Source organism: Bactrocera tryoni, chromosome 2 (assembly GCF_016617805.1).
Source record: "Bactrocera tryoni isolate S06 chromosome 2, CSIRO_BtryS06_freeze2, whole genome shotgun sequence".
Classification (NCBI taxonomy): Eukaryota; Metazoa; Arthropoda; class Insecta; order Diptera; family Tephritidae; genus Bactrocera; species Bactrocera tryoni.
In genome coordinates this window covers 47,478,618-47,549,141 of record NC_052500.1, presented here as the reverse complement: position 1 = coordinate 47,549,141, position 70,524 = coordinate 47,478,618, and the positions used below count along the sequence as shown (strand labels likewise).

Genomic DNA, 70,524 nt, shown 5'->3' with positions numbered 1-70,524 from the left:
TAAGGAAGGGCTAAGTTTGGGTGTCACCGAACATTTTATACTCTCGCATGATAAAGTGATAATCGAGATTTCATTATACGTCATTTGCATATTTTTCAAATACCGTATTTGTGTAAAGTTTTATTCCTCTATCATCATTGGTTCCTAATGTACTATATATTATACAGAGAAGGCATCAGATGAAATTCAAAATAGGGTTATATTGGAAGAAGGCGTGGTTGTGAACCGATTTCACCTATATTTTTTACATGTCATCAGGGTGTTAAGAAAATATTATATACCGAATTTCATTGAAATCGGTCTAGTAGTTCCTGAGATATGGTTTTTGGTCCATAAGTGGGCGAGGCCACGCCCATTTTCAATTTTTGTAAGAAGCCTGGGTGCAGCTTCCTTCTGCAATTTCTTCCGTAAAATTTAGTGTTTCTGACGTTTTTTGTTAGCCCGTTAACGCACTTTTAGTGATTTTCAACATAACCTTTGTATGGGAGGTGGGCATGGTTATTATCCGATTTCTTCCATTTTTGAACTGTATATGGAAATACCTGAAGAAAACGACTCTGTAGAGTTTGGTTGACATAGCTATAGTAGTTTCCGAGATATGCACAAAAAACTTAGTAGGGGGCGGGGCCACGCCCACTTTTCCAAAAAAATTACGTCCAAATATGCCCCTCCTTAATGCGATCCTCTGTGCCAAATTTCACTTTAATATCTTTATTTATGGCTTAGTTATGACACTTTATAGGTTTTCGGTTTCCGCCATTTTGTGGGCGTGGCAGTTGGCCGACTTTGCCCATCTTCGAACTTAACCTTCTTATGGAGCCAAGAAATACGTGTACCAAGTTTCATCAAGATATCTCAATTTTTACTCAAGTTACAGCTTGCACGGACGGACGGACGGACAGACGGATGGACGGACAGACGGACGGACGGAAAGACAGACATCCGGATTTCAACTCTACTCGTCACCCTGATCACTTTGGTATATATAACCCTATATCTGACTATTTTAGTTTTAGGACTTACAAACAACCGTTATGCGAACAAAACTATAATACTCTCCTTAGCAACTTTGTTGCGAGAGTATAAAAATATGGATCACCGTGTTTTAATGTGTTACATACTTTAGTTCTTTACGATAAAACAAAAAATTGAGCTCCCTTTGCAAGGTGACATTAACGCTAATAAATAACAACATAGTTGATATATCACCAAACCGAAATACAAACCGAACATTGTAGAAAAAAATCAAATTGCAAAAACAAAAGTATTTTTATCTTGTGATTGTGACCATGTTTTCCTTTGTAACTGGGTTTCGCCGTTGTTGCCATATTACTTTTCAACATGTCATATTACTCGACCGTATCAAATGCAATGTGGACCCGAGAGAATCCCTATAAACCACTTCTGGAAATGTGCGTAAAAGTGAATATGGCAACCCATCAGCATACACAACCAAATGAATACAATACTCGTAAAATCGCGGATCTGTATTCATATCCTTCAAAGTATGTTACGTATACGCCAAGGTCGCAAGCAAAGTGCTAATAGCCATATTAGCTGATATTTAAATTGACCGATTGGTTGAATGTGACGCTTGTATATGTGCGTTTGTCGATGTTTTCATTATTCACATACACATAGGCACGCAAATTTATGTATAAGTGGAGCTGTTTTGCGTTTCTTTGCTCTTTCACTAATACTTTTTTATTGGGCCTCGAACCCTACCAAGGTGGTTAATGTCACCATTTCACACGGCCAATTGGTACAGAAAATGCCTGGTATTTTCAGGGCGCAGATCAACGCATTGATTTAATCCGCTGTGCTTTTGAATTAAACACACCGGACGTGGTCAAAAGTTACGTGGGTGATGACAGAAGATTTTTCGTCTTGCCCTCGTTCATTGCCAGACCCATTTGCTTCGCTTCCTTTTCCATTTGGAAAAAGCAGACATAACGGCGCGGGTGTTGAGGTCAATATCATACGTATACTCTTATAGATAGAAGATTGTACCTGCTCGATTAAGCTCTTTAGCTCGAATTATTTTCTCCATTAGGAGATTGAAGAAGTCACACGATAGGAAGTCGCCTTGTCTGAAGCCTCGATTGGTATCGAACGGCTTCTTTTCGTGCTGTCAAAAGCAGTTTCGAAATTGATGAAGCGGAGGTGTGTGTCGATTCTCTTCTCATGAGTCTTTTCCAAGATTTGGCGCATGGTATATTTATATTTTATATGGTCGTTTTTGCGATATTGAGGAGACTTTTCTCACGGAAAGTCGTTCGGGCAGAGCATACTTAAATTCTAATCGTCGAACATGCTTTCGTCCGACCATATGATGCATACTCCTTATCAGTTCTTTGCCGCCGTGTTTGAATAGCTTGACCGGCAATCCATCAGCCCCTGCCGCTTTGTTGTTCATCAGACGGGTAATTGCTATTCGAACTTCTTCATGGTCAGGCAATGGAAATTCTGCTCTATCGTCATCGATTGGGTAATCGGGTTCGCCTTCTCCTGGCGTGATGCTTTTACTTCCATTTAGCAGGCTGGAGAAGTGTTCCCCATAATTCCTTCATAATTTTAGTATACTCTGGGGATCAGTCACTAAATCAACTGTGGCGGTTCTACAATAGTATGCTCCAGTCTAGAAATTTTCTGTTAGTCGCTGTATATTTTCGTAGGAAATTCGAGCATTGCCCTTGTCGGGCTTGTCTTGTTCTTCATACTCACGCATTTCGAAATTTCTCTTTGCTTTGTCTGCAATTGCGTCTAGCTCTTGGTATCTATTCCATCCCGCACGTGTAGTGGTCGATCGTTACGTTGCGAGGTAGGCAGTCTGTTTTCTCTCTCCACTCCTCGTCGTACCAGCTGTTCTTTTGCACTTTCCGAAAACCAATGGTTTCGGTTGCAGCTGTACGTAAGGAGTTTGAAATGCCGTCCCACAGTTCCCTTATACCGAGTTGTTGACGAGTGCTCTCAGGGAGCAGGAGTGCAAGCCGAGCTGTTGTGATTGCAGCTTCTCGACGTCGAACCTTCCTTGTGTTTGTTGGCGTGCGTTTTTTGCTGCACAGAGGCGAGTGCGAATCTTAGCTGCAACAAGATAGTGGTCCGAGTCTATGTTAGGACCTCGGAGCGCACGCACATCTAAAACACTGGAGGCGTGTCTTCCATCTATCACAACATGATCGATCTGGTTGGTAGTTTTTCGATCCGGAGAGAGCCAGGTAGCTTGATGAATCTTCTTTTGCTGGAATCTAGTACTACAGATAACCATATTTCGGGCCCCGGCGAAGTCAATCAGCCTCAACCCATTTGGGGATGTTTCGTCGTGGAGGCTGAATTTACCGACCGTAGTGCCAAATATACCTTCTTTGCCCACCCTGGCGTTAAAGTCGCCAAGCACGATTTTGACATCGTGGCGGGGGCAGCTCTCATAAGCGCGCTCCAAGCGCTCATAGAAGGCATCTTTAGTCGCATCGTCCTTCTCTTCCGTCGGGGCGTGGGCGCAAATCAGCGATATGTTGAAGAACCTCGCTTTGATGCGGATTGTGGCTAGACATTCATTTACCGCAGTGAATGATAGTACTCGGCGACGGAGTCTCTCTCCCACCACGAATCCTACACCAAACTTGCGCTCCTTTATATGGCCACTGTAGTAAATGTCACAAGGACCTACTCGTCTCTGTCCTTGTCCCGTCCATCGCATTTCTTGGACGGCGGTGATGTCAGCCTTTATTTTCGCGAGGATATCAACCAGCTGGGCAGCGGCACCTTGCCAATTAGGGGTCTGTACATTCCAGGTGCATGCCCTAATGTCGTAGTCCTTATTTCGTTTGCCATGGTCGTCATCAAAGGGGGTCTCTCATCCGAGGCTTGTTGCTTCCTTTCATTGGGAGTGTTTTTTTTCACGTGGCGAGTCCCAAACCCAAAGCACAACCCTGCGGAGGGGATATTTCGCTTCTCATTTAGCTCGCCTTCAAACGGATGTTCTTAGGCTACCCAGAGGATACTTGGTTGAGTCATATGTAAAAGAATCGTTTCTGGCCACTCCCAAGTGAATGGCGATCAGAGAACTTTCCTCAGTTGCGTGAACTTCTACACATGGCTCCATCCTCCCAAAAACGTTATTCCTCTAGTCAAATTTGGGTCACCAAAAATTTTTGCAGAACGCTTTTTAAAAGTCAAATTCGGTGATATATCGACTAACCGACAACAAAATTTCCCGTTTGACTCAATCAAAACCTTCCTTTGCATTTCAAAAGTTGTTACTATAAATGAGAAGCTGAAACAGCACAGCTTTTTTTTCCTAAAAATGAACTCTGTGAATTAATAGTGTTCTTAAGAATAATAGAGCAGTTTCACGAAGCGTGCTTTGTGGAAAGATATTGTTTTAATAATCGCCCTCAAATATGGCAATTAATAGGAAATACAGATCTTTTTAAAGTTCTAATTATTCTGAAAAGTGAAGGTGAGACAAGTTTTCCATTTTCAAACTTTTTCTAGCTAGCCATAAAGCACCACATTATAAAAAATTTGTTAAGAGTGTGGGAAAGAAAAAAATTAAGACTTAGAAGTACGTAAATATGAGTATCGATCTAGGCAATCTCCTATTGTAGTAAGGAAAAGAGAGAGAGCGGTCCCACTAAGATCTAAAAGTGATAGTGGGAAGAAAGGTAACAAGGTGAATGGGCACCAGCATCAGATTAGTGCTGGTCTGTAAAAAAATATTTTCAAATATAAAAATACTAGAGACCCCTCCACGCTCACTGTGGCTGTTACATAGATAATACTACTACTATCATCTATATGATTTCTATTAGTTGGATTATAAATATTCGTTAATGAGATATAGCATTTTTGTGAAGCAACTTGTGTTATTTTGCAAAGAAGTGGATCATAAAGCATTTCGTGTATTAATAAATCATTGCTTTTTGAAGGATAATACTGTTGAATTTGGGTTCAGGGAAATACACCGTTGGAAAGATATTTTCTAAGATGGAAACAGGCGAAATGAGCACCGAGGACAATCATGCTCTAAAGTGACGAAAGCTCTGTGCAAAGTGGGTGCTTCGCAAATTCATGATCCAACAAAAACAACGAATAACTGATTTTGAGAAGTGTTTGAGTGCTCTTTAATAGTAATAAAACCGAAGTTTTGCGTCGGTGTGTGACGAAAGAAACATAGCTCCATCATTTCCTACTGGAGTCCAATCGACAGTCATTCTAGTGGACTGCACATGATGAACTGGTTCTCAGGCGTGGAAAGGCGAAAAAGTCGGCTATAAAGGTTATGACATCAGTCTTTTGGGATGCACGTGGTATAATTCATACTCAACAACTGATTACTGAGCCAGTTATAATCTATTTCACTGCGTATTTGGTTGCAGTTCTTTTCCACTATTCCAAATACTTAGCAAATGTATTATTTTTGAGGAAAAATCTGTTTAAAATTGTACGCATATATTCAAATGATTGCCACAAATATGAATTTTGAACAAATACTTATTATTTGAAATATAATTTTTGTATTTATGAGTTGTATTAAATTTTAACCTAAAAAGATAAAAAGTATACCTTCCCACCAATTTTCAGCCAAATCGGTTCAGCCTTTCTTGAGTTATAAATGGTGAAACTAACAGAACTTTCTTTTATATATGTACATGTACTAGAGGACCCGCCCACGTTTTACTGTGGCTGATACATACTTAGGTAGTACTACTAATACCATTTATATGATTTCTATTAGTTAGATTATAAGTATTAGTTAAGGAACAGTCGCTTTTGTGGTGAAGCAACTTGTGTTAGTTTACAAAAAAATGAATCAAAAAGCATTTCGTGCGTTAAGAAAGAATTGGTTTTTGGGGTAAAAATACTATTGAATTTGGGCTGTGCATCAGTGAAATCAATCGAGTCCAATCGATTGTCAGCCTAGTGGACTGCATATTAAGAAACGGTTCTCAAGCGTGGAAAGACAAAAAAATCGGCTGGCAAGGTTACGGTCTTTTGGGATGCCCGTGGTATATTATTCATCGAATGATGAATGAGCCTGTTTTAATTCATTGCACTATGTATTTGATTGAAGTTCTATTCCACCATTCCCAATATTTAGCAGTTTTATTATTTTTCAGGAAGGATCAGTTTGAAATTGTACGCATATATGTATGTACTTCATCGTTCCCGTTTAAATATTGCATTGCTCTGTGCAATGCTTTGAAAAGATTTCTGTATATCTCAAATTTCAAAAGACCGTTTTATCAACACTTCAGTTATGCCGCTATTTTTTTATGCCAGATCTTTTTCAATTTTAAATTGCCTGTCAAGGTACCCCCATGTATTGAATCACCCAATTTATTACTTAAAAACGAACAACTCTGTCCACATTATGAAAACTTGTCTACAGATAGCGCATTCTACTTTGGCATCGTTTTGTTTACTGCACGTTTACGCCAATTTAAGATTTGGATAATGGATACTGCGATGGTAGCGCAATCCATCGGATCCAATGTAAAACATTCCAAAATTAGCAAGTAATTACAAATGCAAAATTCATTTAAAAAAACATTTTTTAGTGGACCAAATTGTGAAACGAAACCATCCTCGAATCTCCTTGCACACACACAAAAGATTTCATCAAAATCGGTCCAGCCGTTTAGGAGCAGTTCAATTACAAACACACGTACAGAAGATTTATATATGTATATAACTAGCTGACCCCGCAGCCGTTGTCCTGCGTAAAATTATGTGTTTGAAATGGAAAGAAAGTTAAAATTATCATTTAATTTTTTTTTTCAATGTAACGCAGCTATATAAGCATCGTGTTTTCCGAGACATCTTTATATTGAAACCTATTCATGGTGCCTGAAATACGATGTATTGGTCCTTCACCATACCACGAAAAGCAGCCCCAGACCATTATGTTGCCACCACCATGTTTAACGGTCTTTTTTGTAGACTGTGAATGTAATTCTTTGCCTTTCGGACGACGAACATTACCTAAGGCATCATTTCCGAACAAATTAATTTCTTGTTTCGTCGTTCGACAAGATATTGCGCCCACTTTTTCTAACCACTAGGGCCGGACCAATTTGCATGATTTTTCGCGAATCGTAATCTTATCTGTAATTTTTTTTTTTGCAACAATGTTATTCTTCTGGCTATCCGGGTGTCCTATGTCTTTTTTGATCAACCGCGAGTTTCAACATTCTTTTTCATCTTTAAGGCATTCTGCACGAAACACATTGAACGACCTAATGTTTTAGCGGTATTCCTAAGACTTTGGCCGTCTTTTATAAGGATTAAGACGACGTCCTTTTCCTCCGCCCTGCAATGTTTTTTCTATCCATATATACATTTTTTTTAGTTTTTAATGAGTCTTAAACATGGAGCTTTACAACCTAAAGAGCAAACTATTAAAATAAATCACTCGATTTGATGAAAATCTGAAAATAATTAACAGTGTACTTATTATTTTGACCACTTAGAAAACGAACATCAACAATCAATTGCCACGCCCACTACAAAGAGTGGATTCAGCATTTTCGTTTCAATATAAAAAGTACTACCATATCGAATTTAATAAAATCAACCCATAGTAGTATTCGTGTACTTCACCAAACATTCAAAATTCAGTCATGACTGCAGCCTAAAGGAATGTACTTATTATTCTGCCCATATGTGTATATAACTAGCTGACCCCGCAGCCGTTGTCCTGCGTGAAATTATGTGTTTTGAAATGGAAAGAAAGTTAAAATTATCATTTAATTTTTTTTTTCAATGTAACGCAGCTATATAAATAACTTTTTCTGGTTTCTGTTCTAGTGTACAGAAAAGATGGTTTTCCAACTCGTGAGCAGGGCCGTGTTAAAACATTGCATTTCCAAATTTATGCTTCACACTATGCGACTATCCTTGTGTCCTGTTGATTGTCATCTCAAACGCAGTTTTCACTGGAAACGGAATACTTTTGAACTGAAACGACAAATCGTTAGAACTCAAAAAAATTCTTAGAATCAAGCATTCTGTCCCCTTGTATTCTATAGCGCAGATTGCGGAACTTAATAACGACAGATCCAACATTGAGATGTAAATGATACGGTGGCATACCTAGCCTGTCCAAAGAATTTAGAAATTCCACTGGATAATTCAAGACGTCGTCTTCATTGTCAAGACGATCAATCGATTTGTCTGAGCGCAAGTCTCTCGGAATTTGACTTTGAATTTTCCAGTTTAAGTCAACAACATTCGTATTTTTGGCAGCTAACAGCGCGTGCACTTAAGGAATCGTAGTTACGATAATTTGTGAAATGTCCGAACATTCGTGATGAGTTCATTTTTCGTGAATTGATAAAAGGCAGATGGAATTGATATCAAACCACTGGAAGTATCAACCGGAATTGTACCATTTCCAATTTTTAGCAAACACGATGTAAAATGTCTTCGGCAATGTCATTTTTGTTCGTATCCCATAATTGACGCAGATTTGAAGGCTGATATGTCGAAATGTTTATCGCGAAAAGTGTGCGAACTTCATTTTCATTCAATTGGTTAACATGTTCCAGCAATTTTAATTGCTGGCTTACTTTTCCAAAACCTGCACACACCATACCATTCACAGTACGCAGAGACTCAAATAAAGCCGCCTACATTAATCAATAGCAACCGAAATTGGAAACAATCGTCGTTTTTCGGGTGGATTGTGTAAATTCGTCCTAATGCATAAGTTGATGTCAATCTACTGGTTGGCCTTGCTATCTGCGTAACTATTTCCTCGATGATGCATTCCATGCACAATATCAAGATATTTCCGAATAGAGCAATGTTCTCGCAAATGGATCACAGACGCAAGTTGAGAAATAACTCGGCAATGTTAATTTTGTTGCTGGCGATATTTCCACAGGCTGTACTGTATTCTCTGGGTTGAAATACAAAACGTTCATGAATTGCAAAAGTAAATATCCCACAAAGCGCTTTATTGCAGTTCACGTATCGACCGTATCGTTCAAGACCAATAACCGCCAAGGAAGCAACCTTTGGTGACGTAATTACAAACGTATTTTATCGATTACACCAAACTGCAATACTAAACATTGATATGAGTTTTGAATGTTAATTAGACAATAATGGTGAATATAGTACGAACCGTGTTTTGTCAACTTCGATATTCACTCTTCTAAATTATTTATTGTCAGACATACAAGCCGAAGGGCCATGAACCATATTGGTTTTCATCACTTCGTATAATACAGGCCCTTTCTCTGCATCAGGAATTTCAGCAGAAATGATTTCATTAATTTGACCTGGTGTAACCACCATCCACCATTCAAAGAAGAATGTGTGCGTGCGGCAAACCTCTATTTTGCCACTAAACAGAGTACATCGAGCATCTAACAGCACCACATATATTTTGCTTCAAGATAAAGTCCATCAAATATCGCAGCTGTTGTTTGAAAAGTCTTGATGTGACATCGTCACGATCGCTTGCTATTTGACCGCGATCCATAATTCCGCACGTATGGCACCGCATCCTGGGAAAATACTTCTTGTCTTGCCTTGGGCTGCCATACGTTGGTGGTAAAAAGGGATCGGTTTTAATGGATATACCGTTCCAGGATTTCGGGAATAAAATGGATATGGTCAAATAGAGGAGATTATCCAGATCAAGAATATATATAGTTATATCCGCAGGAAGCTTATAGTTTTCGAGATATTCGCGTTTAAAGTTGAAAATTATCAATATTTTAAATACATATTTTCTATATAGAAAATTAATTTTGCACTTATTTTTTTCACTTTTATATACACTAACACATCACTAATTCATTTGTACACATTTATTTTATATACATATATACATTTAACTTTTTGTTGAATTATGATTATTTAAGAATAACAAATGAATTACAAACTGTCAAATAATCAGTGTTACCTTATCGACATCACTTCTAAAATAAACAAAAGAAATAAAGTGAACAGATTATACCCCAAATACGAGAATCAACAACCTATGTAAAAATGAGTTCCACGGGAGGAAAAAAACGTATACACCCGATTTTTGATCGACAAGGGTAATTTTTTTGAAGCGCGGCCGAAGGCCGCACACTTAAAAAGGAGTTCAACGCGAAAATTTGATACACCCCGGTGTTGGACCGAATTTTAAAGCATTTTTGAAGAAAATGGCAAATAACTCATCAGGTATGTTAAATCAAATATTGAATATAATATTTAAATTATGTTTCTAATACGTTACATTTATATTATGTAGATCTGCAAGAACAAGCGACTAGTCGTGTTCGTAGAACGAACAAATTGAGCGTGTCGGAGGTGAAGGGAATGTGGAATCTTGCCAAAAGATTCCACATATTCAAATCGAGGGAGAGCTGCATAGCTTTCTGCGAAGAGGAGGATCTCATTGCTAAGGAAATTACTTGCAGGGTGCATAGACTGCCGATGGTGCTCTCCGTCGGCGATATCTCGATCCATGGGCACCTGGTTGGAAAATGTGAGAATATCTTTGCTGATAGGAGGTAGTCAGGAAAAACAGCATTGTCAGGGAACCTATATTATCTAGTGCTACCATATGTGACTGGTATAACTACTGTCGCGAAGCGGTAGTTTTATAGCAAGTGGAACATCGGGAGGCGGCAGGTAAAATTGGCGGCCCTGGCAAAAACGTGCAAATTGATGAAAGCAAATTCGGGAAGAGGAAATTTAATAAAGGTAAGGTTAAAAGTATACAGTATTAGGTAATTACTTACATATATGTTTTTCTTATTTTAGGCAGGAGGGTGGAAGGTCACTGGGTGTTGAGGATGGGAGCGACGACCTGCGGCTGGAAATATGCCCAGGAAATGTTAGGTCTACCCCTGATTAAGAAGCATGTTGCGCCAGGAACAATAATAAGCACGGATTGCTGGAAGGCGTACGATGGCTTGGCGAATCACGGGTATAAGCACCGAAAAGTAAATCTTAGCGATCCGGACAATCCATTTGTGGTCGTAGATGGAACACATACGCAGCGAATAGAATCCCAATGGCGTGTCATTAAAAGATTTTTTGCGAGGGACAACCACAACAATCCCGAAAACTTCGGGAAATTGTTGAATATTTTTGGCGGAAAAATGTGGCCAAAAGACACGAAGATCCTTTTGTAAAGTTATTAGGGGCAATAAAATTTATATACAAGCCTCAATACACGTTTTTTTTTATTAAATTTAAATAATATCTTTATACTTTATGTTTTTTATTCTCTTATTTGGGGTACAATCTGTTTACTCTATTTCTTTTGTTTATTTTAGTAATTCATTTGTTATTGTTAAATAATCATAATTCAGCAAAAAGTTAAATGTATATACGTATATAAAATAAATGTGTACAAAAGAATTAGAGATGTGTTAGTGTATATAAAAGTGAAAAAATAAGTGCAAAATTAATTTTCTATATAGAAAATATGTATTTAAAATATTGATAATTTTCAACTTTAAACGCGAATATCTTGAAAACTTTAAGCCTCCTGCGGATATAACTATATATATTCTTGATCTGGATAATCTCCTCTATTCGACCATATCCATTTTATTCCCGAAATCCTGGAATGGTATATCCATTAAAGCCGATCCCTTTTTACCACCAACGTATGGCAGCCCAAGGCAAGAAGTACTTCCAGGATGCGGTGACAAACGTGCGGAATTATGGATCGCGGCGGTCAATCAGCAAGCGATCGTAACGATGTCACAGCGCGACTTTTCAAACAACAGCTACGATGTTTGATGGACTTTATCTTGAAGCAATATATATGTGGTGCTGTTAGATGCTAGATGTACTCTGTTGAGTGGCAAAAGAGAGGTTTGCCGCACGCACACATTCATTTTTAGATGGTGGCTACAATGGCAGAACATCTACATCTGAAAAACGTCGACCAAAATATCGGAATTACATATATGTGTGATTCATAGTATAATTTCATAACTTTATGGAAAACGGGTATACCTTATTCATTGAAATATCACATAAATTGACCAACGTTAACGGTGTATTCTCGTGGTGTAAAAACCAAGAGTTGTCAGCCCTTAATTCCGACCTCTTTTTATGAATAGTTTCGCGCAAACGACGCACAACACAGTCGGGAGGAATTCAGAGATAATCGGTAATCGAAGAAAACTGTCATGTCATATTTTGGCCTCGATTCACCTTTGCCCCGCCCATTGATTGTCTGTGCTCGGATCATAAGCGTAGATCCAAGACTCATCGCCAGTAATAATATGTTTCGTGACATCCTGGTAATAAGAAAACATTGCTTCACAAACGCTAAAGCGATATTTTTCGAAAAAATTCGTTCTTTCTCTTTTCTTGGGCACAAATGATCTTTCAAAGTGGCTTTCACTGATCATCATTTGATGTTAATGGCTGCCCTGGACGTAGTTCGTCGTCAACGCGTTCTCGACCCTCTTTGAATAATTTGTACGAAACAAGACCAATCGCTCGCGATAAACAATTTTAACCGAAAGCCTTTTTCGACATTCTGATCGTTTCGGCACAGGAAATTTGATTTCACTCACGAAATTGACTGGTACTTCCTTGTTGAATAATTTTACTTATCATAAAAATCGCCGGTTGCACTTTATATACTTGTACTTCAGAAAGACAAGCGTATACTAAACACTAATTACTACTTTGATTAGAAATTTTTTGCAGATGTCACAGAACGTCATACCAACATAGATAAAAAATATTTCTATGAATGGGTTTTTTTCCCACAGTATATCTCACAGTTTGACCGAAATTTTCACCCAAAAGTCAGCCCTACGCACTATAGTCCGTATATTCGGTATGAAGGAGCTTGCAGAGTGATGTTCACATTTTGAAAATGTTAAGACTCAAGACACCACAAAAGCACTATTTGTGCAAAATTTCATCTCAATATTCATTGTCTACGTACAGGAAAGTGAAAGATTTGTATGGCAGTTTTCGGATTACGCACATCTACGAATTCGTCCTTTCGTTTTTACCAAAACTTACGAATATCAACTTATTATGATATATTAAGTTTTGCTTTGGTCAAAGCTTGCACAGACGGACGGACGGATAGACAGTCTGGTTTTCAACTTGTTTCTGCATCCTGATTACTTATATTAGTACCATCTGGTGTATACCCCTATATCCATCTCGATTAATTTTGGGTGATGCAAACAATTAATAGGTAAACAAAAAAAAAAATATATATATATATTTTATTAATATTAATATATATATGTATACATATAGTTATATAATATATTTTTATATACACAGATATCATTGTAATTTTTTTTTGTTATGAGAATACTGCATTAATTAGTAACCTGTTCCAGCTTCCAGGTCAGCCAAAATTCTCTCTCTCTTTCTCTTAGTAGGAATAATTTGAATGACTTTTCGTTTCACAGAAGAAAGTGGATGTTTTATCGAGTATCTATAATTAGTAAATGTAATACATTATATTAGTATTTCTTAATAGATATGTATATAAGTTATGTATCTTACCATCCACCAATTTTAAGCACTCTCGTCACGCAAACGATTCATCTCAACTTGCCCCATAACATACATTCTGCCGTTAACTTCAAGCATATCGGAATTATTCTCTCCACCCAATTTATGGGGCATGGCGTAGTGTAATTTGTTCCAAAATCTGTTATCTTGCCAATCCAAATATGTATTCATGTCCAAATATGCCTTTAATTCTCTATCCAATAACTCACTGTTAGAGATTTCACCATATTTAATCATTATTATGCGCGCACGACCCTCGTTCAACGAGCACTGATGCGCTGTGCGAAACTCCATGCGCGCCCAATCTGACTCGATGAAGTGCTGCGAGAGCACAATGATCGTCCGACGTGACTGCTCCACCGATTCGATGATTTGTTCAGGTATATAAGCGCCAGCCAGCCAATTGCGTTCGTGCGTGCATACACGAAATGGTGGTTCGCACTGTTCGAGCTGCGGCAGTAATGTATGGTTGACGAAGTCTGCATCCTGGTGTGCATATGAAATAAAGGCATCGAATTTTTTATGCTTATCCAGCTCACATTCTTGAATGCAAGATCTCAATATGTTCTTGCCATATAACCAGACTTTCACTTCTAGTTTATATTTATAAAAGAGTGCGATAATGCAAAGTAAGATAATAATGGCTGACGCTACAGAAATAACAATAACATTTACGAGCTGATAATATGCAGCACTAACAGGAGAAGAACACAATTCTCTCAGATTTGCTGTTAGGAGTGTAACGTTCTGCTTATTATAACAAAGTAACGAGTCGGCATCAGGTATGCGCGCCCGATGTGTACGTATGGTGTACAGCAATTGCTTCGTGGTACAGTCGCAAAGCCAAGAGTTTTCACTGAGATAGAGAATTTCTAGTTTTGTACTGTCATTGAGATATGTACGCAAAAATTCATCATCTAAAGATTTTAAGCGATTATTTCGTAGATCCAAAACCGTCAAATTGGGCGGCAGTTGAGTGAGATATATGTTCGTGATTTTATTGTACGACGCGTTGAGTTGCGAAACTTTATCGTACCCAAAGGTGGTGTTTGGCGGCAATACAATGAAATTATTATCGCTAATATCAAGTACCGAACTCTTGAGCCCAACTTGCTCGGGTCGTGGGAGCTGCTCGATATGCTGCGTACCCTTGCATTTGATGTGCAGGAATTCAGATTGTGTGTAACAATTGCATGTGCTAGGGCACATTACCGGTTTCCAAGGACACATTTCATTACGTTCCAGCTGCGCGAGATCTTTTGACGTCTGAACGCACCTCAAACCATTGAACAGCGAACGATAGTTTTCGCTGTAAATCCAAGCAAATTTACAATCGCACTCGACCGGATTGCCAGTCATTTTGATTTCGCGCGAACAGTCGTCAGTTGTACTAAGGAAATTTTGTAAAGCAAACATGTTTTTAATGAAATTGTGCTCTAGGTTTATTTCAAAAGGGCATGTAATTTCCGATGCTACAAGCCAATCCAAAGAGAATTCACGCAAACGATTGCCACTTAAATTGTTTACTGTTAAGTTAAGCTTGCCACCTTCGTAATTCTCTGGTTGCAACCTTGTGATATAATTAAGACCGTCCGCTAAAGCCAAATTGTTGCTCATATACCTGTATCGAAATATTTTCAGTGACGTTGGCGTTGCACTGACGGAAGTCTCAGTGCTCCAAATAGTATGCAATTCGTTCTGACTTAAGTCAAGCCTATGTAGATAATGCAGGGGTTTCAGATTTTCCATAAGATTTGTAGTGTCGTGCAGGAGATTGCCACCCAGATTCAATTGCCATAATAAAGGAGTTTGATCGAAAAGGTGTGTCGTTAGATATGTCAATAAATTGTGACTCAAATCCAGTATTAAAAGTTGATGCTGATATGCAAATAGATTTTCGGGCAATTCCTCGATCTCATTACGGCTTAAATTCAGAGAATTCAATTTCGTTAGCGCTGTAAACATATTTGCTTCCAACCTTCGCATATTATTTCCGGCTAAGTCAAGGTGTCTGAGCGCAGCAATGTTTTTAAAGTGAGTTTGCGTCAAATTTTGCAGCGATAAGTCTTGATCTCTTAGACCTTGTGCGCTAAGTGTAAGCGTTTCCAGTTGGTAATGCATAGAAAATATGTAAGTTGGTAGGCTTATAATATCTGCTGTTGATTTTAAAATTATTTGTAAATGAAACACATTTGGAAGAAAAAAAAAATTTGGCGTTGGTTCTGCAGCAAGGTCAGTGTTATAGACTAGTGTTACTTTGTTCGGCTGCCCTATATTTATTAGAATTTGTTGCACTTTGTCATTCATATAGATTTCGTGCGAAAAATTCTTGCAATCAAGGACTTCGAAATAACGGGTTTTAAGTAAACTTGACTTAAATTTGCGCTCGAGTAGAAAATTGATATTAGTTTTTGTTTCTCCGGTACAATGTACCCACAGTGTCTGATGATCTGATAATATAATGTAAATATGACTAAGCCCGTCGGAATCCTTACAATAAAGTTCGTCATCGCCATTACATTGACAAGTAATCTTCTCATCCCTATAGCAATCGGCAAGCCCAGTGGAGACTGAGCCAGCAGTAGTTTTGATTAACTCCATTTCGGTAACGTGCGCCAACAGAATTTCGTTGTTTATGATCAGTTGACTTAGTATGTAGGCGAATATTATATACATCTTGCTCACTTTTAGTTTATTTAAAATTAATTTAATTTGCTGTTATTGTTTTTATATTTCCTTCACAATAAATGGGGTTTGCAGTCCAACTCACTGCCACTTACTGAAATTCTAAAACTTAATATCGAATTGGTACGCTTTAAGAAACTTACATAAATTGTATTTTAAATCCTTATCAACAAAAATATTTGTAAAAACCACAAATTCGTAGCACTAATTTTTGTGCGATAATTCGTTTGTTGCTCTAGTAATAAAATAAAAACAAACTTTTCCCAAAGAATTTACTCTACCGTAGAGCTGATTAGGTTTATAGCGACGCCTCTAAAAGTCGTAAGCGAAGTGACGTTTGGGATGAATTGGGACTCTTTAAAAATTACCGTGTTAAAGCTACATTACCCTCCAGAAAAATCGCTAAAAATGATGATATAGGTTATATTATTAGAATGATTTTAATATAATACAAATATTTAAGATGTAAAGCGAGAATTTTATAGGTTAACTTGCAAACGTTATTTTGCCATAAATGTTATTTTTAGGGAATATTTAAAACCGCAAACAGATTCCAGTGTGGTGTGGTGAGAGTATATAACTTTCTATATTCTGAGTAATCAGCTCGCCGGAGCACTCAGCGTTTCCTATCGTATTGAGTACTTCTTGCATATTAAATCGGAATGCAGAGGAATCAAACACGAGATTGTTTGAAGCATTCATAGCGGATAAACCTCCCCTCAAAAGTTAAAAGTTATACATTATTTCCAGTGAGCCACAAGAAGCATGAAAAATCAACAACTTTGCCAGCCACAAATGCTAGCGCTGAACGATTATTTTCTCCTTTGCGCCAAGATTTGGCTCAGAACAACGATGCTCTAGAAGAGATTGAACGGCTTAGCACTCCTCAACATAAACTACGACATTGCTGTGGAACCAGAAGAAGTAATAGAAATATTTAGCATAATGAGCAAACACCGTATTAATTTTATGCTGTAAAATAAATGTTGAAATGTATATAAAAAACAACTAAGGAAGAACTAAGTTCGGGTGCAGCCGAACATTTTATACTCCTGCATCTCCATAACATCAAAGTCAGGGAAATACTTTAATGTGTAAAACCTTATATATAGAGTAAAATCATCCAAATGTTCGAAACTCCTGATATTAGTTATATGGGGGTAAGTCAACTTTTCGCTCAAATTTATCTATTTTAGGCACAAAGATGCATTGTTATGAGTAAAGCATGCTAGCTCATTTTCATTGCGATAACATACATATTGGCCGATATATGCGGTACAAAATCACCCGGAAGTTCGAAAATCTTAACTTTAAGTATATGGAGGCTAAGGGAAATATTGGTCCTATTCAGCCCATTTTTGACATACGTACATTACACGTACGGTTACCATATTCCCTGATTTGTCAGGGAATTTACTGATTTTGACCTTCGGTATAAAATTCCTGCGCGAGTTGAACTTCGTTGAGTATTGGAACGCACACTATATGATATCGCCATCATACATACAGGTATACCGTCGCATGGATATGCTCTGCATCATATGTCACACACATGTCTCGACTCGAATTTGCGGAATTTACTTATATAATGAAGATGGAGTCATGTGTAGAAGTTCACGCAAGTGAGGAAAGTTCTCTGATCGCCATTCACTTGGGAGTGGCCAGAAACGATTCTTTTACATATGGCTCAAGCAGCTCACGACTTCCGGTCTTTGACCAAGTATCCTCTGGGTAGCCTACGAACATCCGTTCGAAGGCGAAACATACCCTACATTGGGTTGTGCGCTGGGTTTGGGACCCGCCACGTAAAAAAACACTCTCAATGAAAACTAACAACCAGCCTTGGACGAGAGACCCCCCTTTTGATGACGATCATGGCAATCCAACGCAGGATTACTCTTGCCAACAGGTGCTACTTCGGACTGAGTAGGCAATTGAGAAGTAAAGTCCTCTCTCGACGAACAAAAGCCAAACTCTATAAGTCACTCATTACTCCCGTCCTGCTATATGGTGCAGGGGCTTGAACGATGACAACAAAAGATGAGTCGACGTTGCGACTTTTCGATCGAACTATGAGCTGTACTGGCTAGGTCATGTTGTCCGAATGGACGAAAACACTCCAGCTCTGAAAGTATTCTACGCAGTACGCGCTGGGGGAAGCAGAGGAAGAGGAAGACCTCCACTGTTGGAAGGACCAAGTGGAGAAAGACCTGACTTGGCTTGGAATATCCAACTGGCGCCACGTAGCGAAAAGATGAAACGACTGGCGCGCTATTGTTACGCCAGTAAAGAAGAAGAATTTACTAATTACCGGTGTGTTCACAACATTTATATATCATAAATTGAACCCGAATCCGGAATGGGCTTTATACGCCTAATATTTGGTGGTTTAATTTAAATTTTCAGTTTTTAGACTCGAAAAATGTTCATATTGACAAATTGATCGATCAGTTGGCAAATTTGAACGCGTTCTTGAAATCGAAAAAAGAGGACCGAGAAATATCAGCCGAGTTTTTGCGCAATCTGTTAATGACCAGCTGTGTCAATTCTTCAAAGCTAATAAGAACGCTGAGTCGTTTTCCGAAATCTTGATAATAGTTCAGTATTTGTTGTCTATCTCTGGTCACAACGCAAATTTTGAGAGAATTTTTTCCTTAATCAATACACAGTGGAGTAACGAGCGTAACCGCATCTCAGTTGATACCGTTAAGGATATTGTACTTGTATAACTTTAATGAAATGAATTGTAAGGATATTTACAAGTATTTGCCCAGCGATAAAAATTTATTTTTATTAAAAAAAATTGGAGCGTCCGAAAAATATCTGAAAAAAGATGAATGGCGATTGTAGCAGCTTAGGGATAGTTCTCAAGTAGAGTCGGTATTAAAATTACTGCTATTCAGATAATTTCGAGAATGTTTGCAATAAAATATGATTCGAAAAATGGTATTCTCTTTACATACCCCTAACTAAATCGAAAGAATGATCTAAGAAAAAAAGACAAAAAAAAAACAACGATGGAGTTGGGCGGTTGGGTAAAAGTTGGTGACCAAATTCCATTAATTTGGGGGGGCAGGTGGTGGTTGGGATACATATGCAACGGGACTGATTTTGACTGAGACCGATATGGTACCCCTAATTATAAAAGAACGATAAACTCTTAATTTCAGTTATACAGCTGTTGACAGCTATTTCTTCTTCTTCTTCTTAATTGGCGTAGTCACCGCTTACGCGATTATAGCCGAGTTAACTGCGTCGAATACTTTCCGAGCTGGAGTGTTTTCGTCCATTCGGAAAACATGACCCAGCCAGCGTAGCCGCTGTCTTTTAATTCGCTGAACTATGTCAATTTCGTCGTATACCTCGTACAGCTCATCGTTCCATCGAATGCGATATTCGCCATGGCCAACGCTTAAAGGACCATAAATCTTTCGCAGAACTTTTCTCTCGAAAACTCGCAACGTCAACTCATCAGTTGCTGTCATCGTCCAAGCCTCTGGTCTTTGGTTTCTGGTTTTTGTTCGTCGAGAGATGACTTTGCTTCTCAATTGCCTACTCAGTCCGAAGTAGCACCTGTTGGCAAGAGTTATCCTGCGTTGGATTTCCAGGCTGACATTGTTGGTGGTGTTTACACTGGTTCCTAAATAGACGAAAATATGTACAACTTCAAAGTTATGACTGTCAACAGTGACGTGGGAGCCAAGTCGCGAGTGTTTGTTTGATGACAGGAGATATTTCGTCTTGCCCTCGTTCACTGCTAGACCCATTTGTTTTGCTTCCTTGTCCAGTGTGGAGAAAGCAGAACTAACGGCGCGGATGTTGAGGCCGATGATATCAATATCATCGGCATACGCCAGCAGCTGTACACTCTTATAAAAGATTGTACCTGCTCGATTAAGTTCTGCAGCGCGAATTATTTTCTCCAGCAGCAGGTTGAAGAAGTCGCACGATAGGGAGTCGCCCTGTCTGAAACCTCGTTTGGTATCGAAAGGCTCGGAGAGGTCCTTCCCGATCCTGACGGGGCTTTTGGTGTTGCTCAACGTCAGTTGACAGCTTATTAGAAACCCGAAAAAATGCAACAGAAATAGACCGCAGAATTAATACTATCTCGCGAAAAGACCCAAAAGAGGGTTCCACTGACATTCTACATGAAATTTAAGACGAATATGGAATAGAACAATTGCCCGGCTTTCGGTCGAATCTGGACTTCACGGCAGTTCTGACTAAAATTCGTAGAAACGACGCGTAGACTTTGCAACTCTTATTGGTCTAACAACAATCAGCGGATGTATATCTATAGAAACGATGTAACAAAAATTAGTCGCTTAGGACCTGATGGTCGAAGGTACACATGTTCGCCGTCCAATAATTCAAGAATTTGAACCTCGCTGGGTTTCACTCATAGTTGATCATGGTGGAGGATCAATCATGGTGTGGGGATGTTTTGTCTGAAATTGGTGTTGGACACTCCATATGATTGATGGAATTTTAAACAAGGAACAATATGTACGTCGACACCCTAAAAAATGTCATGCTGCCATGGGCTGAGGAAAATTTGCCTGTTATAAGGAATATAACAATTTAAAGCATACGAAATCGGTCAGTGGAGTCCCGAGATATGGGATTTCACCAAAAAGTAGACGGGGACACGCCTATCGCCCAATTTTTACTCCGGTTTCCAGAAACCCTAGTCATACTATCTCGGCAGCAAATTTTTGGCTGTTTGCCGCATTTAGTTAAAGCGATAAATCTTTTTGTACTTTTGAACAGAACGGTTATATGAAGAATGAACGGGGTTTTCATCCGATTTCGTTCATTTTTACAATATTGGTAGGAGTTCTTAGGACATTCGTTGTAGCTTAAGTAGTTTAGGAGTAATATATGTGGGAGTTAAAGCAGGTTTCAAACATTTGTATGGAGGAGATAGCGATGACCGCATTAGATCATCTCGAATAAAAACTTGTTGGTAGATTTTTAACCTGGAGTGGATTAATACTTCCTGTTTCGCGTACCAAGCGGTGTCAACTGGTCGCATATCTCGCATATATGATCGTAGTTGTTTGACCATTGCAGCTTCGCTGTATGTTGGTTTGCTGTCGATGAAAAATTCTGAAGGTAGTCGCAGGTTCTCGCCATAAACTAGATCTGCTGGTGCTGCATCCAAGTCGTTTTTGTATGTGGATCGTAAGCCCAATAAAATAAGTGGTAAACAAGAAGTCCACTGACTAGTGTTATGGCATAGAAGTGCTGCTTTTACAGTACGATGCCATGTTTCGACGAGACCATTTGCTTGGGAGTGGTAAGGCGTTGTTCGAAAATGATATGTACCCAATAGCTGTAGTAATTGTTGAAACAGGGCGCTCTCGAACTGGTGTTCTAAGTCTGATGTGAGGGTTACAGGTACACCAAACCGTGAAATCCAGCCGTTCAGTAGTGCTTTGGCGACAGTTGGAGCTGTTATATCTGGTATAGGTAACGCTTCTGGCCAGCGTGTGAATCTATCCAGGATAGTGAGACAATAGCGGTTTCCTTCGGATGGTGGAAATGGTCCTACTAGGTCGATAAGGATGTGCGCGAAACGAAGTTTTGGACATTTTTGACGCTGTAACAAACTTCGGTTGTGTCGTATAGTTTTATTCTGCTGACACTGTAAACAGCAGCGAGCAAAATGTCTGTTATCTCGCTGGACACCAGGCCAAACAAATCGCTCAGTTACCAATCGTGTAGTCCCCCTAATACCTGGGTGTGAAAGATTGTGAGTTGACAGTAAAAACGTTTCTCTAAAGTTTTTGGTTATGAACGGTCGAACACGCCCAGTTGAGGTGTCACAGCACAAGCTTCTGGAACTAAAAGGAAGAGCGAAATTTTGTAGGTTTAGAGAGTTTTTTGTTACCATTTGAAAGATTTCGAAGCTCCTCGTTCTTGGACTGGTCCTCAGCTAGGTTATCATAGCGTGACAGCAGGTCTGCTGTAACATTATCTTCGCCGCTTACTTGGCGAATGTTGGTGGTGATCTGAGCTATGAAGTCGAATTGACGTATTTTCCGATTAGAAGCTCGATCTAGTTTTGTTGAAATGCGTATATCAGCGGCTTATGGTCTGTGTAAATATGACAACGGTGAGATTCGACCATGTATTGAAAATGTCATAAGTGCTGTATCTTTTCTCAGCATAAGTAAATCTGCGAGAGAAAAATCCTAATGGTTGTAGACTACCATCCACGAATAGATTTAAGACTGCGCCAGCAGCGAAATCTAATGCATCCACCCATTAAGAAAGTTCCGTGTTGTGCGAAGGGTGAGCGAGTAATGCATAATTGACCAGTTGTTCCCTACATGCAGAAAAACTGTGTGTTGCTTCCGCTGACCAAGTAAGTGGTGTAGTATCGTTCGCCTATTTCCACGAACCATGTCTTAAAAAACGACGGTAGAAATAAGTATCGCTAAAAAACGCTTTAAGTCCTTGACGATAACGTAGAGCCTCAACGCGTTCTGAGTGTTGCCGAGTACCATCTTTAGTGATAGAACGCCCGAGGAATCGTAGTTTCGAGACGCTTAATTCCGATTCTCTAACGTTAATAGTTAGGTTGTTCTCCCTGAGTCGTTGGAAAACTTGGCGCAAGTGGTTTTGATGCTCTTCTTCTGAAATGGATGCAATGCATACATCATCAAGATTAACAAATACGAAGTTTAAACCCCGAAAGACTCGTTAATAAGTCTTTGGAATATCTGTGCTGCATTCAGCAAACCAAACATCATATGCGTAAATTCGTAGAGTCCGAAAGGAGCCGTTATCGCCGTTTTACAAATGTCTTCTTTCTTTATTAACACTTGATGAAAGGCCTTTTTTTAATCGATTTTAAAAAACATGCGTTTTCCGGCCAAGATATTGTAGAAATCGTGCAAAAATGGCAACGGATATCGATCAGGAACTGTTACTGCATTTAGTCCATGATAATCCCCACATGGCCTCCACGTTCCATCAGGCTTACGTATCCTATCTAATGGACTTGCCCAGTTACTACTGGATGGGCGACAAATGACCAGTTTTATCAGCGAATCAAAATCGGATTTTGCGGCGGTTAGTTTCTCGGGTGAAAGGCGTCGTGGTCGTACGAAGACCGGTTGATCGGTGGTAATAATTCGATGTTCTACCGACGATTTTGTTGGTGAATTTAGCGGATGAGAGCGTGTGATATCACTATACTCTGTGAGAATATTTGAATAAGTAGAATTCGCGTTAAAAGATTTTATGCTGAATATGCACGTTTTTTCAATTTCGCAAACCCTTTTTAAATCGGTTTTGCGATCGAGTAGACATCTATTTTTGAGATCGACGAAAAGCTCGAAATAAGACAGCGAGTCCGCGCCAATAATTACTTGGGAAACAACGGCGATAACGAAATTCCACAAAAAATCGCGTCGCAAATTTAGATTCAGTTTCAGAATCGTCTCACCGAATACAGAGATCGGCGATTCATTTGCGGCAAACAATTTCATACCGTTAGGAGAAGTTCGGGCTGTGTTGTTGCATTTTGGTATAACGGAAACGTCCGCACCGGTATCTATTAAAAAATTTAATTTTGCTGACGTATCGTATATGCGCAAAAGGTATGTCTTGAAGATTTTAGATTGTTCGCCTAACTCTAAATCCATAGCAGCCGAGCGGCCCTATAAAGGTTTTTTCAATAAAACATAGTTGCATGTCTCTCGGCATTTAGTTGCTTTCGCACCGAATTTGCTATGGTACCAGTAAATCGGTTTGTCTGATTTACTTAAAGACGCATGAGGTCCACGTGCTCTAGATCGAGACCGCGAACGAAAATTTGACCCTTTGTTACAGAAGAGTTTATGCACTTGCCTAGTTAATTCTGCTATTTCAATTTTCAAGCTTGAAACTTCATTAAGTGCCAGACCCTCTTCCGCGTGGTTGTGTCGCATCCCAATAATTTCGATAATGGAGTCCGCTATCTTTAGTTTTTCCACAGTAGTGACGTTTATAGCAAAATCACTGCTTGTACATACGGAGGAAGTCTGCTTACCCATAAATAACTCACTGAGGCGTCGGTCACCTAGAACCATATCTTTAAGAACACGTTGCAGCCCCGCTGTTGACTGTCCGAAAAATGCTCAATGATCTTGTCCTGAATGTATTTGTATTTAAAATTTCTATGATGCAACGCAGCTCAGCTTGTTAGGCGGTACACATGCAAGAACGATGTCGAATTTCCAATTATCGTTGGAAATTGAAGAAGCTCTAAAACAGAAGTCCAGAGAATAAAAATAAGCTTCGATATTTTCTTTGGTCATTATTGGTAGTGGTAGACGTGGAGTTGAATTTGGAAAATCCCCAATATTGACATCAGAGTACCGGTTGCCAGAAACTACATGGCTATCGTTTAGCGCCATTCCTATGAAATTAATATGTTCAATTTAACTACGGGGTCACCAGATGTGGGAGCAAGTGAAGATGATGATGTGTTATGCTTGATGTCCGAAGAGATGTATTTCTTATTCGCCGTAATGATCTTTCGAGGTTGCCACATATACAATAAACTTTTTAAAAGGCGGGGCCACGCCTACTTTTTTAAATATATTTCCCATAGGTGCCCGTGACTACTGCGATCTCCTGTGCCAAATATAAGTTTTATAGCTTAACTTAGTGCTTAGTTATGGCACTTTATATATTTTCGGTTAATGACGCTTTGTTGGCGTGGTAGTAGACCGATTACGTCCATCAACGAATCACTCATTTTTTTGTACTAAGAAACCTGCATACCAAGTTTCATAAAGTATCTCAATTTTTACTCAAGTTACAGCTTGCACGGACTAACGGACAGGCAGACAGTCAACCGGATTTGAACTTTTCTCGTCATCCTGATCATTTGTATATAGTATATGTATATAACCCTATATCTATCTCGATTAGTTTTAGGTGATACGTACAACCGTTAGGTGAACAAAACTATAATATTTTGTAGTAACTGGTTGCAAGAGTATAAAAATATTCAAAACGAAGAGTTCCTCAAAAACAACAGAAAACAGTGTGCCAGTGAAAATCCGCATAAAAAGCGATAAAGTAGTGGCCAAGCGCAGAGCAAAAAAGCTACAAATTTCCAAAAGAACAGTAGCCGCAAAGGCAAAAGCTAAACAGCAACAACAACATCAAGTTATGTAGTTGTAAGTAAATCCTATGTTTTTTAATTAAATGGGAAAAAATCCCTCTAGTATTAATTATAAAAACTTGCTTCACTGTTAGTATTGCAAAAACAATAATCATGACACTCACAAGTGCCCTTATTTAAGAAAAAAGAAACAATATAAATACTTATATATTAAATATATATAAATAAAAAAGAAAACGAAATTAATTATATTATTATTGTATTAAATATATAAAAAGAGAAATAACGATTTTTTAAAGTAGATAACATAATTCTACAATTCTCAAGAACGGAGTTCAGTAATTTTACCGCAGAAGACATATGTATGTAAGTAGCTCGACTGATAGCGACTCAAACGACAAACATAAGAGCTGAAATAGCTCTGTTAAATAATCACATAACAAACATAACAACTGCTAAGCAGGTGACAAAATACGAAACACAGACAATTAACGACTCAATTATGTGCAATGAAAATTTAGAAATTGTGAAATCTTTACCGAAATTCTCGGGAAGGTCATATATCAGCTGGAGGGAAACTGCGAAAAATTCAATGACTCTCTATAAAGCAGGGAGTAGGAGATATTTTGGAGCCCTAACAATACTGAGAAACAAGATTGTTGGCAATGTTAACGACATTTTCACAAACCATGGTAGAGTTTTAAATTAGAGGCCATATTTTCGAGATTATATTTTGCGTATGCGGATAGAAGGCCAGTACACGTAATTGACCAAGAAATGAGATACTCAGACAAGGATCGCAATATTTAATAGATTATTACAATTATGTCAATAAGAAATTGACATTGTTAATTAATAAAACAACAATGACACACGGAACAAATTCCTAAATAACAAAAGAGTTAAATATTAAAAATAGGGAAACCGCGCTTAGAACATTCATAACTGGTTTAAATTATCCTTTAAACCAAATCATCTTCTTTACTGGCGCAGACACCGCTTACGCGAATATAGCCGAGTTAACAACAGCGCGCCAGTCGTTTCTCCTTTCGCTACGTGGAGTCAATTGGATATTCCAAGCGAAGCCAGGTCCTTCTCCACTTGATCATTCCAATGCTTCCCCCGGCGGGTTCTGCGTCAAATACTTTCAGAGCTGGAGTGTTTTCGTTCATCCGGACAACATGACCTAGCCAGCGTAGCCGCTGTCTTTTAATTCGCTGAACTATGTCAATTTCGTCGTATATCTCGTACAGCTCATCGTTCCATCGAATGCGATATTCGCCGTGGCCAACGCGCAAAGGACCATAAATCTTTCGCAGAACCTTTCTCTCGAAAACTCGTAACTTCAACTCATCGGTTGCTGTCATCGTCCAAGTCTCTGCACCATATAGCAGGACTTATAGAGTTTGGTTTTTGTTCGTCGAGAGAGGACTTTACTTTTCAATTGCCTACTCAGTTCGAAGTAGCACCTGTTAATAGAGCAATCCTGTGTTGGTTTCCAGGCTGACGTTGCTGGTGGTGTTAATACTGGTTCCTAAATAGACGAAATTATCTACAACTTGAAAGTTATGACTGTCAATAGTGACGTGAGAGTAGAGTCGCGAGAGCGACGTCTGTTTGTTTGATGACAGGAGATATTTCGTCTTGCTCTCGTTCACTGCCAGATCCATTTTCTGTGACTCCTTGTCCAGCCTGGAGAAAGCAGAACTTACGGCGCGGGTGTTGAGGCTGATGATATCAATACAAAATTCAGACATCGCGGCATAAAGGCAGCTCCTTCTCGTGCTGTAGAAAGCAGCTTTGAAATCGACGAAGGGGTGGTGTGTGTCGATTCTCCTTTCATGAGTCTTTTCCAAGATTTGGCGCATGGTGAATATCTGGTCGGTTGTTGATTTTCCAGGTCTGAAGCCACACTCATAAGGTCCAATCAGTTTGTTGACAGTGGGCTTTAATCTTTCACACAATACGCTCGATAGAATCTTATTAGCGATGTTGAGGAGGCTTATCCCACGGTAGTTGGCGCAGACTGTGGGGTCTCCTTTTTTATGGATTGGGCAGAGCACCCTTAAATTCCAATCGTTGGGCATGCTTTCGTCCGACCATATTTTGCAAAGAAGCTGATGCATGCTCCTTATCAGTTCTTCGCCGCCGTGTTTGAATAGCTCGGCCGGCAATCCGTCGGCCCCTGCCGCTTTGTTGTTCTTCAGGCGGGCAATTGCTATTCGAACTTCTTCATGGTCGGGCAATTGAACGTCTGCTCCATCGTCATCGATTGGGTAATCGGGTTCGCCTTCTCCTGGCGTTGTGCGTTCACTGCCATTCAGCAGGCTGGAGAAGTGTTCCCTCCATAATTTAACTATGCTCTGGGCATCGGTGACTAGATCACCTTTGGGGGTTCTACGAGAGTTTGTTTCGGTTTTGAACCCTTCTGTAAGCCGCCGCATTTTTTCGTAGAATTTTCCAGGATTACTCCTCTCGGCCAGCTTATCAAGCTCTTCGTACTCACGCATTTCGACCTCTTCTTTCTTCTGTCCGCAAATACGTCTCGCTTCGCTGCGACACGGCACTCCTCGTCGTTCCAGCTGTTCTTTTGCATTCTCCGAAAACCAATGGTTTCGGTTGCAGCTGTACGTAAGGAGTTTGAAATGCCGTCCCACAGTTCCCTTATACAGAGTTGTTGACGAGGCGGGCAAGGAGTGCAAGCCGAGTAGAAAATCGTTCGGCTGTCTGTTGTGATTGCAGCTTCTCGACGTCGAACCTTCCTTGTGTTTGGTGGCGTGCGTTTTTTGCTGCACAGAGGCGGGTGCGAATCTTAGCTGCAACAAGATAGTGGTGCGAGTCGATGTTAGGACCTCGGAGCGCACGCACATCTAAAATACTGGAGACGTGTCTTCCGTCTATCACAAGATGATCGATCTGGTTGTTGGCTTTTCGATCCGGAGACTGCCAGGTAGCTTGATGTATCCTGTTGTGCTGGAATCTAGTACCACAGATAACCATATTTCGGGCCCCGGCGAAGTCGATCAGCCTCAACCCATTTGGGGATGTTTTGTCGTGGAGGCTGAATTTACCGACCGTAATGCCAAATATACCTTCTTTGCCCGTCCTGGCGTTAAAGTCGCCAAACACGATTTTGACATCGCGGCGGAGACAGCACTCATAAGCGCGCTCCAAGCGCTCATAGACAGCATCTTTGTTTACATCGTCCTTCTCTTCCATCGGGGCTTGGGCGCAAATCAGCGATATGTTGAAGAACCTCGCTTTGATGCGGATTGTGGCTAGACGTTCATTCACCGGAGTGAATGATAGTACTCGGCGACCGAGTCTCTCTCCCACCACGAATCCAACACTAAACTTGCGCTCCTTTATATGGCCACTGCAGTAAATGTCACAGGGACCTACTCGTCTCTGTCCTTGTCTCGTCCATCGCATTTCTTGGACGGCGGTCATGTCAGCCTTTATTTTCGCGAGGATATCAACCAGCTGGGCAGCGGCACCTTGCCAATTAGGGGTCTGTACATTCCAGGTACATGCCCTAATGTCGTAGTCCTTATTTCGTTTGCCATGGTCGTCATCAAAGGGGGTCTCTCATCCGAGGCTTGTTGCTTCCTTTCATTGGGAGTGTTTTTTTCACGTGGCGAGTCCCAAACCCAAAGCACAACCCTGCGGAGGGAATATTTCGCTTCTCATTTAGCTCGCCTTCAAACGGATGTTCTTAGGCTAGCCAGAGGATACTTGGTTGAGTCATATGTAAAAGAATCGTTTCTGGCCACTCCCAAGTGAATGGCGATCAGAGAACTTTCCTCACTTGCGTGAACTTCTACACATGACTCCATCCTAAAAATTATTTAATGTAAAAAAAAAACAAAGTGGCGGAAATGTAAACGATCCCGTTGAATGACATTTTTTTGCGGCCGTCAACTTCCTGGCTAGGCTTCTTATCCGTAACGAAAAAAGTTATTTTTTTTTTTTAAGTCTGAAAGATTTTGTAAAAAGTCCCATTTTACCTGTGTTTTTCGGGATCAAAATACTTAAATAACTGTAAAAATGCCATTTTTCTCGGAAAAGCGCTCTATCACGCACTTGAGTATAAAATTGTCTATGAAATACGCTTTAGTTCACGTATATCGGTTAAAGAATTCGCTTGCAGTTTTGACGGCTGGATGAAAAAAGTTAGTTTCGAGGAACGAGCCTCAAAGTTCTCCGGTTATATAGACCGTAGCATGAAGTGCAATGGTTCTAGAGCCTATTTCTTCGAAAATATTCGGAGTAAACCAATGAAACTTTGGGACTATAATTTTGAATAGTTTTTCAATTGATTAAAACGATCTTTTTTTTAATTTTGTAAAAATTCTAAAGGTATTTCCCCCTTTAAGTAACAAAATAAGTAATTCCTTTAAAATATGCCATCTTGTGACCAAAAATTGTCTAAATCCAAACAAACTGTTCACACTCCTAGGTACAGAATATGTAGATCCCAGTATCTGTAGTTGACCAAAAATATCATTCAATATGTGCAATAAACATTTGAAATTCAGATAAAATCTTTTCCTGATTATAGTACTTCTATGTATCAAAAATGGGTTGAACAGGGTCAATACTACCTTCAGTCCACATATACCTAATATAAATATTTTTGAACTTCCAGATGATTTTATCCTGGATATATCGGCCAGTATTTTAGTTATCTGAATGAAAATTACGGAACATGTTTTAATCATAGCAGCATATCTTTGTGCTTAAATTGATGAAATTGTGCGAAAACTTGACCTATTTCCCACATAACTAATATCAGGATCGAACATCCAGCAGACTTTTCGCCACATGTTTGGTGATTTTATAAGAGGTACCTTAAAAAGTCAAACAGAGGTCAAGCAAAATATAGTTTACGAAATATAGGCTAGAATTAAGCCTTTTCTTAAGTTTATTATAATTATTTTTGTTTTTGTTTACATTCTCCATTTGCTTAATTTTAATTTTCTTTAAAATTTCAGCTGAAAACTAAATTTTCTTAAAAATGTAACTTTTATTTCAATTCAAAAAACCTTTTTAACAGGACTCGAGGACGGCGCCAGTAATGAAATACTCAGGTATATTTCTGCTTAGGTAAGTGCTTAATTAATAATGATAACGTAATCTTAACTTTATAATGTCATCATACACACTTCCACTTCTGAGTCTAAGAGGCGAAATGCGGGAGAGACCTTTGAGAGTGCAGTTAAAAACGCACTCGTTTTGTATGTATAAAATATGGATCTTTATTATATGCGTAAAGTATACAGTAAAATGAATTAAAAAGTTACTCTGAATATAATAAATTGGGAGTGACTCTTTGTATAACAGATTGGTCAAGATTCTCTCTCATTTTCCTTAGTAGCAATATTTTAAATGACTTTTTGTTTCACAGAAGAATATGGACATTTTATCGAGTATCTACATTTAGTAAATACATATAATATATTTGCATACCTTCCCCCAATTTTATACACTCTCGTCACGCAAACGATTCATCTCAACTTGTCCCATAACATACATTCTACCATTAACTTCAAGCATATCGGAATTCTTCTCTCCACCCAATTTATGGGGCATGGCGTAGCGTAATTTGTCCCAAAATCTGACATCTTGCCAATCCAGATATGTATTCATATTTAAATATGCTTTTAGTTCTCTGTCCAATAACTCACTGTCCGAGATTTCACCATATTTAATCATTATTATGCGCGCACGACCCTCGTTCAATGAGCACTGATGCGCTGTGCGAAACTCCATGCGCGCCCAATCCGACTCGATGAAGTGCTGCGAGAGCACAATGATCGTCCGACGTGACTGTTCCACCGATTCGATGATTTGTTCAGGTATATAAGCGCCAGCCAGCCAATTGCGCTCGTGTGTGCATACACGAAATGGTGGTTCGGACTGTTCGAGTTGCGGCAGTAATGTATGGTTGACGAAGTCTGCATCCTGGTGTGCATATGAAATAAAGGCATCAAATTTTTTATGCTTATCCAGCTGACATTCGTTAATCCAGAATCTTAATATGTTGTGGCCATATAACCAGACTTTAACTTCTAATTTATATTTATAGAATAGTGCGATAATGCAAAGTAAGATAATAATGGCTGACGCTACAGAAATCACAATAACATTTACGAGCTGATAATATGCAGCATTAACAGGAGAAGAACACAATTCTCTCAGATTTGCTGTTAGGAGTGTAACGTTCTGCTGATTAACACAAAGTAACTGGTCGGCATCGGGTATGCGTGCCCGATGTGTACGAATGGTGTACAGCAATTGCTGCGCGCTACAGTCGCAAAACCAAGGATTTTCACTGAGATAGAGAAATTCTAGTTTTGTGCTGTCATTGAGGTATGTACGCAAAAATTCATCATCTAAAGATTTTAAGCGATTATTTCGTAGATCCAAAACTGTCAAATTGGGCGGCAGTTGAGTGAGATTTATGTTCGTGATTTTATTGTACGACGCGTTGAGTTGCGAAACGTTACCATAGCCGAAGGTGGTGTTTAGCGGCAATACAATGAAATTATTATCGCTAATATCAAGTACCGAACTCTTGAGCCCAACTTGCTCGGGTCGTGGGAGCTGCTCGATATGCTGCGTACCCTTGCATTTGATGTGCAGGAATTCAGATTGTGTGTAACAATTGCATGTGCTAGGGCACATTACCGGTTTCCAAGGACACATTTCATTACGTTCCAGCTGCGCGAGATCTTTTGACGTCTGAACGCACCTCAAACCATTGAACAGCGAACGATAGTTTTCGCTGTAAATCCAAGCAAATTTACAATCGCATTCGACCGGATTACCAGTCATTTTGATTTCGCGGTGACAATCGTCTGTTGTATTAAAGACATTTTTTGAAGCAAACACGTTTTCAATCAAATTGTGCTCTAAGTTTATTTCAAAAGGACATGTAATGTCCGCTGCTACAAGCCAATCCAAAGAGAATTCACGCAAACGATTGCCACTTAAATTGATTACTGTTAAGTTAAGCTTGCCACCTTCGTGAATTTCTGGTTGGAACCTTGTGATATAATTAAGACCGTCCGCTAAAGTCAAATTCATGCCCATATTGCTGTATCGAAATATTTTCAGTGACTTTGGCGTTGCATTGACGGAAGTCTCGTTGCACCAAATAGTTTGCAGTTGGTTCTGACTTAAGTCTAGCTTATGCAGATAATCCAGCGGTTTCAGATTTTCCATAAGATTTGTAGTGTCGTGCAGGAGATTGCCACCAAGTTTCAATTGCCATAGCCAAGGAGTGTGATCGAAAAGGTTAGGCGTTAGGCATGTCAATAAATTGTGACTCAAATCCAGTATTAAAAGTTGATGCTGATTTGCAAATAGATCTTTGGGCAATTCGTGAATGTTATTACGGCTTAAATTCAGAGAATTCAATTTCGTTAGCGCTGTAAAGATATTTGCTTCCAACCTTCGCATATTATTTCCGGCTAAGTCAAGCTGTCTGAGCGCAGTGAGGTTTTCAAAGTGAGTTTGCGTCAAGTTTTGTAGCTTTAAGTACTTGTTTCTTAGACCTTGAACGCTAAGCGTGAGCGTTTCCAGTTGGTAGTGTTTAGAAAATATGTAAGTTGGTATGCTTATAATATCTGCTGTTGATTTTACAATTAATTGTAGGTTAAACACATTTGGAATTTGAAAGAAATCTTCTTTTTGTTCTGCAGCAAAGTCACTGTTATAGACAAATGTTGTTTTATTCGGCTTATCGGTATATATTATAATTGCCCGCATTTTGGAATTCATATAGATTTCGTGCGTGAAATTCTTGCAATCTTCTACTACGATATTACGGGTTTTAAGTAAAATTGACTGAAATTTGCGCTCGAGTAGAAAATTGCTTTTAAGTTTTGTTTCTCTGTTACAATGTACCAGCAGTGTCTGATCGTGTGAATGAAAGCAGATTTTAGCTTTTAGATAGAATTCGTCGGAAACAGTACAATAAAGATCACAATAAGTCCCCACTTTCCTATAGCAATCGGAGGGCCAAGTGGGGAGTGGTTCAACTGTGCTTTTGATTAACTCCATTTCAGTAGTGTTCGCCAACAGAAATTTGTTGTTTATGATCAGTTGACTTAGTATGTAGGCGAATATTATATACATCTTGCTCACTTTTAGTTTCTTTAAAATTAATTTGCTGTTATTGTTTTTATATTTCCTCCACAATAAATCGGGCTTGCAAACCAACTCACTTCCACTTACTGAAATACTAAAATATAATATCGAATTGGAAATCGTATTCTAATTCCTTATCAAGTAAAATATTTGTGAAAACCGCAAACTCTTTTAACACTCGCCTTTGTGCGATAATGCACCGAAGCTAATATACCCTTCACAGGTGCCTTTCTTTTAGTAACTATGTGTTCAGTTTGTATGGAAGCTATATGCTATAGTAATCCGATCTGAACAATTTTTACGGAGATTGTATTGTTGCCTTAGAAAATAATCTATACCAAATTTGGTGAAGACATATTGTCAAATGTGAAAGTTTTCCATACAAGAACTTGAGAAACCGTAGAAACCGCTTAAGCGATTATAGCCGAGTTAACAACAGCGCGCCGGTCGTTTCTTCTTTTCGCTACGTGGCGCCAACTGGATATTCCAAGCGAAGCCAGGTCCTTCTCCACTTGGTCCTTCCAACGGAGTGGAGGTCTTCTTCTTCCTCTGCTTCCCCCGACGGGTACAGCGTCGAATACTTTCAGAGCTGGAGTGTTTTCATCCATCCGGACAACATGACCTAGCCAGCGTAACCGCTGTCTTTTAATTCGCTGAGCTATGTCAATTTCGTCGTATATCTCGTACAGCTCATTGTTCCATCGAATGCGGTATTCGCCGTGGCCAATGCGCAAAGGACCATAAATCTTTCGCAGAATTTTTCTCTCGAAAACTCGTAACGTCGACTCATCGGTTGCTGTCATCGCCCAAGCCTCTGCACCATATAGCAGGACGGGAATTATGAGTGACTTATAGAGTTTGGTTTTTGTTTGTCGAGAGAGGATTTTGCTTCCCAATTGCCTACTCAGCCCGAGGTAGCACCTGTTGGCAAGAGTTATCCTGCGGTGGATTTCTAGGCTGACATTGTTGGTGGTGTTTACGCTGGTTCCAAGATAGACGAAATTATCTACAACTTCAAAGTTATGACTGTCAACAGTGACGTGAGTGCCAAGTCGCGAGTGCGACGACTGTTTGTTTGATGACAGGAGATGTTTCGTCTTGCCCTCGTTCACTGCCAGACCCATTTTCTGTGCTTCCTTGTCCAGCCTGGAGAAAGCAGAACTAACGGCGCGGGTGTTGAGGCCGATGATTTTAATATCATCGGCATACGCCAGCAGCTGTACACTCTTATAGAAGATGGTACCTTCTCTATTTAGTTCTGCGGCTCGAACTATTTTCTCCAAAAGCAGGTTGAAAAAGTCGCACGATAGGGAATCGCCTTGTCTGAAACCTCGTTTGGTATCGAACGGCTCGGAGAGGTCCTTCCCGATCCTGACGGAGCTTTTGATGTTACTCAACGTCAGTTTACACAGCCGTATTAGTTTTGCGGGGATACCAAATTCAGACATCGCGGCATAAAGGCAGCTCCTTTTCGTGCTGTCGAAAGCAGCTTTGAAATCGACGAAGAGGTGGTGTGTGTCGATTCTCTTTTCACATGTCTTTTCCAAGATTTGTCGCATGATGAATATCTGGTCGGTTGTTGATTCTCAAGGCCTAAGGCCATACTCATAAGGTCCAATCAGTTTGTTGACGGTGTTCAATCTTTCACACAATACGCTCGATAGAACCTTATTAGCGATGTTAAGGAGGCTTATCCCACGGTAGTTGGCACAGATTGTGGGTTCTCCCTTTTTGTGGATTGGCCAAAGCACACTTAAACTCCAATCGTTGGGCATGCTTTCGTCCGACCATATTTTGCAAAGAAGCTGATGCATGCACCTTATCAGTTCTTCGCCGCCGTGTTTGAATAGCTCGGCCGGCAATCCGTCGGCCCCTGCCGCTTTGTTGTTCTTCAGGCGGGCAATTGCTATTCGAACTTCTTCATGGTCGGGTAATGGAACGTCTGCTTCATCGTCATCGATTGGGGAATCGGGTTCTCCTTCTCCTGGTGTTGTGCGTTCACTGCCATTCAGCAGGCTGGAGAAGTGTTCCCTCCATAATTTAAGTATACTCTGGGCATCAGTGACTAGATCACCTTTGGGGGTTCTACAGGAATACGCTCCGGTCTTGAAACCTTCCGTAAGCCGCCGCATTTTTTCGTAGAATTTTCGAGCATTGAGTTGCTTACAAAATATAAAACAATGACAATCGATTAATATCTATGATGATCTCTATTCAGTATATTTAAGATGGCAGACAAGAGTTGTTTTTAGTTTTGTGACTTGCTAACTATCAGGTCTCAAATTTGAGGCAATATTTTGAGACTAATGCTAGAGACTGTTTAGTGAAAAGTAACTAGTCACAAATTGAGACTTTACCTGAAAATGTCTCAAATAGAGACTAGAGACTGGTTACAGAATCCCGCTATAAATTTATACGAGGCTGCTATATATATTCTGGCCTAGGGCAACACTAAGTGTTGCCAGGTGCAATCTGACATTTCCATTGGAAAGTTTGACATTTTTTAGCATAACATCACTCAGAACGCTTTGTCATTTAATCGTGAAATGTTTTATTTACAGGGAATTAAAAAATTTATCTCGGCCAAAAATTTTAATTAACTCGTGAACATTTTCGTGCGATCATTTTTCACAACTTTCAACGTGGATTATCACGACAAGAGTGCATCGATGAAGTAAAATCTTTGTATGGCTATGAAGCACCATCCCATAGCACTGTGAAAACTGGTACAACGAATTCAATCGTGGCCGACGCTCGCTCAAAGACGAATTCCGTGAAAGTCGTCCAAAAACAGCCGTTGTGCCAGAAAACATCGATGCCGTACGTGAACTGATAATGCAAGGCCGTCATGTAACATACCTTCAGATAGAGGCATGCCTATGCATTTCTCCCACCAGCATACACTCGATATTGCATGAACACCTGGCCGTAAAAAAGGTTTGTTCTCGTTGGATCCCTCACAATTTGACAATCGCTCAAAAACAGGCTCGTGTGGATTGGTGTAAAGAAATGCTGAAAAAATACGATCGCGGTGCTTCAAAAGACGTTTATAAGATCGACGAATCATGGATCTATGCGTATGAGCCCGAAACAAAACATCAATCGACAAACAAAAAAAAAACAAAAACAAAAAATCATTTTCGTTGATAAATATGCCTATTTACATTATTAGGCCAGAAATATACATACATATATGCATAGCAACCTACGTAGCAACGCCATTGAAAGGCGTAAGCGAAGCCATAGTAAAGCAGTGTATCACAATAAATTCGGAAAATTGTGGTTAAATACTTTAAAAAAATCATTCAGTTGGGCCCATATATTTGGACCCGCAAGATGTTATATTTGATGACATTATTGATATTTTATTTGAATACTATTAAGTGAAAGAATTAGATAAAATTTAAGAGTATATTATATAGGAAGTAGGTTTAGCTGTCATCCGATTGCGCTCAATTTCACAGTGTACTAATATGAGCAAAAAATAGTAAGATTGTATTCATTATTTAAAAAGTCTTAATTTAGTTTTCAAAATCTATGTCGTCCCCAGCAAAATAATTATTTTGGCATCAACACACTTTTGCCGACGTTTTTTCCATTCCTTGAAACAGATGTTAGGGTCGATTTTGGAATAGCCTTCAATGCGTCTACTGATTCACGATTAATGTCTTCAATTGCTTCAAAACGGTTTTCCTGGAGCGGTCGTTTAAATAAATACCCCGAAGACACACGGAGCTCAAACAGGTGAATAGGTGGTTGCAGCATGATATTGGTTGAAAATTTGGCGAAAAACTCACAAAGAATCAATGCAGTCGCCACACCTCGATAATCGAAAAAAACTGTTAGCTTAACCTTGTTTTTTGCGTTGCCTTGAGGTGTTTTTATACCCTGAATAGGGTATATTAAGTTTGTCACGAAGTTTGTAACAGTCAGAAGGAAGCATCTGAGACCCTATAAAGTATATATATAAATGATCAGTATATTGAGCTGAGTCGACTTTGCCATGTCCGTCTGTCTGTCTGTCCATCTGTCTGTATATATACGAACTTGTCCCTCAGTTTTTAAGATATCGTTTTGAAATTTTGCAAACGCCATTTTTTCTTCAAGAAGCTGCTCATGGGTCGGAACTGTCGATATCGGACCACTATAACATATAGCTGCAATACAAACTGAACGATCGGAATCAAGTTCTTGTACGGTAAACTTTCACATTTGACGTAGTATCTTCACGAAATTTGACATAGATTACTGCTTAAGGTAATAATATAATAATATGGCATATAGCTTCCATACAAACTGGACACATAGAAATACGCCTGTAAAGAGTATATTAGCTTTGGTGCCAACGAAGTTAACAGTTTTTCTTGATTTGTGTACTGGAAACTGAACGAATGAAGTGGAATTTAAAGTTTTGCTATATGGGAAGTAGGCGTGATTATTATCCGATTTTAATCATTTTCACAAGGTGATATACAAATATGAAAACAATACAACATGTCAAGTTTTATCGAAATCGGGTCTCAGTCGGGTCGGGAGATATGAGATTTCATCAAAAAGTGGACAGTGCCACGCCCATCGTCCAATTTTTACAGCGGCTCTTATAAAGCTTCCTCATACCACCTCGGTGGTAAAATTTAATGTCTTTGGCGTATTTAGTTATAGATTTATCCCGCTTTCAGTAGTTTTTAACAGTACCGTTATATAGGGGGAGAACGGGTTTTTCATCCGATTTCGTCCATTTTCACAAATTTGGTAGGAGTTTTTAAAATATTCGTGCTGAGTGAATTTGTTTTTGTAGCTTAAGTGGTTTAAAAGATATATACATTAAATTTATTATTAGAGGGCGGGGCCAACACCACTTTTTCAAAATTGTTTTCTTAAATGAGCACCTGGCTACTGCGTTCCTCTGTGACAAATATGAGTTTCATATCTTAATTTGATGCTTAGTTATGGCACTTTATATGTTTTCGGTTAAGGGGGTATTCTGGTCAAGAAGCATGAATTTCAGGTAATTTTTAAAGTGTCGTAAAACAAGGCAATTAATATTTTTACTATCCATTTTGTATTAGTTATTTGTTAATTTTAGAAGAATACAGAAAAAAATTAAAAATTAAAAAAAAGTAAAAAATTTCAAAAATTATGAGTTGACGAAGTGGGGGGTCTCTAAAAATTTCCACGTGACCATACCTATGATTTCAACCCTCCTAGTTATCTGAAACGACTGGCGCGCTGTTGTTAACTCGGCTATAATCGCGTAAGCGGTGTCTACGCCAATTAACTCGAATCTTCCTAGTACTTTTATTGTCTGAGATTTCTGAAATATTTAAAGAGATGACTTTTATAGGTCCAATGATCACTTACGTACCATCCTTATTTTAAGGCATCATTCCTAAACCGACTTTTGAGGTGTGACCATATGGTCACACTGGGCATGATATGGGGTAATTTTTCTCATGTTTTTATTTGAAGTAAAGGAAAGATTTATCCCACATATTTTAACTAAACAAGTGTGAATTAAAAGAAAATGATTTAAACAGTTATTTAAGTATGTATTGAAAACTATTTTTTGTTAAAATAATATACATTAAAAACTATTTTTTATAAAAACATTTTATACCGTATCGTATTTAATAATTAAGATGGCATATGATATTTCTCAAAACATTTTACGCAAATCCCAACGTTACATTTCGAGCACTCGGTTCTACCAACAGAAACGCACAAATCGGCGGCACAACGTCTTCTTTTTTCGCATGGACGAACGAAATGATTGAGCCCATCATGTCTCAATGTCTCCTCTGCTGTTCCTTCCAAAGACCTTTTTCGAGGACCCTTTGATTTGGGGCGGTCACCAAAGTGCTTACAATAGTAAATGGCTATTTGTCGCCGAAACTCGGGCTGAGGTATTTCTGGGTAGACTGATCTGTGTAGCAGCCAGCTATTTTGTACCGATACGTCAGCTACCCACGTAAAGATACTATTCCACCTTTCTTTCCTCTTATACCTATTCGATACAAGCCCACATTCTGATCCATACGATCTACGCCGCTTATATATTTATTGTATTCCCTGATAACTAATGGCCGTGGAACATCAATAATTTTTTTGTGATTCTGTGAGTATCGAACTGCATTTGTTACCGGGTTTGCGCCATACGTAGTCGAAGCGATGCTAACAACTGCGTTATCATTCCATTTTGTGAGAAAAATATTAGCTTCTTTCAATTTTGTAGACTCAATATGAACACGCTCCTCATTTTTCAATATTTTTTTATGTTCAATCGGGTTACTTTTTGGCAGCCGTTTCCCCGGATCGTACCTGTTGCGGTATATCCTCGAGCTTTGAAGTAAACTAACAGAGGAACACTGGTGAAAAGATTGTCAAAATAGAAGGAAAATGGTAGATTCTGAACCGCTGGTGTAAAATCGTCTATCATATTCACCAGTGGAGCTGCGCATTTTCCAAATGTTTGCTCGTAGGTACTATTGGCACGAGGATTGTTTCCTTGATAAATTTCAAAATTAACTAAATATCCCGATATCGTACACAAGGACCAAACTTTATAACCGAACCGTAATGGTTTTCCTTTGATGAACTGCTTGCATCCGTGACGCCCAAAATATGATATCAAGCTCTCGTCAAATGAAAGCTGTTGTTGCGGATGGAAATGCTTCAGCATATTTGATTTTAAGTGGTCGGTTAAGGACCGCAGTTTCCACATCTTATCTCCGTCAGATGTTTTTTTACAACTATCCTCAAAGTGTAAGAATCTCAAAATTTCCTCGAATCGATTTCTACGCATGGCTAAGTATACCATCTCATTGCGCATGTCATTGTCAACGCTCCAAAATGACCTGAACGTACTTCGACCATTGTATCCACTGACCAACAAGATGGCTATGAAAACTTTAAGCTCCGCACTGGTAATTTGAGGATTTGGTTTACCAAGAAAAATTGCAAATCTTCGCGATTCGTTTATAATGTGCTCTATGAGTTCATCGTCAAAAAACTTTTCAAGTTGCTCATGAGGCTTCACCTTACAGTCTACAAAATTTCGTGAAGGGAAAATGGGGATCAATCCGTCCGAGTTATCTTCTACCCACGCAAAATGTGATCCCGTACGTAACAGTGGCGGTTCTATTGACATTTCGCCCTGTTTCTCTAACAAATTAGTTTGCAAGTTCTGAGTAGAGTTTTCTAATATGTCGATCAACACAGAATCAGCAACTTCCAAGTCATCCTCCTCATCATCATTATCAATCGTTAAAACCCTATTACCACTGCTCATCACTAACCCACAAGGTGCCTTCAATTGACCAACACATATATCCTCTGGCTTACCTACGTCGTCATCATCACCCTCATCTTCTCCACTGATTGCACCATTTTCGTTGTCCGGAGGAAAGATATATAGAGCAGCGGGCGAATCTTCTTCATCGCTATCACAAAAGTCATTTAGATAGTAAATAACCTCTTGTGTGTTTAAACGTTTGAAAATTTGGAAAGAATTCACCACGAATTATAAAGTTTTGAACGAAAATTATGTTACATAAATTGAGCCTTTAATCTAGCCCAGCGTGACCATATGGTCACACCAGGAAAAAATACAGTTAATGGTCAACAAGAACATTTTATTTTTTTTCAAAATATAGTTGTCATATATTTTCACTTTATTATTATTCAAATTGAAACTTAACTTCTTTTAAAAACAACACACTTCAAAAACTATTACGGTACTTACCTTTTGTTTCTATCAAAATTCGCATTTTTTGCCATCTTTTTTTCTTTCAACTTTTTCACACCTGCCCACTTCGAAACAAAGACACTTTATGAAAAATTTTAAACGCAATTCGCTTCGCGCATGTGTATTTACATGGAAAAAGCTAGTTCAAAGGAAATTATTTGGGTGAGCTCTGATTTTTTTTTTTTAATTCAACTACTACTTCGTGCGTGACCATATAACTGAGTTAAGTTATCTGAAACCAAAAAAAAAGATTACTAATCGGAACTACGGAAAAGTGGGAAAAAATTTTTTTCACAAAATGGCGACTGTCTGAAAAAAAAGTTTTTTTGGATCACTTTTTCTGACTATTTCGAATTTTTTAAAAATAATAAAAATAAAAATTTGGGGATGGGGCTAGTACCAACCATAGACAAGCCTATAAAGAAAGCTCTATAAAAATTTCAAGTAAATCGGTGCCGTAGAACCTGAGAAATCGTGGGTATCGTTCCGAAAAAGTCAGTTTTGAGAAAAACGCGCTTAAAGTTTCGCGTAATGTCTTTTGTTCGATTAGTTCCGGCCGAAGCAGTTTGGATGCCGGGTCAGAAAAATGCATATAACTCCGAAAATAATTTGAATTTTGAAAAATCCTCTTGTACACGTATTCTTGAATAGTTAAACTTTAAAAATATAAAAAAAAAAAACAAAATTAGATTTTTTTAAATTTCTAGACCAGAATACCCCCTTAATGGCGAATTGTGGGCGTGGCAATAGTCTGATTACTTTTATTGTACTAAGAAACCTGCATACCAAATTTCATCAAGATATCTTAATTTTTACTCAAGTTACAGCTTGCAAAGACGGACGCACGGACGGACGGACAGACAGACAGTCAACCGGATTTCAACTTTTCTCGTCACTGATCATTTATATATACATAACCCTATATCTAACTCGATTAGTTTTAGATTGTGTGTAATAATTGCATGCGCTAGGGCATATTACCGGTTAAAAGCACACAGTTCATTACGTTCCAGCTGCAAGAGATCATTTGACGTCTGAACGCACCTCAAACCATTGAACAGCGAACGATAGTTATCACTGTAAATCCAAGCAAATTTACAATCGCACTCGACCGGATTGCCAGTCATTTTGATTTCGCGCGCACAATAGTCAGTTGCATTAAATACATTTTGTGAAGCAAATATGTTTTTAATGAAATTGTGCTCTAGGTTTATTTCGAAATTTTGTCAGTAACATTGGCGTTGTATTGACGTAAGTCTCAGTGCTCCAAATATTTTGCAGTTTTTTCTGACTTACGTCTAGCCTATGTATTAATAATCCAGCGGTTTCAGATTTTCCATAAGATTTGTAGTGTCGTGCAGGAGATTGCCACCTAGTTTCAATTGCCATAGCCAAGGAGTTTGATCGAAAAGGTGTTTCGTTAGATATGTCAATAAATTGTGAGTTAGATCCAGTATTAAAAGTTTACGCTGATTTGCAAATAGATCTTCGGGCAATTCCCGGATTTCGTTGCGGCTCAAATTCATACAATTCAATTGCGTTAGCGCTGCAAAGATATTTGCGTCCAACAAATGCATATTATTTCCGGCTAAGTCAAGCTGTCTGAGCAAAAAGAGGTTTTTAAGGTATGTTTGCGTCAAGTTTTGCAGCGATTTCCAGTTGGTTGGTTGGTTGGTATATCTGTAACATCTGTTATTGGTTTTATAATTAATTGTAGGTGAAGTAAATTCGAAGCCGAAAAAAATATTCCTTTGGTTCTGCAGCAAGTTAAGTGTTATATGCAGCTGTTTCGTATACAATTAAAATTTCTCGCACACTGCCAGTCATAATTATTTGGTGTGTAAAATTCTTGCAATCTATCACGACGAAATAACGGGTTTTATCTAAAATTGACTGAAATTTGCGCTGGAATAGAAAATTGATATAAGTTTTTGTTTCTATGGTACACATTTTCTGGTAGTCTGGTAAAAGTCTGATGTAAATATCATTAAGTTAGTAGGAAACTTTACAATAAACATCGGCAGTGCCATCGCAATCACAAGCACTCTTCTCATCCCTATAGTAATCAGGGGGCCAAATGGAAACTGGTTCAACAGTAGTTTTGATTAACTTCATTTCGCTAGTTAAGTACTGAAGTACTAAAATATAATATCGAATTGGTGCGCTTTAAGAATTTTAAATCTTATTCCTTATCACGAAAAATATTTGTGAAAACCGTAAACTCTCTTTCCCAAAAGAGTTTACTCTACCGTAGTGCTGATTAAATCTAAAGCAACGCTATTGAAAGGTGGAAGCGAAGTCTTAGTAAAGCAGTGTTTCACAATAAATTCGGATATTTGTGGTTACAACTTTTGAAAAGTTGCGGTGACCATGTTAGAGCTACATTAACCTCCGGTCAAATCGCTAAAAATGAAGATAGAGGTTTATATTATTAGAGTGATTTTAATATTACACAAATATTTGAGATATAAAGCAAGAATGCTATAAGTTAACTTGCAGACATTGTTTTGCAATAAATAATCTTTTTCTTCTTCTTAGTTGGCGTAGACACCGCTTACGCGATTATAACCGAGTTAACAACAGCGCGCCAGTCGTTTCTTCTTTTCGCTACGTGGCGCCAATTGAATATTCCAAGCGTAACCAGGTCCCTCTCCAACTGGTCCTTCCAACGGAGTGGAGGTCTTCCTCTTCCTCTGCTTCCCCCGGCGGGTACAGCGTCGAATACTTTCAGAGCTGGAGTGTTTTCGTCCATTCGGACAACATGATCTAGCCAGCGTAGCCGCTGTCTTTTAATTCGCTGAACTATGTCAATGTCGTCCTATATCTCGTACAGCTCATCGTTCCATCGAATGCGATATTCGCCGTGGCCAACGCGCAAGGGACCATGAATCTTTCGCAGAACTTTTCTCTCGAAAACTCGCAACGTCGACTCATCAGTTGTTGACAACGTCCAAGCCTCTGCACCATATAGCAGGACGGGAATTATGAGCGACTTATAGAGTTTAATTTTTGTTTGTCGAGAGAGGACTTTGCTTCTCAATTGTCTACTCAGTCCGATGTAACACCTGTTGGCAAGAGTTATTCTGCGTTGGATTTCCAGGCTGACATTGTTGGTGGTGTTTACGCTGATTCCAAGATAGACGAAATTATGTACAGCTTCAAAGTTATGACTGTCAAAAGTGACCTGAGTGCCAAGTCGCGAGCGCGACGAGTGTTTGTTTGATGACAGGAGATATTTTCTGTGCTTCCTTGTCCAGTCTGGAGAAAGCAGAACTAACGGCGCGGGTGTTGAGGCCGATGATATCAATATCATCGGCATACGCCAGCAGCTGTACACTCTTATAGAAGACGGTACCTTCTCTATTTAGTTTTGCGGCTCGAACTATTTTTTCCAAAAACAGGTTGAAAAAGTCGCACGATAGGGAGTCGCCTTGTCTGAAACCTCGCTTGGGAGCTTACACAGCCGTATTAGTTTTGCGGGGATACCATATTCAGAGATCGCGACATAAAGGCAGCTCCTTTTCGTGCTGTCGAAAGCAGCTTTGAAATCGACGAAGAGGTGTGTCGATCCTCTTTTCATGGGTTTTTTCCAAGATTTGGTGCTTGGTGAATATCTGGTCGGTTGTTGATTTGCCAGGTCTAAAGCCACACTGATAAGGTCCAATCAGTTTGTTGACGGTAGAACCTTATATGCGATGTTGAGGAGGCTAATCCCACTGTAGTTGGCGCAGATTGTGGGGTCTCCTTTTTTATGGATTGGGCATAGTACACTTAAATTCCAATCGTTCGGCATGCTTTCGTCCGACCATATTTTACAAAGAAGCTGATGCATGCACCTTATCAGTTCTTCGCCGCCGTGTTTGAATAGCTCTGCCAGCAATCCGTCGGCCCCTGCCGCTTTGTTGTTCTTCAGGCGGGCAATTGCTATTCGAACTTCTTCATGGTCGGGCAATGGAACGTCTGCTCCATCGACGTCGATTGGGGAATCGGGTTCGCCTTCTCCTGGCGTTGTGCGTTCACTGCCATTCAGCAGGCTGGAGAAGTGTTCCCTCCATAATTTAAGTATGCTCTGGGCATCGGTCACTTGATCACCTTTGGGGTTCTACAAGAGTACGCTCCGGTCTTGAAACCTTCTGTAAGCCGCCGCATTTTTTCGTAGAATTTTCGAGCATTACCCCTGTCGGCCAGCTTATCAAGCTCTTCGTACTCACGCATTTCAGCCTCTTTCTTTTTCTGTGTGCAAATGCGACTCGCTTCCCTTTCCAACTCTCGGTATCTATCCCATCCCGCACATGTTGTGGTCGATCGTAACGTTGCGAGGTAGGCAGCCTGTTTTCTCTCCGCTGCGACACGGCACTCCCCGTCGTACCAGCTGTTCTTTTGCACTTTCCGAAAACCAATGGTTTCGGTTGCAGCTGTACGTAAGGAGTTTGAAATGCCGTCCCACAGTTCCCTTATACAGAGTTGTTGACGAGTGCTCTCAGAGAGCAGGAGTGCAAGCCGAGTAGAGAATCGTTCAGCTGTCTGTTGTGATTGCAGCTTCTCGACGTCGAACCTTCCCTGTGTTTGTTGGCGTGCGTTTTTTGCTGCACAGAGGCGGGTGCGAATTTTAGCTGCAACAAGATAGTGGTCCGAGGCGATGTTAGGACCTCGGAGCGCACGCACATCTAAAACACTGGAGACGTGTCTTTCGTCTATCACAACATGATTGATCTGGTTGTTGGCTTTTCGATCCGGAGACTGCCAGGTAGCTTGATGAATCTTTTTATGCTGGAATCTAGTTCTACAGATAACCATATTTCGGACCCCGGGAAGTCGATCAGCCTCAACCCATTTGGGAATGTTTCGTCGTGGAGGCTGAATTTACCGACCGTAGTGCTTAAGATACCTTCTTTGCCCACCCTGGCGTTAAAGTCGCCAAGCACGATTTTGACATCGTGGCGTGGGCAGATCTCATAAGTGCGCTCCAAGCATCCATAAAAGGCATCTTTGGTCACATCGTCCTTCTCTTCCGTCGGGGCGTGGGCGCAAATCAGCGATATGTTGAAGAACCTCGCTTTGATGCGGATTGTGGCTAGACGTTCATTCACCGGAGTGAATGATAGTACTCGGCGACGCAGTCTATCTCCCACCACGAATCCCACACCAAACTTGCGCTCCTTTATATGGCCACTGTAGTAAATGTCACAAGGACCTACTCGTCTCTGTCCTTGTCCCGTCCATCGCATTTCTTGGACGGCGGTGATGTCAGCCTTTATTTTCGCGAGGAAATCAACCAGCTGTGCAACGGCACCTTCCCAATTAAGGGACCGGATATTCCAGGTGCATGCCCTTAAATCGGGGGTCCCTCATCCGAGGCTGGTTGTTACTATTCATTGGGGGTGTTTTTTTACGTGGCGGGTCCCAAACCCAGCGCACAACCCTATGTAGCGGATATTTCGCCTTCTCACTTTAGCTCGCCTTCAAACGAATGTTCTTAGGCTACCCAGAGGATACTTGGTCAAAGACTAGAAGTCGTGAGCTGCTTGAGTCATATGTAAAAGAATTGTTTCTGGCCACTCCCAAGTGAATGGCGATCAGAGAACTTTCCTCACTTGCGTGAACTTCTACACATGACTCCATCCTCCTTTTAGAAAATATTTATTTTTAAAATCAAATTTCAGAAGATCAGCTGAGTTGAAGAAAGTAGAAATCAGATTCCAGTGTGGTGTGTTTAGAGTACGAAACTTTCTGTAGTCTGAGGGAATCAACTCGCCGGAACACTCAGAGTTTCCTATCGTATTGAGTACTTCGTGCATTTTAAATTTAACTATTTTAGGCTAAAAGGTACACTGTTATGAGTAAAACACGCTCTCTCATTTTCGTTAAGATAACTCACGTATTGGCCAATATATGCGGTACAAAGTCACCCGAGAGTTCGTAAATTTTTATGTTAAGTGTATGGGGGCTACGGATAGTATTTACCTGATTCAACCCATTTTAACACACAGACATACCTTTGTCAGAGAAGTATTATCCCTGAACTTCAGTTACATAGCTCACACTTTGGTCGATATTTTCGATCAAAAGTCAACCATAAGTACTGGGGTCCAAATATTCGGTACCTAGGGGCTTGAATGGTTATGATTGCATCTTAACAATTTTTGTACGGAAGATGGCTTACACTAAAGGCATTATTGGTACAAAGTTTCATCCCGTTATCTAAACGCTTCTTGATATGTAGTAGAAAGGTTATGAATCAAATGGAATTTAAAATTGTGTTATATGAGAAGTAGGCGTGACTCTAGTCTGATTTCGCCCATTTTCACAATGTTACATAAGAATACGAAAGTGATGCCACGTACTAAATTTTGTCGAAATTCGTTAGTCGGGTCACGAGATATCAGATTTCACCTATTAGTGTGGGTGCCACGCCCATCGTCCAATTTTCACACTGGCTCCAATAAAGTTCACTAATACTATCTCGAAGGTAAATTTTAATGTTTTTGGTGTATTTAGTTATTGATTTATTGCGCTTTTAGTTGGTCTTAACAGAACCGCCATATGGAGAGTGAACGGGGCTCTCATTCGATTTCATAAATTTTCACACTGTCGGTAGGAGTTGTTATAACATTTGCGCCCAACAAATTTGGTTGTTGTACCTTTAGTAGTTTAAACTTTTTATAGGCCGTGGCCGCGCCCACTTTTCAAAAAATTTTGCCACAGGTGCCCCTTGCTACTGCGATCCTCTGCTACAGCTTTATACCTCAATTTAATGTTCAGTTGTGGCACTTTATATCTTTTCGGTTAATGGCGAATTGTGGGCGTGGCAGTGGTCCGATTACGCCCATCTATGAGCTCATAATTTTTTTGTACTAAGGAACTTGTGTACCAAGTTTCATCAAGATATCTCAATTGTTACTCAAGTTACAGCTTGAATGGACGGACGGACAGACAGACAGTCTACCGGGTTTGAACTTTTCTAGTCATTGTGATCGTTTATATAGTATATGCATCACCCATCTATATCTTTTAGTTTTAGGTGATACGTGCAACCGTTAGTATTGGGGCTAAGGCGAATTACTTTGCGGGCAACGACTTAGATTTTGAAAAATAAATCAAGAATTCTAAAATTATGAATAAAATCTTACTATTTTTCATTCAGTGTAATACTGTGAAAATCAGCGCAATCGTATGACAGCTACACCTAATTTCTATACAACCAACTTTTAAATTTTATCTCATTCTTTCACTTAACAGAATACAAATCAAATATCAATAAAGTCATCTGTCATATTACAACTTACACCATCAAATATATGGACCCCAGCGCATATGCGAGATTTCTTAAAAGTGTTTAGCGACAAATATTCGAATTTATTGTGATGCACTGCGTCACTATGGCTTCGCTTACGCCTTTCAATGGCATTGCTATAGATTTAATCAGCTCCATGGAAGGGAAATTTATTACATAAACGCTTGGCTTTCTTCTAATACTAAAGCAAAAAAAAAAACCACTCTTACTAAGACGAGTGTTTTAAAAGATTGCGGTTTTCACAATTTTTTTTTGATAAGGAACCAAAATACGATTTAAGTTTCTTAAAGAATAAGAATTCGGTATTATATTTTAGTATTTGAGTAAGTGGAAGTGAGTTGGTCTGCAAACCCGATTTATTATGGAGGAAATATAAAAACAGTAACAGCAAACTAATAAATTTAAATAAACCAAAAGTGAGCAAGATGTATATAATATTCGCCTACATACTAATTCAACTGATCACAAACCAGAAATTTCTGTTGACGTACACTACTGAAATGAAGTTAATCAATACTACTGTTGAACCAGTCTCAACTTGGCCTCCCGATTGCTACAGGGATGAGAAGACTACTTGTCCTTGCGACGGCAATGTTTATTGTAATATATTCGACGGACTCAATAATATTGACATCAACTTTAATTCAAACTACCGGAAACTGTTATTTTGGAGAAACAAAAGCTAATATAAATTTTCTACTCGAGAGCATATTTCAGTCAACTTTACTTAAAATCCGTTATTTAGTAGTGGATGATTGTAAAAATTTTACACACGAAATATATATGAGTGGTAGTTTTCGGGAAATTCTAATAGATATGAATGAGCTGAATAAAGTAACATTAGTCTATAACACTGACCTTTCTGCAAAATCAAATTTCTTCAGATTTCCATTTTTGCTTCAACTGCAATTAATATAAATTCAACAGCAGACCAACTGACATATTTTCTAAACAAAACCAACTGGAAACGCTTACGCTTAGCGTACAAGGTCTAAGAAACCAGAACTTATCGCTGCAAAACTAGACGCAAACATACTTTAAAAACATCACTGCGCTCAGACAACTTGATTTAGCCGGAAATTATATGCAAATCTTGAACGCGAATATCAATGCAGCGCTAACGAAATTGAATTGTATGAATTTGAGCCGTAATGAAATCCGGGAATTGCCCGAAGATCTATTTGAAAATCAGCGTAAACTTTTAATACTGGATCTAAGTCACAATTTTTTGACATATCTAACGACACACCTTTTCGAACAAACTCCTTGGCTATGGCAATTGAAACTTGGTGGCAATCTCCTGCACGACACTACAAATCTTATGGAAAATCTGAAACCGCAGGATTATTAATACATAGGCTAGCTGTAAGTCAGAACAAACTGCAAACTATTTGGAGCACTGAGACTTACGTCAATACAACGCCAATGTTACTGACAAAATTTCGATACAGCAATATGGGCATGAATTTGGATTTAGCTAACAGTCTGAATTATATTACAGAGTTGCAATGGGAAAAGTACAAAGAGAACCAGTTTAACTCAAAAGCAATTAATTTAAATGGCAATCGTTTGCGCGAGTTCTCTTTGGATTGGCTTTTAAAAGCGGAAATTACATGCCGTTTTGAAATAAACCTAGAGCACAATTTGATTAAAAGCATGTTTGCTTCAAAAAATGTCTTTAATACAACAGATGATTGTGACCGCGAAATCAAAATGAATGGTAATCCGATAGTGTGCAATTGTAAATTTCCTTGGATTTACAGTGAAAACTATCGTTCGCTGTTCAATCGTTTGCAGTGCGTTCAGACGTCAACCAAACTAATAACAGATCTTGCGCAGCTGGAACGTAATGAATTGTGTGCTTGGGAACCGGTAATGTGTCCGAGCACATGCAATTGTTATACAAACTCTGAATTCCTGCACAGGCCGTGGCTACGATCGCCACGCTATATTATTATTATTATGGGATATATGGGCGATACGCAGTCAATACGTAGTCAAAGAAACTTAAAACATGTCTTTACATTCTCCGGCTGGACCCTGAAGCGATTGAAACGATCATCGAAACTGGGAACACTTTCTTTACTCGTTCAAAATTCTACAAATTCTAGACTTACAGGTTTAATTTATATATCTCCCAAAACATTCAAGATATATCAAACACAATTGCAAAGGACATGAAAATATGTGAAATCGGACGAAAAATATATCCAGTCCCCTTAAAACGATTTTTTTATCCACTAAATAGGCGATAATTCAATAACTTAATGCGTCAGATGGTATGGTACAAGACGCCTATATAAGACCAGATGTAGAAATTGGGAAATGGGTTTAGAGACTTCAACGTGTTTCATCTTTCGACAATGAATTGTCGAAACCAGATCGTAACTTTTAAAGAACCTATTAGATTTGCAGTGCCCTTTTAATTACATCACTACTTTCTATCATTGTGAATATTCACAGTGAACAAACAAATTAAAAATTTCACTTCTATTTCGTTGTAATAGAAAAAGTAATGGAAGTGTAATTTTTGATTTGTTTGTTCACTGTGAATATTCACAATGATAGAAAGCAGTATATATATATATATATATATATGTATATGTCGGCGCACCCTAATGGTATGTGGATATTGGTATGCGTGTGTGAGTGTATGTGTATACAGTTTGGGGAATTTTATTAGAAGTCTAAGTTCCTCATTATTCCAACAGCCGTTAATTGTGCTGTGTTTGGTTGTCACTTCAAGAAGTACCGCTTTAGCGGAGCGACAACGTGGCGTCGCCACCGTCGACTGTGGTTGTCTGCATGTCGTCTCCTCGAGGAGTATCGTTTTAGCGGGACTACAGCGTGGTGTCGCTATCGTCGAGCGTGGTTCGGTGGTAAGTTCAAAAGGAAGAAAACGACGTAGAGTCAGTCGAGTTGAGGACTTGATCTAGTGAAGTCGTGTTCAAGAGTTAATAGTGTGAAGTGTGAAAATATTGTGAAGTGAGAAAATATTGTGAAGTGTAAGTGTGAAACCGAAACTCCCTACGCTGCAAACATGTCTACCGAAGACAATGGTATTCCGACATATATATATATATACATATGTGAATAGCGAGTTGGCCGCACGCGGCTGAAATAAATTCAATTAAAGTTGAATTGATAAATTGTGTCTGTTGTTTATATTTATTTGTGTCAATTATAAAATTACTTTGCGTAAATTCAACAGAACCCAAGTCAGTCATACCCAAATATGTGGTATGGCTGACTTGTAACTTGTTGCAACTGATTTAATTACCTATCTATCTATAAAATTAGTAGTTGTTGAAAAATAAAATTCCATTGTGGTCAATAGCTACTATAGTACAATTAGTAGTTTGTCGGTCAGTGGACCTATTTATAAAAACACCTCGACCTATATGAAACATTATTGGATGGTAATAGAATAAACTTCAAAAAAATTCGCAATTCAATCGTCATCACACGCCGCCCCTCGTTACTATTCCACTAACAAGCTGTATATTAGCACACGACTCTAACTCCAGAAGTGGCTTATATTGCGCAGACTTCTTTCTCTTTCCTTATTTTATATACGCTAGAAAATACGATCATAAGATACCCAATAACATCGGTTGGTACTCCAGTGAAAACAGTAAAAATTGCGTTATTTGTCGAGTGTGTGCAAACCAGAGATCTGCAACAAGTAACTTTTCAAGCTTCAAGCCAGCACGTTGTAAAGCAATTCATAGGTATGAGTTGCGCTCCTCTAAGGCAAACAAGCCAAGCCATGTATGTTTCATACCAAGCTGTTCGACAGGACAGCTTGTGTTAAATATACGCATCAATGATTCTGTTCGAAAGAAATGTACACATCAATGAGTTGAACATTAAGCAGAAAAGTACGTACGACTTGTTCGATGTACGTACTATCAATTCATATCAATCTGTATACATTATCTGATGGTATCAGTTAGAAGGTATGTGATACAATTTATGGATGAAAATAATAATAATAAAATAAAACTTTTGTAAAGTTTTCGGTTTCTCATGTTCCTTCAACCTTTTTGTTTATTTAATTTTGGAAATTATTCTTTTATATAAATATATTGATAAGTGTTAAATAAGAAATGCGTATATAAATACAGAATATTAGCATGTAAATACATATGTGCGTATTATTTGGACAAGACCATTTTCTACGCATATTATTTGCTCAGTTATTTTAATTTTTTAAAACAGAATTTGAAAATAAGATTTTATCCACAATCTTAGGAGCTAGGCGAATGCGTTTCTCTACTATTGTATTACCTGCAAGTGAAAAAGTGCGCTCACTGGCTGCACTGCTAGCTGGAATTGATAATATTTTAAATGCGAAGCTAGAAAGAGTTGAAAACTCAATTTTATTGCTTTCCCAACATTCCATGGTATCAAAATTACTTGCAAATTGTGTTCTTTTTTGTATATTTTTCTCAATTTCCTCACTTGTTGTAATAGGTGTGGTCGGATTTTCAAGATTTACTCTGTCTGGGGAAAAGAAGTAATCATCCGACGACTGTGTTATCTCAGCTGAATTTTCTACATTTACAGTAGTGTCAAATGAAAAACATTCAGTTGATGGTATACTACGTCTTTAAATCTTTAACTTCTGCAATAGAACTACAATCTGAGACGAGTTATTGACAGATAAACGTAAGGAATTGTAACGTATTTTCAGCCTTGAAGTTTTTTCGAAATAATTTCAAAGTTATCACACAGCTTCACTAATGATTGTAATATATCAAAATTAATATTTGAAACTTTTTGCAGTTCTGATTTTGCAATCAGTTGTTCATTGATTTTACTCCAGTTATCATAAACTGATTAAAACATATAATAGTTTGAGTTCCAGCGTGTTACACAAAAATTTTTCAATGTTGTATCTAAAAATATTTGTAAATTTGCCTTTTTAAAATATTTAACCAGCTTTTTACTATCTTCTATTAATAACTTTAATTTTGCAGTTGAATTAAAAGCAGCTTGCAAAACATTAGCAAATAAATGGTTGCAGCAGTTAAGCCGCGAATTATTTTCTAACGCTTTCTTCATATTTGAGCCTCTGTCTGTTGTAGAAGTAATTTCATCATAGCTTGTAATGCCAAACTCCAAAAATATGCTTTCCAGCTTGTTTCGAATGTTTCTCCCAGTCGAAATCAAGAGTTTTCGCGCCTAGAACAAACTCTTCAAATTTGCCATTTTAAAAAAAGTGTATGGTTGCACATAAGAAATTTCTGTTCGTAAAAGCCTCACACCACATATCAGCAGTTACGGAAGCACGCCCAGCGTTTACAATACTTTGAAGTTTGCTCTGCGTTTCTAATTTCTTTTCAGTTGCGACCTGAGTTATCTGCCGGGAGACTGTTGTTGGATGAGGAATCAAATCGTCAACGTCTATGTGCTCTCCGAACTTGTGCCCTATTTTAATGAGGTGCCGCGCTACATTCTTAAATCCATCACCACCTAACGTTGCAAATGGTCTGCAGTCTGCTACCGTCCAATTTACACACTCTTGTACACAGGGAATTTCTTGGGTTTTCCTTATGAAGCACTTATGATGGCGTAAGTTAGATGTTTGCGTTCCATTATGCCGAAAAATGGCTTCACATTTACGGCAGCATACAAATTCATTAACAGTGCATCCACTATCATCTTGAAGTTCGCAAAAACTCACTACACTTCACTACGTCCTTTTCTTTTTAATGATTTTCTTAGAATACCACTTATAAGTTTTTCAGAAATATTGTCAATAGTATTAGACATACTTTGGGCACGTCATAATGTTGCAATAAAAACACTGGAATGATATCGAACTATTTTCGTTGTCATGAGTTGGTAAGAATCCAACAAGTCATTTGTTCAGAACAAGCCTCGACTGTACATGCAACGATTCGAATCGTTTCAAACTGTACATGAGTATGATTCGAACAAGCAAACCTGATCACTGTGTTGATTAGGTATGAAATGGAACAAGCAAGTTGCGACTTGTATGTTTGACGTTTTTCAAGTAACACCAAATTCAAGTAACTCCTTGCGGGTGTTGAGGCCGATGATATCAATATCATCGGCGTACGCCAGCAGCTGCACACTCGTATAGAAGATTGTACCTGCTGGATTAAGTTCTACAGCTCGAATTATTTTCTCCAGTTCCAGATAAGGAGTCGCCTTGTCTAAAGCCTCGTTTGGTATCGAACAGCTCGAGAGGTCCTTCCCGATCCTGACGGAGCTTTTGATATCAGTTTACACAGCCGTATTTGTTTTGCGGGGATACCAAATTCAGACAGAAGCTTTGAAATCGTCTAAGAAGTGATGTGTGTCAGTTCTTTTTTCACGGGTTTTTTACAAGATTTGGTGCATGGTGAATATCTGATCGGTTGTTGATTTTCCAGGACTAAAGCCACACTGATAAGGTCCAATCAGCTTGATCTTTCACACAATATGCTCGATATAATCTTATATGCGATGTTGAGGAGACTTATCCCAGGTAGTTGGCGCAGATTATGGGGTCTCCCGTTTTGTGGTTTGGGCAGAGCATACTTAAATTCCAACCGCTGGGTATGCTTTCGTCCGACCATATTCTATTCTATTCTACAAAGAAGCTTTGCTGTTCTTCAGACTGGCAATTACTATTCGAAGTTATTCATGGTCGGGCAATGGAACATCTATTTAAACACTGAAGACATGTCTTCCGTCTATCACAACATGATCGATCTGGTTGATGGCTTTTCAATCCGGAGACAGCCAGGAAGCTTGATGAATTTTTCTACGCTGGAATGTTGTATTACAGATAATCATTTTTCGGGCGCCGGCGAAGGCGATCAGCCTCAACCCATTTGGGAATGTTTCGTCGCGGAGGCTGAATTTACCGACTGTTGTGCCAAAGATACCTTCTTTGCCCACCCTGGGATTAAAGTCGCCAAACACGTTTTTTACATCATAGCGAGTGCAGCTATCATAGGTGCGCTCCAGGCGCTCATAAAAAGCATCTTTGGTCACATCGACCTCCTCTTCGCTTCGATGCGGATTGCGACTAGACTCCGTGAATGACAGTACTCGGCGACGGAGTCTCTCTCTCACCATGAATCCTACACCGCCCCTTTATATGCCCGCTGTAGTAAATGCCACATGAATCTACTCGTATCAGTCCTTGTCCCGTCCACCACATTTCTTGGACGGCGGTTATGTCAGGGTCTGGCTACCCAGACAAGGTTCTGTTTTCTAGACATCACACCTCAATATTTTGCCTTACCTGAAATAATTTATAATAAAGGTAATATATCACTAAACAAGAATACAAGCTGGGTATTGCGGCAAGAATTAAAATATATTTGTCTTCTGCGCTCTGTGCGTCCACCTAATTTTTGTGACAATGTGTCACTTTATTTTATAGAATGTCAATGCACTCAACCGTACCAAATGTAATATGGACCTGAGAAGATCCCGCCAAATCAATTCAACAAATCTACTGCAAGTGTATGTGCAAACAAGTCGTATGCATAGCATTCCCAATTGTATACAATAAACGAGGGCATTCGTATTCATACGCTTCACAGCATGTTACGTATACGCCATGGTCGCAAGAAAAATGCTAAAACCCATAGCAGTGGGAATTAATCTGGAGTTTATTTTTACTTCTTGGTTGAATCGTATGTATGTTTTTATTATGCACATATGCATATGCAAATTCGTGTGTATGTGCGGTCCTTTTTCATCCTTTGCCTCGCTTTTTTCACGCTTTCAATACTTTTATTATTGGGTTTGTTTTATTTCTGGTTTTTAGTTTTCCGGCTCTTTAATTCTGTGAAAAAGCCCGGAACTGAAATACCCCCAGCCAAGTGAGTGTAATTGCTTTACTCTTAACATTGCGCACATCGCCGGCCCAACCGGCGTTTACTCTGTGGATGACGAATTGTCTTTGGAACTGTCTTTGTTGTTCTGTGGGCATACGGATCCTTTCGTCTAAACAATGAAAAGCCCTCACTGATTACAGAGATAATAGCTGGAGGAAGTTCAGCGCTTCTTGTGATGGCAGATGGGACTATGTTGCGACTATCACGGCTGCTGAGCTGAATCAATGATAATTCGATCTTTCCAAGTACTCGAACTGAAGTTAGGGACGAGCAAGTCAAAGTATTTCATTTGCACTTGAAAGAAACCGAACAAACTGCCGACAGGCACTTAAAGAAAGCTGTGTGAGGACGGGTGAATGTAAGGTAAAGAAAATGTTGATGTTGACAGTGCAAAGTTATCCCTCTCAATGGGACCGTTCGTTAAGTTGGCAACGTGCTGATAAGAATGATTGCAATAACCTACAAATGCCAACAACTCTAATAAAGCGTACATATATTCTTACGTATTTGGGCTTTTAAGTCCGACTCCGGAAATCCTACTGTTAGCGTTTTGTGCAAATATTTACACATTATATGTAACGAAATGTTGTATGTTGGCAGTGTACTAGAATTACTGAGTAATTTAAAAGCAAGATATCAAAAATGGGTGAGTTTGAATATCCTCTAAATTATTATTTCTGTTTTCCAATGAGACCTATACATAAAATGGTATGTATAGGTTGTCAAATATCTCCCTTCCGCTTTTTTGCTCTTTATTCAATGCTTTATAAAAAGTGTTACAGTGATCGGGTTTAGCTTAAATATGCGCCGTTTCGTTCGATAATCTGTTTCCATCTAGACGGCAACTTCGTAATACCCCCATCGTAGAAGCCTCTCTTCTTATTTGCGAAGAACTCGGACAGCCACTTTTTACAAGTATCTTTTGAGTTCAATTTTACACCAATAATGGCGTTCGCCATGGACAGGAACAGGTGGTAATCACTCGGCGTTATATTTTTATGAGTTGTTAGTCTTTTTGATTTGTTATATTAGAACAAATTAACCTTAAGGTTATGGATAGCTTGTATTGCAATTTTATTGAAGAATGCAATTATATGAATTTCAACAAAAAAATTCTCTAATCAATATGAGAGTGGTTGAAACTCACTGCCGTGTTAATCTTTTCCATCCGCACGTTTCTATGCATACAAATTAGAGATGTATACAGATTCTACACACGCTTCCATCCACTAATGATTATAATGGAATTGAAATATAAGTTACAATTAATTACTTACAATTTCTTTTGTGGGTTTTTAGCTGAAAGAATTCGTTAGTGATCAAAAGCCGTTCTTTTAAAATGTACATAATTTCTAAAAGGTTTGAGATTTTTTTGTTTTTCTATAACAATTTTTACTGGTCGCTAATCAAAGCATTGAGTCCATTGAAGTGCAACAAATTTTCGATACTGGGGGTCTGGGTGGAGTCTGTCAATAGAAGCTTCGTGTTTTAACAATATTAGCTATAGCTTTGTATGATTATTTTCCCATAACCCATAGCATACATTATTGGATTGAAATGTAGTTGCTTAGAATAATATTATTCAAATTAATTTTAGGCGCTACTTAATTAAATCAGGCAATAATATTGGAACACCCTGTAACTGCAGGCATATCATCATTTATTATCGTAAGATTATTGATGCTTCAACTTGAGAGTGGAATAAGGATAAGGTTTTTCGCTACAACGGTTGCGTTGGTTCTTTGTTCTTATGAGTCGATTTTCAACTTGTGTACCACAATATGCTACATTGCGCTATCATTATCTATCGGATACTCATATGCATTGAAATACAAAGACACAATTTCGGTAGTTGCGCAAACATACAAAAGTTTGCCAGCAAAGCTTTGATTCTAAACAAAGTATTTTATCGAACACTGGGCCTCGTTCCTCTCTCTCCTGCTCTGTTCTTTTGAAAAACGTTTAGTTAGTTTTAATAAAAAAAATGTTTTCCGGGAGCTATGCTCCTTTTTTTGGGAGCGATGCCCCTTTATTGAATTCTGTGCAAGAACTGAATTTTACAATTATTTACTTATTCTAAACCTACGTTTGCCGCTGCAACGGGTATGGAGTTTGCTGACGCTGCGCTTCCCACGAGTTGCCACTACACGTGTCGAATTCTCAGCGATTTAGTGGTGTCACATTATATTGCTTTGTATCATATGATATTAATGCATGATATGATACTTTTTAAATGTATAAGGTGCTAACTTACATACAGTGTTTCTACAGTTATGCAGGAGTCAACATACGAGGTGCGTTCAAAAGGTATCGCGAATTTTGTGTTTTTTCAAAAATTATTTATTTATTCATGAATATCTATTTCGTCCCCTTCAAAGTAATCCCCATGAGATATTATACACTTGTGCAAACGGTTTTTCCAATCTTCGAAGCACTTCAAAAAATCATTTTTTTTTATCCTCTTCAGCTTCTCCTTCGATGCCGTCTTTATCTCGTCAAGAGAAGCGTAACGTCGTCCTTTCATGGGCCTCTTCAGTTTAGGGAACAAGAAAAAGTCACAGGGGGCCAGATCTGGGGAATACGGTGGCTACGGCATCATTAGTGTGTTGTTTTTGGCCAGAAAGTCGCGCACAAGCAACGATGTGTGTGCAAGGGCGTTATCGTGGTGCAAAAGCCAATTTTTGTTCTTCCACGAATCCCGGCGTTTCTGGCGGATTGCTTCGCGCAAATTGCGCATAACTTGCAGGTAATATTCCTTCTGTGGCAAGAACTCATGATGCATCACGCCCCTGCAATCGAAGAAATACTTTTGAACACACCTCGCGATACTTTTTGAAGACACCTCGTACATATGTTAATTTCAATGTTGGTGTGTTCTAGAATTTAGACAAATCTTGGTAAAATAAAGATGATGGAATTAAAAAACAGAAAATATTCAAAAGTTCTATTGCAATTTTATTAAAAATTTTGTTTTGTTTGGTTAAGTCTAGAAAGATAAGTATTGTTTATGAAATGAAATTCCGATCCCCATATATTGCTTTAAACTGGTATAATTCGCAATATCGAGAACCTCTTGTGTCTGAAAGTGGTCATTATTCCAGATGATCCAGTGATAATTTCTTTCTTAAACTATAACCTAAGCTAAAGATTATTAGGCAATATTGTGCGACCTTATTCCATGAAATATATCCAGCAAAATGTTTACCAGAGACATTTTGGACGAGTTCTCATAAATTTAGAATATCCTCTGAAGTCTTCATCCATTTGATCCTTACAACAGAAAAACACTTTCAGATCTGGAGCCTAATACTCGTATAGTATATTGCATCAATCAGACCGAATCAATGTTGGCATAATTGCTGTCCTTTGTTAACTAATCAATGTTTGTGTCGTTATATATCCATACTGTATATCGTGCCCGGTATAATATAAGTAGTGTATTTTCTGTCAGTTCTGAAATAACATTTCCTTAAACTCCTACTTTGAAATTTATTTGTAAAGGTTTTGATCTTAGTTTTTATTGTAGCCATTTCAAGTAGATTTCCGTAGGCATAAAATTTTTCAAAGCAATTCTAAAATGTGAATGAGTCGTTGATTGAACAAATTGCTGAACTTTAAACTTACAGCGTTTTACATTGTAACGCATGAATATAAGATGTGTGAAACCATTTTGGTGGAAAACGTAAAGGGAATGTGTGCAGTTGTGTTAGGCGTACAATAGAACTCGAAAGATCAGTATAGGTTTGTCGCTAGTCTTAAAGACAAACCTTTGTGATTACTTAGAAATTTCCATAGTTAGATTTTGTGGGATATTTTACTTAAAAAGTTATTAAATTTCACTTTGCAACTACTTTCGGAAGTATAGGTGCAGGTGTGTTTGTGTATAGTCCGTGCGGCTCACCGCTTTAAACTTATGAAAAATCATCATAAAAGTGTCTATGTAGGTAATACGAGTATATGAAACAAATACGTTAGTATTAGAATTACATATATACATATAAAGCGAAAGCAGTAACTACAAAAGGGAATCTAATCAGAAAACCCTAAATATTTGCCTGGAGTGCACACAAATATTTGCATACCTTGGTTGGCTGCCAACAGTGATGTAGGCAGCTATGGGCGACTGGTTAAAGGATGAATAGGTAACAATATGTTTGAGTGACTCACTAACTACAACAGCAACAACATTTTATTGGAAAAACAACAACACCAAACGGTTGTTAAACAGTTTATCCCAATTTCGGGAAATCCACATTTAAACTTCCTTCCATTTTTCCTTTTCCATTATTTTGCAATTTCATCAAGAGATTTTCCGAAAATGAATTAGATTGCCTGACATGCGTGTTTGCCTGAGTGTATTTATGTATCTATGAATGTGCCCTTTCAGGACTTCGGAATTTATATGAACAAGAGAAGTATACGACTTGTCATCCCGATTTATTGTTTCTTTTTTGATTACCACTTGTGGAAAGCGTAAAACCATGCGTCATAACTTATACAGCCTTTATGTTGAATACCTTGAACTCCGAAAGGCACGCATAGATACATTAGTTTGAGACAAAGTTTTATTGTAGCATAATTAACAAAAGCTTTGATAAGAAGTCAAATCCAAAAGGCACTGACGCATAAGAGCGCATAATTTACTTAGAAGTAAGAATGAACATCTTCGGTGGTGAACTACCGAAGACACATACATAATTCATTTTGAAATATGTCACAACAAATGGTGCTGTTGGCTCTGCAATTGGTATTGTAGTATATGCCCTGTAGGGAAAACTTTGCTGAAGCAAGAAAATATTTTTTTCCTCAAGATGTTGTAATCACTAATCCGTTTCCTTTACGACACTGTTGTGAAAACTGTGCAATAAATGGTTGCCCTATATACATACTTAGGTTGATATAACTTTGCCTGAAAAATTAGGTGACATTGTATTTATTTTGAAAATTCTTTATTTATTCTTCCAAATCAATTTCATCCCCTTCAAACTAATCCCCTCCCGATGCAATGCACTTATGCCAACGGATTTTCCAATCTTCGAAACACTGATTGTCGTCACTATCCCGGATGGCCTTCAGTTCCGTCTTCGCTGCGGCTTGAATCTCCTCTATCGTATAAAAACAGTGTCCCCAGAGCGGCCAGATCAGGTGAATACGGTGGTTGCGGAACGATATGGGTTGGGATGGTGCATTATCGTGGTGTAAAAAGCAAGAATTGTCTTTCCACAATTCCGGCCTTTTTAGGCGGATAGCGTTACGCAAACGACGCATAACGTTCAAATAATTTTTCTTGTTGACTGTTTGACCGGTTGGAAGGAATTCATAATGCACAACACCACGATAATCGAAGGAAACAGTCAACATGACCTTGATTTTTGAGCGACTTTGACGCGATTTTTTTGGTCTCGACTCTCTTTTGGCACGATATTCGCTCGATTGATCGGTTGTTTCGGGGTCGTAAGCATAGATCCAAGTCTTATCGCCAGTTATAATGCGTTTCATGACACCCTGGTAGTCGGAAAGCATCGCTTCACACACTTCAACGCGACGCCTTTTTTTCAAAAAAATTCAATGTTTTCGGTACCAGTCGATATTTGACGCGCTTGAGGCCCAAAACATTCTTCAAAATGGTATTGGCTGAGCCTTTCGATATGTCGACTTCATCAGCAAGGTCTCTAATTGTTAATCGACGGTTTTTCAACACAAAATCTTTGATTTGTTGAACGTGAGCTTCGTCGGTTGAGGTTGATGGTCGCCCTGGACGCTCATCCTCTTCGACACGTTCACGGCCGGCTTGGAACTCACTATACCACTTGTAACATTTTTTTTTGACATAGCCTCATCACCAAAGGCTTTCTGCACCATCCTCAACGTATCCGCAGCAGAAAATTGATTCCGTAAACAAAATTTAATGCAAATTCTTTTCACTTTTAGCAGCTCATTGTTGTCTCAATTGTTTTTGGACTGCTAATGACGATAACACCACCCCAACCGAACTAAAAAGATGTTCGATAAATAACTAGTAGCATAAGAAAACAGGTAAGGAAGGGCTAAGTCGGGTGTCACCGAACATTTTATACTCTCGCATGATAAAGTGATAATCGAGATTTCATTATCCGTCATTTACATATTTTTCAAATACCGTATTTGTGTAAAGTTTGATTCCGCCATCATCATTGGTTCCTAATGAATACAGAGAAGGCATCAGGTGGAATTCAAAATAGCGTTATATTGGAAGAAGGCGTGGTTGTTAACCAAATTCACCCATATTTCGTACATGTCATCAGGGTGTTAAGAAAATATTATATACCGAATTTCATTGAAATCGGTCCAGTAATTCCTAAGATATGGTTTGTGGTTCATAAGTGGGCGAGGCCACGCCCATTTTCAATTTTTAAAAAAGGCCTGGGGCCAGCTTCCTTCTGCAATTTCTTCCGTAAAATTTGGTGTTTCTGACGTCTTTTTCTTTAGTCGGTTAACGCACTTTTAGTGATTTTCAACATAACCTTTGTATGCGAGGTGGGCGTGGTTATTATCCGATTTCTTCCATTTTTGAACTGTATATGGAAATGCTTGAAGAAAACGACTCTATAGAGATTGGTTGACATAGCTATAGTAGTTTCCGAGATATGTACAAAAAACTTAGCAGGGGGCGGGGCCACTCCCACTTTTCCAAAAAACTTACGTCCAACTATGCCCCTCCCTAATGCGATTTTTTGTGTCAAATTTCACTTTAATATCTTTTTTTATGGCTTAGTTATGAGTTGTGGGCGTGGCAGTTCGCCGATTTTGCCCATCTTCGAACTTAACCTTCTTATGGAGCCAAGAAATACGTGTACCAAGTTTCATCATGATATCTCAATTTTTACTCAAGTTACAGCGGACGGACAGACAGACATCCGGATTTCAACTCTACTCGTCACACTTTGGTATATATAACCCTATATCTGACTCTTTTAGTTTTAGGACTTACAAACAACCGTTATGTGAGCAAAACTATTATACTCTCCTTAGCAACTTTGTTGCGAGAGTATAAAAAGAAGAGTGTCGGAGCGCAGCCCCTTTTTTCACACAGAGTAATAAAAAATTCATACAGAAAATACATCAAATCTAGTTAAAAATGTTGCTCAGGTGTTATCCAAATTAACATTTTATGAATTGTCGATCATTAAAGGCAAGTGGGCAAGACCATGACGCTTTCTGTAGAATGATTGCGTGAGATTTCTAAATATTTACGACAAATATTGTATAATATGGGAAGATATACTTAATGTACTCTATAGCGTCATCAACATCGTGCAATTATTAAAAGCAGACCGATTTTATCAGCAAGGATTTAGTCTGATTGGATGTGAGTGTACCTACTGTCTTCTCTGCGTTGGAAAGTTCATGAAAAGGAAGGGTTCATAACAAATTGAAGCAATATTACGGAAAAAAAATATTTTAGAGTGCGAATGTGAACTCATTCAAAATGTTTTTAGTAAGCATGTGGTCGCGAAGGTGACCCTAACAAAAATAATGGATCGCTGATTAAAAGCCAGCCAAAATTATATAATTTCATATTAATATTTGTTAAGGGGGTATTCTCATGTAATCACTTCGAAAAATCGATTTTTTTATATTTTCCATATTTTGACAGTAAAACCTATTGAAAACATGCTGTGAAAAATTCGGACCGAAATTCACAGTATTTGATAAGTTACAGCTCATAGTCGCCGACGTGTCGTAAGCGACTATCTACCAGGCGCCATGACAAGTCTGCAGCTGCTACGTTTCTACACGCATTTTCTCGAATCATCATTTTCTAAAACTGTTATGGTCTTAAAAAAAAAGTATTCAACCGACTGCTTTAAAATTTACATATGTTCTTCTACTCATTTATAGTTATCATCCCTACCAGAATTGTTTATTTTTGAAAATATTTTCATATTTTTTTTAAACGATTTTTAACGAAAAAAAAACAAGATTTTCGTGACTTGTTTTTTAAGTTCGAAATTTTTTTTTTTCTTATGAAATTTTGTATATTTGGTAGGGACGATAGCCGCAGAACTACTGAATAATAACCCATTCGATTTTTTTATTTTAGACAACATGAATAGCCGCTATCACCATGACCAGTGCACTACTTTTTTTGTTGGTAGTTGATTTAAAAAAAAATATATTAAAAATGTAAAAAACGAAAAAAAAAAATTTTCTTGTACATTTCAAAATACAAATAAAAATATGTTAGAAAACTAAAACGATTGAATTTTGTTTTCGCATAAACAAAAATCCTAAAAAGCGGTAAAATGTATGCGTTCACATGAGAGTACCCCCTTAATTGAGAATTTGTGTATTAGGCAATATTCGAAAGAATATATCGACAGTAATTTTACAATAACAAATACTTACTTTTCCACAATGAAACAAACTAATAAAATTTTAATATTATTGGACTGGAACTTTTGAATTTTCGAATATTTTGTGATTTCTAATTTCATTTTTCAGATACTGTACCAAAATTTGTCCATATTGTAGAACACACCAGTCCTAAAATGTGCATTTGTCCGTTCGCTCTTTGATAATTATACAAACACAAAGGCGCCACGATAAATTCGATTCTCTTTTGAATTCGCATTTTTGGTTCGTTAACAGAAGTGTAAAAAAGATTTTTTTCCTGCAATGTGAAATGAAGGCAAAATTGTTCTCGAAACGCAAAAATATGGAAAGAAGAATATTGATTCTGGTATAGGTAGCTACTATTATAGATCAAGAGTGATAGCTGAAGCAAAATGAGTGAAGCATAGTATTCCGTGAAATGTTTTTTAGACTCCTTCGGCAACAAAAAAGCAGAATGCCATGGTGCGTTATAGATAAGCATATGGTTTTCTGTGCCACACTAATACATACAAGCACCCGACCAAACGGTAACACCACAATGTAGAATAGTATGTGGTGTAGAAGTTGTATCCAGCGCCACAAAAGAAATTTCACAAAGCGACAACCGCAACGAAAAGTGTGGATCCATATCTGCATAGTTGAGAGTAGACACGTCAATACTGTAACAAAACCAGATGCTGTTATAGCAGCTGTTACAGGGTGTTGGAATATATACTGAATTTAATTGCAAAACACAAAGACTAGAAGCTGCACTTCTTGAGTTCGTTATACCAAGTAGAGAAAGAGCCAGTCGTCATAGTAGCAGTCCTTAAAGCTTATTTGGGGAAGATTTAAGGTTATTTTGTAAACAACAACAATATCAACAAATTTTTTTCAATTCAATCCTAAAGTAATGGGTTGTCAAAAAAGTCTTGCGGTATTTTTATTGATTTTTTTTATTGAAATTGAATTGAATTTTTGATGACTCATGCCCAGCTCTTGACCGATGCTTCGGCTGCTACTATGCCGGTCTCTTTCGACCAATTCAGCGATTTTATCGGAATTTTCGACGACAGGCCTTCCGGAGCGTGGCGCATCTTCGACCACCTCTACACCAGAACGAAAACGTTGAAACCATCGTTGTGCGGTGGAAATGGAAACTGTATCGGATCCATAAACTGCACAGAATGTTTATTGGCAGCTTGAGATTGCATTTTGCCTTTATGCGTAGTAGTACTGTAAAATATGCCGTATTTTCTCTTTATTTTGCTCCATGTTTGCGACGCTATAACTCACGAACGACTTAAAAGAAACGACAATCAATCAAACACGTGTTAGCGCGTGAAAAGAGCTTTCCAAAAAGGCCATGACCCGATGCGACGAATAAAACAAAAACTACGCGTTTCAGCGCCAACTAGCGAAAATACCGCAAGACTTTTTTGTAAACCTATTATATGCTTTAGATTATGAGAAAAAATGCGAATATATTCATGTAGCATACGTTAGTAACTTCAAAGAATGGCGCTTCTTTGGAAAAACTGATAAAAACGTAATCGTGGTTTCTAAACAGTTCCATTAGAGTCATATTTGAAAAAAGTACCTAAGATTGATCTGTTTTCGATATTTGTCTGTACGGAGAGAATAAGTGAAATAAAGTGTAAGCACAATGTGGTGTGAAGGTAAAAGACTTCCATATTTCGAATTCAAGTTCTGCACTAAAATGCTTCTAGTGAGTCTAGTTTCTTATTGTTCAGTATATCGCCGAGTTTGGAATATTACCAAACACCATGTTTGAATTACATATATGAAGTTATTTCACAGGGTATTTACAAAATAATCGTGCCTACCACCCCTTTATACAAAAGTCATAATAGTAGTTGCAAAATCTGCCTAGTTCTTTTTGGGTGTATAAAACCTTCGTGTATGCCTGGATATCGATTCAAACACACTCATGGTGATTAAAAAATGAATCTTCTCACTAAAATAGCATAGAAAGAAGTAGAATTGATAGACAATGGCGAAGAAAGCCAGCCTCAATAACAGCTAAATATATGTATGTACATATCATTTACATACATGCATAGGAACAATAGCGCTTGCCAATACTGTAGTTGTTATAATAAATCGAATGAGCGAACTCAATTTCTTACGTACTAGGATGTAAAGCAAACAAAGGTAAATATATACGTATATATCCGCAAGTATGCTTTAGGTTACTACTTCACTGAGTGGTGTCTATTGTAATATGCAGCAAAGTCTTTGAAAAAAAATTCGATATTTTGAAACAATCTTAGGGAATATTAATCTTGCCAAATGCATATAAATGGATTCTGTGCGTAAAAATATTGAAGTAATTTCTTAGATACAAACACTTGCTCGAGACAAAATCTTCCTGCCACTTCCGATACCAGGTTGAAAAGAGGTGAAACCGAATTAGAACATTGTAGAAAACTACTAAAAGGGTGAAAACTCAATACATAAGCATGTCAGAAGTACAAAATTTTGTAAACGAAATGGAATAAAATGGTTTCATAGAAGCCGATATTAAAATTGAACTATAAGCGTGCCACTGTTAGAATTTAGGTGAAATCTCATATCTCAGAACCAGCTCGAATTATTCCAACCCATCTGGTTAGATGACATAATGCTGACACGCCTACTTTCCATATGACGAAGCTCCAAAAAATACACCTTGCTAAACTAATCATAATCCCATCACAACTACTCAAGTCTCTAGATACCGAATATCTTAGCTTCATTGCCTATGGCTGCCTTATTACCGAAAACAGCGGTCAATCTGTGAGATATATTATTGAAAATATACCCCTTTTCTTATAACAATATACACACCAGGCATAAAATCAAGTGAATACTTTCTCTCTCTAGTCCACATATATCCAACAAAATATTTTATATATCTGGTTGCCTTTACTTAGTGAATATGTATATGTGCGAATTATACTGGATATATTATAGTTTAATGAGAAAAATTAGAAAGTTTTGTCTACGAATTACTTCAGCTACCATAAACTATAAACCTTTTAATAATTTTCGCGTTTCCAGCAGACTTCTTGCGGCCTATATCCGTCAAAATGTGTGTGTTTTCTTTATAAAATTGCTTGCAAACACAATCTCTTGAATAATATATTATTACAAGTTAGTGAAATCAGTTTAGACCTCCTTTTTTGTCCATATACATACATCCAATATATGTAAAATATAATAATTTCCGACCTTCTAGATGACTTAAAGCTTTTTTTGTTGGTTAATAAAAGTGATATACCAATGTGTTCACAAACTTAACTTGGTAATGAATAAAATCGATTGTGTTATAAGCCCCTTATCCCTAATATAATGATTTCTGTTTTTCTTGTAAATTGTTTACTCACGAGACATTAGTAATGAGGCATATATTAAATTTTAATTAATAAAACGTTCTACCCGACCCGACCCGACCACTGGTGGTCCACGGGCTGCGGTGGTCCACCAATATTCATACTTTTAATTTAAAAACCATACTACAAAAACACAAACTGCTAAAATAAAACAGATTGGGGAATTACAAGTATTGTTCCAAAGTAAACAGGACTCTTTGAATCCAGCACCCCCTGGAGGCGCCATCTATATGTCGAATGATGCGTTAGAATTTGCTATCTTTATCGATTATCCGGTGAGAATTTCATGACATTTTATTGATTGGACGTGAAGTTATTGCGTTTTAAGTGTCAGTATGTTTGTGTTATCGGTGCGAAAATGAGCTTCGAACAAAGAACCAACATTAAATTTTGTTTTAAAATTGGTAAAACTTTTACCGAAACATTTCAATTGATGAAACAAGTTTATGGCGATGATTGCCTATCCCGTAGCAGAGTGCACGAGTGGTTTCAACGTTTTCAAAGTGGTCGTGAGGACATAAATGACGATCAACATGTGGGCCAATAAACTCCGTGATCACCGGAAATTCCATCGAAACTGTGCGTGAATTCATCAAAAATCGATTTCGGTTCGACTTGATTCATTGAAATTCATGGAAATGGAATTGAACATTTCCAAAACATCGATTTATCGCATTTTGACCGCACATTTGGGATTACGAAAGGTAGGTGCACTGTTTGTAGCGCACAAATTGGATGACGACCAAAAATTGCTCAGAATCCAACATTCTAAGGACGATTATTTGACCAAAAGTCACATTTTAACCATTAACCACTCCCCGTATTCACCTGATATGGCAGAAGGGAGACTATCTTGAATAAAAAACAAATTGATTTTGCCGAAAAAATCATTTGTTCCGTATTTTTTTAAAGTCCTGTATACTTTGAAATGCACCTTGTGTTAATTTATATTTGTTGTAGGCGTTTTCAATATAAATAAAATTTATTTTTTATAGTTCTTCCTAACACAAATGTATAGAAACATAGATAAATGCACCGAGAAGAACGCACTAATTAGTTTATTTTTCATTTATTTCTTTTATTTTACACAGTTACACAGAAATGTTTGGTTTTCGGCCTGTTCCTCACAACTTCCTTCTTTAGTAACAATTTGCATATTGTTTGTTGCATCACAAATACACACAAAGCCAGAAGTTGCAATTGCTCATTCGGCTTTTTATTATTATTCGCTATTTTCCGTTCTAGACTTTGTTATTTTTTCTGGGCGTGGGTACAACGGCACATTTCAGTATTCACATTTTCAGAATTTTTTGTTATTTGTATTTCTGCATTCATCTTCACTTATTGTGCCATCATATTTTATTGTCGAGTGCATAAATCACAGATTTTCCTCGGTTATGTGTTCTTCATGTGGACAGAGTGTCCTTAGGGAAGGATATAAATGGTTGTATAAGTAGGTCTTTGGCATTAAAATATGGCTGTCATTAATTGTGCATATAAAAAAACAACGAACAGAAAGGCATATTGAAAATGAAATTGTAATAAATAAGCTCAGCAAAAGATTCTATCCTTCTTTCTTTCTTTGCATTAATTGTTATTTAGTTTTCGGCAAAACAAAGATAATGAAAATTAGTGGCAGCACTTGTAAGTTCTTCAATTCGGCTTTGAATAACATTTTGTAATTTAAAGAAAAATTTAATTTATTTTCGGTTGTTCAAAATTTTTCAGTTGAAAGTAAAGAGCAGTGATGCAGATAACCGTAACTTTTTTCATAGCATTTATGCTAAATTTCAGTTGGTTCCAGTAACGGAATACCTACCAAATAGTAAAATTAACGTCACATCTAATTTACGCTGACATTTAACCCCACTAACTACTGGAGGCCAATATTGCTTTTCATAATGGAATGTTTCGAGGTCTTGTAAAACATATTGCAATTAAAATTTGTTAGAAGCCGATGTTGTCATGACTCACTGCAGAGAAAATTGAACCATCTTCAATTATAAGTTATTATTCTTTTTAAAGTTGATCATACACTACCTTTTCTATCATTAACATTTTAAGTCCAGATAGTTGAAACTTAGTCACTATTTATTGCTTAACTTTTAAGAGACCGATGTTACTGTTAAATAGTCGGTGTCTGCGCTGAGAGGCCACTGTGCCAAACTTACCTGCCTGCAATGTAATTAAATATGGAAGTGAAGCAATATTTCAGCACTCACCGCCCAACAACTTACGATAACATCTGTATAAATTTAAGAGGAGTTGAGATGTCTACAACAGCTCGGATTTGGATTTAACCCTCATAACAATGCCATAAGTCCACGGTCACTCGAAGGTATGTCTGCTTAACAACAACTCGTATCCACACTGACATGTCAGCGGAGCTT

At 38.4% G+C, this 70,524-nt stretch overlaps 2 protein-coding genes across 2 annotated transcripts; both read right to left on the bottom strand.

The window, feature by feature from the left end:
* Positions 1–13,521: 13,521 nt before the first annotated feature.
* On the bottom strand, positions 13,522–15,483 carry LOC120768736 (protein toll-like). Its single transcript, XM_040095509.1, has one exon. It carries the CDS (start codon positions 15,481–15,483, stop codon positions 13,522–13,524), a length of 1,962 nt encoding a protein of 653 aa, XP_039951443.1.
* Positions 15,484–30,808: 15,325 nt separating this feature from the next.
* Positions 30,809–42,352, bottom strand: LOC120768735 (protein toll-like). Its single transcript, XM_040095508.1, has 3 exons — positions 42,270–42,352; positions 40,346–40,920; positions 30,809–32,700 (listed from the first exon to the last, which is right to left on the bottom strand). Exons 1-3 carry the CDS (start codon positions 42,350–42,352, stop codon positions 30,809–30,811), a joined length of 2,550 nt encoding a protein of 849 aa, XP_039951442.1.
* Between the last annotated feature and the right edge of the window lie 28,172 nt (positions 42,353–70,524).

Excerpts from the sequence above, each read along its gene's own strand:
- LOC120768736 (XM_040095509.1), bottom strand. The coding sequence starts at position 15,483 with ATGTTTACAGCGCTAACGAAATTGAATTCTCTGAATTTAAGCCGTAAT.
- LOC120768735 (XM_040095508.1), bottom strand. The coding sequence starts at position 42,352 with ATGACTGGCAATCCGGTCGAGTGCGATTGTAAATTTGCTTGGATTTAC. Across the intron at positions 40,921-42,269 it reads TCGCTGTTCAATGGTTTGAG|CGATGAAGAAGATTCGCCCG; the intron begins GTGCGTTCAGAC and ends CTTTTGTGATAG. Across the intron at positions 32,701-40,345 it reads CAGTGGATACAATGGTCGAA|ATCTATTTGCAAATCAGCAT; the intron begins GTACGTTCAGGT and ends AATTGCCCAAAG.